The sequence below is a fragment of the Aedes albopictus genome, chromosome 1 (assembly GCF_035046485.1).
Source record: "Aedes albopictus strain Foshan chromosome 1, AalbF5, whole genome shotgun sequence".
Taxonomy (NCBI): domain Eukaryota; kingdom Metazoa; phylum Arthropoda; class Insecta; order Diptera; family Culicidae; genus Aedes; species Aedes albopictus.
In genome coordinates, this window is record NC_085136.1 from 315965351 (window position 1) to 316037439 (window position 72089).

General features: G+C 39.3%; 1 protein-coding gene across 1 annotated transcript; it reads left to right on the forward strand.

Moving 5' to 3' along the window:
* Positions 1 to 14096: 14096 nt before the first annotated feature.
* Positions 14097 to 51399, forward strand: LOC109400258 (alkaline phosphatase, tissue-nonspecific isozyme). Its single transcript, XM_019672741.3, has 2 exons — positions 14097 to 15201; positions 50426 to 51399. The coding sequence occupies exons 1-2, from the start codon at positions 14151 to 14153 to the stop codon at positions 51052 to 51054; spliced, it is 1680 nt and encodes a 559-aa protein (XP_019528286.3). The 5' UTR covers positions 14097 to 14150; the 3' UTR covers positions 51055 to 51399.
* Positions 51400 to 72089: the final 20690 nt, after the last annotated feature.

Genomic DNA, 72089 nt, shown 5'->3' on the forward strand with positions numbered 1-72089 from the left:
AACAGTCACACCTGGAATATCTGGTGGAATTTTTAGAATTCCAGGAGCTATCATAGAAGTAATTTTTAGAGAAATCTTTTGCAATGCCAGGGGTATCAGAAGTTCTTCCAACAAATGCCTGGAGGAATACCTACAGTTCTCCTTGAAAGAATCGGTAGAAGTATACTGGAGGAATCCCTGATGGAATCGCAGGAGGAATTTCTGGAGGAATCTCAGGAAGATTTCTCAAAAGTATTGCATCAAGTAAGTATCCCAGGAGAAATCCCTAGAAGTATTTCTGAAGGAATCCTAATGGGAGTTGTTCGAAGAATTCCAGTTGAAATTCATGGAGGAAGATCAATAGAAATTCTTGGGAAAATCCCTTGTCGAATTTCTGGAAGAATCTCTGTAGAAAGTCCTGGATATATCCTTGAAGAAATGTATGGAAGAATCAATGAAGGGATTTTATAGAAAAATCTCAGTAAGATCTTCCGGAAGAACTTTCCTAGTGAAATTCCAGAAGGTACCACAGTGAGAATTTTTAGAGGAGTAGAGACATTGCTGGAACAATCGCAGCAGGAGCTGCTTGAGGAATCCTAGCCACAATTCCCGGAGGAAGGTTAATATAAGCGCATGGAGGAATTTCATGAGGAATTTCTGGAAGAATCTCTGAATGAAAACTCTGAAAGAATTCGTGGAAGAATCACTGGAGGAACTTCTGTAAGGATCCCAGGAAGATTGCTTGAAGAACTCCAACAGAAATTCCTGAGAATTCCGAGAAAAATCATAGTAAGAATTTCCAAAGAAATCCTAGCAGAATTTGCTGGATCAATCTCTGCAGAAATTTCCAGTTTGTACAACCCCATCATGACTGCGGAAGTCAAGGGAAGTTTATTGAAGAAATATCGCGAGGAATCCATAAACCCAAGTAACACACATGTTATATACAAGTTACGACAGCGCAAGTTTTGGTTGTATAGAAGATTATTTTACGTTATTTCAACACAATGTTAGAATTACGTAAAATAAACTTCTATGCAACCAAAACTTGCGCTGTCGTAACTCCATTATAACATGTGTGTTGCTTGGGAAGGAAGCCTATTGAAATCTCTGTATGAATAGATAGAAGTATTTCTGGAGGAATCTATGTAGAAGTCTGTTGAATGTTCTTACCAATATCCATAACGCCAAAACGTGCAACAGTTATATAAGTAATTCCGGGGGTGCTTAGGTTTTGTTCAAATGCGAGTTCAAATGTGCCATTAATAAATATTAGAATTATTGTGTGAAGTTTTAAATTTTAGGTGACTGTCAAGGAAAAATTCTAGGGGGTGCCAGATATGTTCTAGGGGGTGCCAGGCACCCCTGGAACCCCCCCTAGCTACGCCAATGGCTATCATGCGCATAAATGAAAGTTATTTTCCATATTTTGCCCTACATGCCCCTAAAACTGCTGGATGATAACATTTTTTCTATTGTTTTGTGATGTCACTGGTTGCAATACATGAAGTACTAGATATTTTTTTATCAATAAAAATACGGTTTATCGATAAGGGTTAGAATCATTCACGTGAGGGTATAAATAGCTGACCATTTTACCCCAATTTGCCCTGATTTGTTGTCGCCTCATGAATGATTTGATTTCCCCCATTTGTTTATGTCCGAATTGATGGACTTTTGGTACTGAAACCAATGTAATCGAAAGGACAGTTGAAATATATGACTTTGGTGGGGAACTCAGGGTATAATAAGCACTAACCCTTATCTTAATTTGTGGCAAATATGCACACAATTGATAAAATGAGGCATCCTAAAAATATATAATTTGGTGCTTTGAGACGCCCTATTTAATCAGTTTAGCGAATATTTGACATATTTAATAAAATCCTTATTATGCCCTTAATTCCCCATCAAAAGCTGAAATTATAGAAAAAGTCATATATGTCTTTTAAATAAGATTGGTTTCAGTACCAATGCTTATAAGGGAAATTAATTTATTCATTACCTGACAAAAAATCTGGGCCAATTGTTTTATTAATGAATGACAATGACAAAAATCAGGGCAAATTGGGGTGAAATGGACAGCTATTTATACCATTCCGATAATGATTGTAGTATTAATCGATAAACCGCATTTGGATATATATCAAAAATGATCCAGGGCTTCATGTTTTGCTTCCAGCGACATTACAAAACCATACAAAATATGTTTTTATCCAGCAGTTTTAGGGGTATGTAGGGTAACACAGGGAAAATGTCTTTCATAAATGCACATAATAGCTGTGAGCTTCCAATTGCACCTAAAACTAATTTCAACGTTCCATAGCAGTATTTGTTTTTCATAAAAACATTTTAAATCTCATTTTTTCATGAAAATAGGGCAAAACTGGGCAAATTGGACAACTCCCGAAGACGATTCTGGTGATAAAAGATCTAACGCTTTTTGTTTATGCCAAACATATTAACTTCAAGTCAGTAACATTAAAAATCCATCCATATTTAGGAAAAATTGTGGATATCCGACAGTTCACAATGGTCGGAAAAAGATAAAGTTCGGCCAAAACTCTTTTTATGTGTTTAATCGAAGTTATAGGCTGTCTAGTTATGTTCAAAAACTACGTAACTTCAATAATTTAAAAAACTGTATAAGTCAGTAAACCCCACATTTTTTGAGGTTTTTGTTAGAAAAACAATTTGAATTGAATTAAATGATCAACTTTCAATCAAATCCAATCAAGTTTGTTCAAAACGTGTAAAAAATGTGGGAAGATAAATTTTATTTCAGTCAAAAATGGAAAAATAGCGTGAAATATATGAAAAAACATGATTTTTTTACACAGCTCTAATTTGAAAACCGACAAATTTCTGCAAAATATTTAAACGTTTTTATGTAGCCCTAGGCATGATGTTTAAGGTGTATTATTCTAAATTGCGGCGACACGTGACGACACGAACCGTTTTTGAACTTAAAAATTATCACAATTCCTAAGGTACAATATTTAAAAAATTGAAATGTTCTGTGACATATTAATTTTGCACCATACATGCATTCAAACTGTTCAACAACAAGCTTCCATATGCTGGATAACATAAAACATAGGGTATTGTACCATTTGGGCAGGTATACCTATTTTGGGCACTTGCCGCTATAACTAAGTCAATTTCAAACCGATTGATTTGAATTTTTGTACAGAGTTAGAACTTTATACAAAATTTCAAATCAATCGGTTTAAAATAGACTTAGTTATAGCGGCAAGTGCCCAAAATAGGTACACCTGCCCAAATGGTACTAGACCCTATATTAGATTCTCAAAATATTAATATTTCACTTTTTTCGAGTGGTCCATTTTCAAATTTTGTGACATAGGCCATTGAAATATAATAGCTGGTATGCTTTGAATAAAGAATCATAAAACTACAATACATTTACTTTGTTATAAGATAAAAGTAAGTTTAAAAATATCAAGTTTGTTTTTTGGGAGTTTTGGCCGCCCCTTTGTATGGAGCCCGTCCAATGTGCAGTTGTTAGGGCATATGGGGCAAAATAAGCATTTTTAAAGGATCTTTCATGAATTCTTATGATCCCTTTTAACTTCCAATTACACCTGCAGCTATTTTCAATGATCTACAGTGTTAGTTGTTTGAAAGTACATTTTGATTTTCTTTTTGTATGAAAAAAAAAAGAAACTTGGGACAAAATGGACCACTTCCCGTGCCGTGCGGTGAATGAAATTAGCACCAATCGATTTCTTGTATTTTTTAAGTAAGAATTGGTCAACTTCTCGTACCGAAACCAGCGGCGTAAGATCCGTTTTTTGGGTCAGTTTTTCCCACTGTCCATGGGTGTTTCGTGTGTTGTCCGTTATCTCATGTTTGTGGTCGTTTACTTTGTGCAACATCTGGTTGATGATGGTATAGTATTTTTTTAGATACTCATCAAGAGATTCTTTCAGATTGCTTTACGAGCTCTTAAAAAAAACAATCGAAGATTCATTGGGGTTTTTGCAGGGATTTCTTCAGTTCCTTACAGATTCATTCAGGTATTTTACGAAAAACTCCTTTGAAACTTCTCAAAACATTATCCAAGAAAACCTTGCATGGATTGTTTCAGAAATTTCTATATAAATATTTTTAGAAATTCTTTACGATACTCATCCAGAAATATATTGGAAAGTTCCTTTAAAAAAAATCCATTTACGGTGAAGGTATGACGAAGCCAGCCCTGGAATTTTCAAGAGCACAAATCTGAAGAACCGAATATCGGTTGGCGCTAAAAAGTTGATCGATTGGTTACCCGCTGGTGGTGACAAATCGATCAACTTTTCAGCGCAAACCGTTATTCGGTTCTTCAGATTTGTGCTCTTGAAAATTCCAGGGCTGGCTTCGTCATTAGGAATGTATTACCGGTAGTACCGATACTGAAAATACCGGTATTACCGACCAATTTTTGGTACCGAAATACCATCCATGGGATTCCTTCGAGAATTATTTCAGGAAATCATCCCCAAACTCTTCCACATATGTTTTCAAAGATTTCTTCAGAAAATCAAAAGATCGGGATTCCTCAAAAAAATTGTAAAGAAGGTCTTGCACAGACTCTTCCAAAAAAATTCTTCCTGTATATACCTTTAATATTTTTATTGGATTTTTTTTTACAAATTCCTTCGCAAATTTCCCATTATATTCCTCTAGAATTTTCTAGATGGATCCCTTCAGATTTTTTTTTAAAGATCGTTCATAAGTGTTTCCAGTGGTATCATCAGAAAATATTCACAGATTCCTTCAGAAGTTTTTATAGGTATTTCTTCAAAAGGTTTAGAAAACGCTCTAGGGGCTTCATTGAAAACTTGTACAGGAATGTGTGCAGCAATTTCTTCAAAGCTTCATGTTAAAACCAGTAGCAATTCCTCTTGCATTTTTACTTTCAGTGATTTAGGCGGATCACTGTGGATCTTTACTCAAGCTTGTCTAGGCGCTTCTCCATTAATTCTTGCAATAAGTTTTTCAGCAATACACCCACAGATTGTTCTAAGCATACCATCAGAAAATCCTTCAAGAATTTATAAAAGTTTCTGCACTGGAATTGACCTAAACACTTCTCAATTATCTTTCCTACGAATTCTACCTGGTGTTTCCCAAGGAGTTTCTTAAGATTGTTTTCCTGGGAAATCCACACAATTTTCTTTTTCAATTCCTTCAAGAATTTACTTGAAATATCTTCGGGGATTTTTATTGAGCTTCATTATAAAGTACAGAAATTTTACTGGAGATTTTCTTCATGAAGAAATTCTTCATGAATTCTTTCAAAAAATTCTGTTCCAATTTCTTCTGCATTTCCCATAGAGATAGATAAAAAATACATTCAGAGACTTCTTCAAAATTTAAAAGAGATTTTTCACGAATTTTGGCAAATTAAATTCCTTAAAAGTTCATCTAGGAGTTTTTAAGATTTTTCTTATTTTACAGAGGTTTCTTCCGAAACACTTTGAAGGGATCCTTCCAGAATCCCTCCAGAAGTTCGTTCACGGATTCCTCATGAAGCTCCCTTTTTTCAGAAATTGCTGTTGCGGTTCTATCAGAAATGTTTTTGGAAGATTTTTCCAGGTACAAACAATTAATGGAAATTGGAGCGGACCTGGTGTAATGGTTAGAACACTTGACTATCACGCCGAGGACCTGGGATCGAATCCCACTCCCGACAAACTCGCAAAATGTGAGTCTTTCTTCAGAAGGGAAGTAAAGTGTGGGCCCCTAGATGAACTAGTCTAGGGCTAAAAATCTCGTTAATACAGATAAGAAAAAAACAAAATTAATGGAAAATTTCTTAAAAGAATTCCTCAAGGAATTCTGAAGAAATCAAGGATTTCCTTTATAAACTACTGATGACGCCTTTGGGGATTCCTTGAAAAAAATTTCTGGAGAGATTGCAAAAAAAATATTTGAAGAAACTTCTGAAATTATTCTTGGAGGAATTTCTAGATGAATGCTTGAGTGATAACCCGAAGAAACTTCAAAGATATCTGAAAAAGTCCGTAGATAAATTTCCAAAGGAATCACTTGAATATGTCTACGGAAACTCTTTCAGAAATTGCAATCAAGGTACATACTGGTGCAATTATTGAACAAATCCTTTAATATCTTCATGAGGGATTTCTGGAAGATTTTCTGGAAGAAACCTTGGAAATCGTGGAAATATCTTTAACCCTTATGTGGCCGACAGAGTACCCGGGTACCCAGCACCTATTTTAAATACACGGTGTAGAAGAAAACAAAAAGTTTGTCAGACATATAATGATTAAATGAATTCTCGGAAGAACCCTTTCCTTAACTTCTGAAGGGATTGAAACTGAAAGAAATCCCGCAGAAACAAAAATATCTGTAGCAGAAACATTTAAAAAATATAAAAAAATGATTCATTAAAAAAAAATTAAAAAAATACCTGTAGAGAAACATTAAAAAAAATATAAAAAAATGTTTTGTTGAACAAAATAAAAAAAAACCTGCAATAACTGGAAGAACTGGTGAAACGGACCTGGTGTGATGGTTGACTATAACGCCGAGGACCTGGGATCGAATCCCACTCCCGACAAACTCGCAAAATGTGAGTTCTTCCTTCGGAAGGGAAGTAAAGCGTGGGTCCCGAGATGAACTAGCCTAGGGCTAAAAATCTCGTTAATACAGATAAAAAAACTGGAATATCTGTATAAATATAAAGCGAACCCTGGATACCTAGCGGATTTTCTGGAGAAACTTCTGGATTCCATCAATAATGTCTGAAAGAGTTTTAGGAAAATTTTTAAATTTGCAATGAAAAAAATTAGAGGAATTTCTGAGAAAATCTTTGAATCTCCTAGAATTTCTAAAGAAATTTCTGGAAAAATTCCTGGAGAAATCATAAATTCAAAAACTCCTGGCGAAAAATCTAATAATTTTCATGGAGAAACAAGCGCAAACTTCTGTAGCAATCGTTTATTGAATTACCTCATAATCCATGAAAGAATCTCAAGAGGATTTTATAAAGAAACCTGTAAACCAGTTTTGAGATGATTTTTTTTTAATTTATTGAGAAACTCTTGAAGAATGCCCACGCAAAATTCGAAAAGCAATTCCTAGAGGAAACTCTAAGGCCGTTCGTTCTATATGGAACGAAATACATTCTCAAAGAATTCACGGAGGAAGAACTTTATAAGAACTCTTGCGAATGCATGAAAAACATTCTTTCAAGATTGCCCTTCCTCGATTATTACAGAAAAAAATCTTGATAAAATAATAAATGGAAGGAATAAATCTCAAATAATCTCTATACTTAAGTCATTTCCAAGAAGGCGTTCCAAAATAGGGAGCGCTGAAATTTGGGAAACTTGAGGAACCAGCTCTGATTTGACCATGATTGCACTGCTTATAACTGTATTTTTTTTTAATTTGCATACATAGTAAACAGCTGAAATTTTAAACACAAGCCAATATTGTAGATGGTTTGCGTCTTCAAAATTAAAAAAAAAATATCGATGCGCTATCAACAACTTAACAGTTCTTTCAGTCAAGATTTAAGCTCTTCAGATAGAATTCAGTGACGACCCACAGACTAACAGACGTAAAACTCTGACGATTATTTCAGAAAGACGCTATCTATAAACTTCGTAAACTCATTGTTTGTTATCACCGACCAACAACCCACCGCCCCCCCTCAGAATTAACATCATTTTCGAAATGTGTCTGGAGCATTGATGGCCACAACAGAAACACCCCCCCATCCCCTAGGAATCTACACAGTTTCTGGACAGGCCCTAATGCGTCTGCGGTATCCATTAGATTTTTTTTACGTTTCTTCAGATATTTAAAAACAAATATTATAGGATTTCTTTTGCAGGTGAAAACAAATCACTCGAGGAGTTTTCTTCAGGAATTGCCTATAAACTGCCTCTAGATGTTCCCATAGAAAATTCATTAGCTTTACGTCCAGCATATTCACAAAAAATCTTTCAGAGATTTCTCAACAAATAATTCAGGGCATTTCAGAAAATATTCCATTTTGTTTTTAATTTCATCAAGGGATTCCTTCGTGAATTTCTTCAACGATTTTTAGAAATTTCTTATATTTGTCTTTCAAAAAATTGCCAAGGATTCCTAATAAAAATTTCGTAAAGAATTGCTTTAGACATTCCCCCAGGATTCGATCAGAAAATTCACAAAAGTTTTCTTCCAAAAATTCCCTCAGAACTCAATTAAAGATTCCTTGGAAAATTTTTCCATCGATTTAACCAGAATTTCCCACAGGAATCCTTTGACTTTCAAAAAATCTCCTAGGAATTAATTCCGTTTTTTTTTTCAGGTATTGCTTAAGCAATTCCTCCGGAAATTTTTGTTTTTGAATTCCATCCTAAAAATAACATATTAAAAAAACTAACTATTTAAACAATTCTTCCATATTTTTTTCAAAAATTCCTCCAAAAATTTTCTTTTAAGTGATGTTATAAGAAATTCCTCTAGATATTTCTTTTAAAATAACTCTTGGGTATGTTTTGGTAAACTCTTCAGTAATCCGTTCGGATTTTTTTCTAGGAAGTTTTTCAGAAATTTTTCTTAAATCTCTTTCAAAACTTCCCTCAGGGATTCCTTCGGAAATTTCTCCAAGGATTCCTCCACAAATTCCCTCAGGATTGTCTACACGGATTCTTCATAAAAACCTTTTAGGTTTTAGGATTCCATGGAAATGGAAAGAATGTCCTTGGAAATTCCACAGGAATCTCTTCCGGAATTCTTCAAGAGAGGCCCTTAAGTAGTTTTTCAGGTATTGCTTTGAAAATTAGTACAAAGATTCGTCCAGAGATTAATTCATGGGTTCCATGAAACACTACCAATAAACCTCGCTCGTTGTATACAGCGCGAGCGTGGTGCAGTTTTGGTTGCTTGATGGCGCGCGTCCTGAAAGGTTAATTATGTGGTCCAGAGATTAATACAGCAAATACGAACCAGAATGTTCTCTAAGAATTTCTTCAAAAATTCCTGACAGAGCTTCAAAAAATGTTTCATAGCTTGCTTCAAAAATTCCTCCTGAGATTTCACCAAAAATGTCATCAAGGATGTCTTGAGAACTTTCCATGGATTTACATGGATTTCAAGCAGATATTTTGCTATGGAATCCTCTGGGGATGCCATCAAAAATTGCCTCAACCGAGTGTTATAAAAAATCCCTCACCAATTTCAGAAACTTCTTCAGCGATTTAAAAAAAAAAACAGAAGTTCATCCAGTTCTTCAAGAAAACCCACCAAGGATTCTTATAAAAATCATCTATGAATTCCTTTAAAAATCCTCAAGGGTTTCCTTAAGAAATTCCTCTAGAGATTCCACCAGATTTTTTTTAACAAAATCTACTAGAAAGTATTCCAGTTTTTTTTTATCTGTATTAACGAGATTTTTAGCCCTCGGCTAGTTCATCTCGGGACCCACGCTTAACTTCCCTTCCGAAGGAAGAACTCACATTTTTTGCGAGTTTGTCGGGAGTGGGATTCGATCCCAGGTCCTCGGCGTGATAGTCACGTGCTTTAACCATCACACCAGATCTGCTCCACTGCTGCTGCTACCGTTGTTGCATGGGTTGGGTTATTCCTTCAATGATCTTAGGATTTTATCAGAAATTTAAGAAGCGATCTCTTGAGAAAATCTGCCATATTTTTTTTTAGGAATTTCAATTAGTAATCCTATAAGTATTCCTTAACGATTTCAAATAAGATATGATAACTTATTGTTTTCTTGAGAAGAGGTGTCTATTTTTGTTTTATTTTGAGGAGGTTGTCACATAAATCTTCTATTAGCTCTAGAAATCATTACTCAGTTGTGAACAAGGAACAAATATTTTTATGATACCAAAATTCGGATATTATCTTGTCAGTCCTATGTGTTCTTGGTTTCAGCAAGGTACCAGGGGTCTCACGTGCGTTAAAGGTGGTTTCAGGGCCCCCTGAGAGGACCCTGAAACCACCTTAAACGTACCTCAGGAGAGTGTCAGGGATGTTTCAGGGGATTTCCAGGGGGCCTCAGAGGCACTTCAATGGATGGGTCTCAGGGGGTTCCAGGGGAGTTCTAGAGTATCTGGTGCATTTCAGCAGGTACAAGAAAGTTTCACGGGCGTTAAAGAAAGAAAGTCTCAATGGCGTCTCAGGGGTCCTCAAGGGGTTCCAGGTGGCTCCAGAGGACTCCAGAGGGGATCCGTATCGCAATGTAGATCTGAAGTTCCAGCGGTTCATGAAACTGCAAAAAAAATCATGCGGGTAACTCGGGAACCGGAAGTGCATTGCAGAGAGTCTCAGATAATTTTTGACAAACGTTACAGGTGCGTTTTCGGTGCTTTCGGAGGGTATCAGGTGTGTTACATGGAGTTCGTGGAGATTGTAGAGGGATTTTGGACGCATTTCAGGACGATTCTGAGAATTTTTCAGCCACCCCTTCACAAAAACCCTTGAAACCCCCTGAAATGCCCTTGAAATGCTTTGAGCCACCTCTGAAAACTCTACAATCCCATTGTAATGCTCTTGAAATCACCGTGATTCATTTAAAATGCCTCTGCACTGAAAAAATATTTTGTTGCATTGTACGAAATCGCTCGTCCGGTTTACGAATGCTATTCGTTGTTTTCTGCAACGAAAAGATTCGTAGTGTGCCTGAGTTTGTTTTGTAAAAAAAGATCACTCCGACACAATAACACAGATTTTTTCTATCTCTTTTTTTTGTCGGACAGACATACCGTCAAGGCACCATTCACCGTGGATCGAAGAGGATTCGGGGCAAATAAGGGCTGTCATTTGACACCAGTCTTATAAACATTGTTGGTGCCGCTTTTAATTGCCTTCATTATAGGTTAAAATTAAAGCAATATCCACAAAAGTAGAAAATTTTTCACAAAATTTGGTGATATAGTACAATTAGTAAAGGGTAGTAGGGTCGCCTAATTCCGTGGTAGGTCACCCTTGACCGTGGTAGTAGGGACCCATTCACCGTGTATGAGAAATTTTATTCTACTTTGTTTAAAAATGATTAAAACAACCCAGCCAAGGGAATTTTCTTCTTTTAAATTCATTTCAAGTAATAACTTGCAAGATTTTATAAGAAAAACGAATGTTCAAATTTTCGATTTTTTCTAGATATATGGGACAATATGGGGCACGGTGAATGGAGACCATTGATTTTTAGGGTACCCATTTACCGTGCCTTTTTGTTTCAATTAAAAAGTACGAGTAATCGTACTTTCTTGTTAAACTTACTTCGGTAATTCAAAATACATATCTGATATGTGATTTAATTGCTTCTTGGTGGAATAAAAACGTTACTACATTTAGTTTATCGCTTAAATCACCTTCGCGCAGTTTTCGTTTTTTCACTATGAATGCAGTGAACGAGCAGAAACCCGCTTCATGTTAACACACTTTAGTGTCAAAATGATACTTTTAAATGTTTTTAATGAGCGTTTTGACATGGTAACAATACATTAGTGTTGTATTGGTGAAATTGAAAGGAAATTGTCATATCATTCAATCATAATATGGAAATAATGACAAAATATTCGAAGGCACACGGTGAATGGAGCCCCACGGTGAATGGCGCCTTGACGGTAAATCATGATGAAAAAAAAAACAGCACGCTTATTTCAACTTGGTTTTCACAGGCTCCGAACACATGTCTTCTTATTGATACCTACCAGTGCTAGACTTCCATCTGTAGGCGCTTGTTGAAACCGTTCGGAAACAACCGGAACGCTTTCTATTCTGATTCAATTTATAAATAACTTTTACTTCCAACTGAGGGCACGCTTCCTTTCCTCTTCTCGCACACGCACCGTCATATGCACCTGAAAAAAGGTTGCTTTGTTGTCTCTAAGCTCCACTCAAATATCAGTGATGACTGCAAAACTTTGTTGCATTCTACGAAGCGAAATTTTCTTTTTACGCATGGTTACTGAAAAACGTTTGACATTTGTTTGTTTTGTTTCATTCTACAATGCGGGAACTAAAATCTACAAATGTGTAAGCTTGGCGTCTGTCGAATTCGTGATTTCGTACATGATACAACTCCATTTGTACTGTTTTAGCGTGATGGTACGAATGGACATTTTACGCAAATTGCTTTCAATTTACGAAAACTGGTTTTACGAAGCATATTCGTTGAGCTTTTACGAAAGTATTTTATCAGTGTAGTGATGTTGAGCAGGAATCCCTGAATGAATCATAGAAGAATTCCTAGAAGGAATTATTGAAGAAATCCCTACTCTCTTCTTTCTACCTGACCGTGATCCCTGCCCTCTATCCCTACCCTCTATTCGAGGCTCTACCTAACGCTAAACCCTATCGTCCGCCCTTCCCTCTATTCTATCCTCTACCCTACTTTCTGCCGTACCCTCTACCCCAACCCTTCATCCTACTCTCTAGAATATTTTAACTCCAGACATCTTTGCCATACCAAATATACCCAGATTGCATGGTCTTTGCAGTACTATAGTATATGTAAAATAAATGTATCCCTCAAACATATCTTCTACAGGGGAAAGACAAAATAATTGGGACTGGTAAAATTTCCACTTTTCGAAAAAAATGTTAAACTAGCTGTAGCTTTTCGAAAAAGGCATCAAATATTTTTAAATTTTTACTGTAAGTTCATCAATATGTTGTGTATCAGTGGTCTGAATTTGGAAAAGATCGGGCTATTCTAATCGAAGCTATAAAGTTTCTAGCAAAAGGTATAATTATTCGACAGCCAACTTTGAGCTGTTATATTTCCGGATTTAATATCATCGGTTATTACCTGAAAGCTTACTCTGCTAATGATTATTTTGCATGTACATATCGTGTGGCATGCAGGAAAATTTATTTTTACGGAAAGTTCCAAGACCGATCGGGAATCGAACCCGTGACTCTCAGCATGCTGAATATCAACGCCTTTGCAGTTGTGACAAGATAGGTTAGAATCAACATGAAGTTCTCATATAATGTCAAGAAACCTCTTGAATCTTATTGATACATCTCTGAAACCTTCTTTGAGACCTCGAAACTCCCCTATCCCGCTGAGATATCCTGATATCCCATAAAACCCCTGAGATTTCTTTAAAACCCCTCGAGGACATCAAGTTAGTTCATTTAAACCCTCGGATGCCCCCTTGAAATTCCTGGGAACTGTCCTGAAGTTAACCGACATACCCTCATGATACTCCCTGAAACGCCCAGAATCCTCCATCAAACCTCAGAGGAGCAGGTTGAACCCCATGGAGCTCCGAAGTCATCTGGAACCTCCAGGATTCCACTGAAATTACTTGAGACACCCGGAATCTCCATGAAGCTTTCGGACGCCACTCTGAATGCCCGTGAAATTCCTTAAAATCATTCCCAAACTCCCCTGAGAGTACAAGAATTTTCTTTTGAACCCACAGGAGACCCCTTTGAAATACCCGGGGACTACGTTGATACCTATCAAAATTCCTCATGGTATCCCATAAACTCTTCAAGTGACTCATCCTGCTGCAACTTCGAAGATGTTGAATTTAGATATTGAACCGATTCTATTTAGCATGGCTAATACTGCAACCAAATTATGGTTAAAGTGATTTGGTAGTGTATCAGGAAATTATTTCAGGCAAAATTATAACACCAAGCTATATCGAAGGTACGTCGTAGATTATCTGTAATTCTAAATTTTCGCTAATTCCAAACTGTCTCGGGTTTATCCGGCTCTGTATGAACGTCAAAAACGATTATCATATCTTCACTTTCTTCCTCTGTTTATCTATTTATGAATGAATGCACTGAACGTACATCCGTTGTAATATGGTATCGCAATTGATAAACTCTGAGCACTGACATAAGGCATGACCACACTTAACTCAACAAGCGGTTTAGCTCGTCACATTATCCATCCTGCATAGATACCGAAGATAAGCCGTTCTTAACTTAAAAATAAAACCTAATTTCCCAATTTCTTGTACGGTTATCTATGTAATTTATCCACATGAGCTTAACGAGCATTGCGTTGATCATGTCGTTATCAAACCGTTTTCTTTTTTGTTCGGATATCAACTGCATTGATAACACGGACAACGACGACGACCGACGACGACTCGTCTGAGCCACTGTGGATAAACCCTGCGCAGTGAGCTGCTTGCTTCCAAACTAGTTACAGAACGAACATGTGTCGTGCAAAGTGTCTCATACTTCTCGCAGCCGTCGCCAACTGCATCTTCGCGTTTCCAATCGAGCCGGAACTAACTCCAGCCCCAACACCGTACCCGACGCATCCAATGGACGACCCCGAGTGGGAACCACCGCAGGGACCCTACCACGAACTGGATCAGAAGTTTTGGATCAACTCCGGTCAACGGCTGGTCGCTGACCAGCTATCCAAGAATCACCCGAACCTCAACCTGGCGAAAAACGTGATCATCTTCATAGCGGATGGCATGTCCATTACCACCCAATCGGCAACCCGAGTCTACATGGGCGGTGAACAGCTGTCGCTATCCTTCGAAGAGTTTCCGTACGCGGGTTTGGCCAAGACATACTGCATCAACTACCAGGTTTCGGACTCGGGTTGCACGGCTGCGGCCATTCTTACCGGAGTGAAGAACAACTACGGCACGATAGCAGTGAGTGGACACGTTCCGCTGATGAACTGCGAGCGAAGTTTGGAGGAGGAGAACCGGTTGACGTCGATTCTGAAGTACGCCCAGCTGAGCTGCCGTTCGACGGGGATCGTGACCAATACGAGGATTACGCACGCTACGCCGGCTGTTGGGTATGCCGTGTCCGGGGCACGGTACTGGGAAGATGATGAAGATGTCCCGGGGGAGTGCGTGGATATCGCTAGGCAGTTGGTTTACGGAGATGTGGGGAGGAACTTGACCGTTGCTTTGGGAGGAGGGTCGAGGCATTTCTTCCCGGCGGGAGTACCGATTGAGGAGCATGGGTCGGTTGGGAGAAGACGTGATGGGCGGTACTTGGTGAGTGAGTGGCTGCAACTAGCTGATCGGCAGGGAGACCGAGCTGCGTATGTCAGCGATAGGCGGGAGCTGGCTAATGTAGACGTTGGCAAAGTTGATCGATTGCTCGGGCTGTTTGCTGGAAATCACATGAGTTATCGACTGGAACACGCGCCCGACGAACCAACGCTGGAAGAGATGACTGCCAAAGCGCTGGAGTTGCTGTCCAAAAATGACAAAGGTTACGTGTTGCTCGTTGAAGGTGAGTTATTGCTGTTTTCGTTCGCTCTTTTTAAACTTTTGAAGAAGTATGACGAATTGATTGTTTCGTCACGCTCGTCAGCTCGCTTCTAGCAAAGAGCCACTCATGCCGTACATGTTTTCGAAACCGAGCTCCACAAGAACAAATCAATTTCTCAGAAGGAAGCCAAAAAAGAACACACCGTTGATGGCTATTTTTCAATCGAATGAAAAATTGATTCGACCACCACCGACCGACCGTCTGACCGGCAGTTTTGTGTTTAGGTCATGAGTCAGGAGGCGGAACAGGAACGGGGACTTCGGGAGGGAGGGGACGTTCGCTGTACGCTTCAATGGCCCCAGACTGGACGACGGTGCTTGCTGGCTGGGCGACGACTAGGAACAATGGAAATTCGCGATTTCGCGGAAGCCGCGAAATCCGCGAAATTGGGCATTGGCCGCGAAATTTAAGAAATCCCGCGAAATGCCGCGAAATTGGACAAAACTGTGTAAATACCTTACATATTTCCTCAAATTTCAAATTTTTAATCACCAATTGACAGATGATTTTCGACAGTTTGGGATAATTTTCGATTTCGTATCTGCATAATAAAAGTTCATAGCATCAAATGTATCCTTGTTTACAGATTTTTCGTCAAATTGGTTACTTTTTCGATGAATTTATTTTTGCGCCTCATAAATCCAAATAAATTATTCATTTTACATGCAAAATTGAAGTTTTCTTCATCAAAATGGTCGAAAACATGGGACCGCGACATTGCCGCGAAATTCACAATAGTAGCCCGCGAAATTTAAGAAATTTTACCGCGAATTTCCATTGTCCCTAGCGACGACCGACGAACGACGGTTCGGAAGCCGGAAATTGTGTAGAGTGCATTTGTGTGTTGCTGAAGCTGAAAGCAATACCCGAAATCGATAGGAAATGGATTTTATTGCACTGCCTGGGTCAAGCTGTGGCCTGTTGGGGTTTGATGTGGTTTGGTGCTGTTCGTAAACTACGTAGACTTATTTTTAATCCATCCCATGTTTTGATAATTTGAAAAGACCCTAGACTTTGCTATCAGTTCTACGTAGTTTATGAACGGGCCGATACAAGGAATACATGTTCTGAACACTAGATTTCATGATCTAGCTAGATGATTCTGGATGATTTGGAACTCCAATGTTGAGGTGATTTCTTAAACCACTAGGTTATGAGAGGGAGAGGTCTGCCCATGGTCATTGGATATTTTCTAAATCTTTGAATCGAAATTCCGATATCTGAATACACCCAAACGGGTTTTCAAGGAAATTTAATGCCTAATTCTGGCAAAAAATCGTCTAAAATAAGACTGTTCAATCCATCGTGTAAACCAAAAATAGCATCCATTCTCCTCCATTAAATCAATCGATTTTGAAATAGACCCTTTTCTGTTCGATTCCCCAATCCTTAATCCTCTTCCATTCCTCGCATTTTCTCAAGATTCCCACGCCGAACTTGTAACAATCCAGCAATCCCGTTTTCGAACGTTTCCACATTTCATTCAAGGTTTCACATCCCATACTCCCCAACATGCCTCAAACAACCACCTCCTCCACCACCTTCGCAAATCTACAAGGGTGACCTTCCGCGAAATGAACCAAATTCCACGGTGGAGAGGAAGTCATCCAGCATCAATCACATCAAGGACGGACGGTGGACGGGATACTAGATTCAAGAATGAAGGAAAAAATCTCACATCCCCTTTTCCACTTCCTAGGAAACTGACGACGCAACGATTGAAAGAATGGAAATCGAAAGAGTTTTTAACAACTCTATAAATCGTCCTTCGTTTGGATGTGGGATAGGAGTGGGAAAAATAGGAAAACCCACGGTTGGATTGCTTCAATTCGGACGTTCATTTTTTCCCATCAATTTGGATTGAGGGTTGTCGTACAGTGAGTCATCATCACATTTAAACAAACACAAAATGCAATGAGATCTTGCAAAAATCTAAACGGATTTCACATATTCACGATCCAGCAGTTACCTCTCGAGAAGTCGCGTTTCGGCTACCCAAGCGTGCGGTTTTTATGGTGTGAGCACACGACGTTACCGCTCCCGGGTTAAAGCGTTAACGACACTTAAAGAATTCAAGTGTAGTAGTGGAATTTCAAAATAAAATTAAATATATAAGTCCTTAATCAGCCAAACAATTTGGTCAAAAACACCAATTCTCTATCTAACCGGGATCCAGAGTTTTATGAGATGGAAATGCCAGTGTAACGTTGGTTTGTCCTTGATATTACTGAAATTAAAGACAAACAGATGTAATACTAAAAAAAACTAAAAAAGTAGAAATAATTGATAGAACCTCTGGTGTAATATCAGAATCAATCCAAGGGACCTTTTGGGGAAATCCTTGTAAAATTCCTGAAAGGATTCTGGAGATGTTTATAGGATATCTCTGAGAAAGCTTATTTGAAATCTCTTGACTATTTAAAGAAACTTCTGAAGGAACGAGTGAACGAATCCGTGGAATATCTGGAGAAACAAATGGATAAGCCTGCAAAAATATTCAACGGAAAATTTATTGGGAAGTTTGCAATGAAGTTGCTATACAAATTCTTAGGAAAAATTCCTAAAGAATTTTTGGAAATTACTACATGTATTTTTGGGGGAATTCTGGAGAAGTTTCTAAAAAAAAAAACAAACAATACCCATAGGAGTTTCGGAAGCAATTTTCGTATCCTTGGAAAAATTTCTGCAGGTACCACTGCAAGAAATCATTCAAGAATCTGTGGAAGAATCCCTGAAGAAATTCTGGAAAAAAAAATCCGGGAGACAATCGGGGATTTCAATGGAGACTCGAATGGATGTCTCGAAAAATCCCTGGAATTCCTGAAGGAGTACATGAATGATATTTTCAAAGAACTCCTGGAGGAATTTCTAAAAGAATCAATCGAGCAATATTTGACTGGATTATTCGAAGGTTTTTAAGGAATTCTAGGATAAGGCCATACAGTTGTCTCTCTACATCTCGATATTGAAGGGACCATCGAGATAGGGAGAGATCGAACTCAAGAATAAATTTGTAGTGCACACTAGATTGAAAAATCGTCCGTAACTAGGAAAACCGTCAACAAACAGATGTCACTTCACCTTCACAGAATGTTTTGCACCTAAGAAACGAGATCTAGCAACCTGTAAAAACGGGCATATCGACATATGGAGAGAAAATCTCGAACAAAAACGAACGAGATCGCATTGAGATACAGAGATATCGAGATAAGGAGATATCGACATGTAGAAGGGTAAAATGTATGCAGATTGAAGGGACCGACCAAACCATCGAGATAGGGAGAGATATCGAGATGTAAAACATCGACATGTGGAGAGTCGACTGTATAAGTATCTCCAGGCATTTCTGAATGATGTCTTATGAAAAAGAAATTATTATTTTGGAGTAATGTTATAATGAACCCCAGAAAGATTTTCTTAAAAAATCTCTGAAAGAATCACATTGGCAATTTTTGGAGAAAAAAGAAAACAGAGGAAAAATTTTCGCGGAAATTCTATGAGAGGCCGTCCTTGTACCACGTGGCCAGAAATAACGTAGTTTTTGCTTTTTAACGCTTTACTCTTCCTCCTCTCCCACAATTTCCACGTGTACATTAGAAAAAAAAATATATTGGTTTTGTTTCTATTTTTTTGAAACGTATAATGATTTATTTTTGTAATTAATGTCTTTAATATGATTTAATTTTTTTTGGATAACGACTATGCTTTCCTAAAATACAAGTTATCATTGGTTGTATTGGTCTGAACATTTAGTTGTGTTTCAATATTTGTGAGATTTCTTAAAAAAAATTCCATGGTTGTCTGAGTTTTTGTTGCTTTGATAAAAAAAGTGCCTTTTTGTGAACTATCGAAGATTTTCTTTTAAATTCTTGCTAAAACAAGAAAAAACAGCAATGTTTTGTTGGATCATAATGTAGTTACAAAACCACAGTAATAATGCAAAGATTAAGGTTTCATTTTTTTTAATGCCTAACTTTAGGGGAAACAGCATATTTAATTTTAAGCCAAAACAGTGAAAACTAGAAAAATAACTTGAGCATTTCTGGAGATTTTGTAAAACTTCTAATACGTTTTAAATATTGACAAGAAATTCTAAAAAAAAAACACCCAGAACATAAACGAAAATTTTGACAGATACTTCAACAATGAAGTTATAGACCATACTCTAATTTGCAACTCCATAATTCTTCTTGACAAAAAATACTAGTTTATTCGATATTCTGACATATTTTCAAGAAGTTTTGGGGAAATTACAAAATGTCTATTAAATACCACGATTTATTTAGAGACGAACCAGCCAAGGGCTGAAAGCCTCTTTAATAAAAACAAATCAATCAAATCACTATTTCTGTGAATAATCGCTTCAAACTAAACGCAATTTGTGTACCAAAACAAGCGTGGACTTTTTTAAGCCCTTTCCAAGTTGTTTACATGGTACAAGGACAAATATTTGAAGGATTTCCTGGAAGAATTACAAAAGAGCCCCTTGAAGATTTTTAAAAAAATCGCTGGAGGAAATTGTGAAGTAATTCATGGAAAGTTTTCAAGAGGAATTGAAATAAAATCTGGAAAAATCCATCCAAGATGTTCCAAGACATTTTTTTTCAATTTCCGGATGAATCCATAAGGGAATTTCTAAAAAAAATCCAGGAGGAATGTCTATTTTCTTTCCTATAAAAAACTCCAAATGAATTCATAGAGAACAATCCATGCGGCATATTTTGAAGACATTTTGGAAAAAAGGAGTCTCTGGTGGAACTTCTTAAAGAATTGTTGGGAGATCTACTGAAAATAAAATCGGAGACATATCGGAGTGAATGCAAAATAATTATTTATATAATCCTTAGAGAACTTTTAAAAACATATCCAGAAAAAAAAAATCATTCTGGAATTTCTTAAGAAACGAATGATTTTCAGAAGCGTTCCATGCAAGCTTTTAGGAGTTTTTTTTCGGTGGAATCACTTGTAGAATTTCCGAAGGAACACTTTAAGAAAATTTCAATAAAGATAATTGTTTGAAAGCGTAATGAGCTATTATTTTTTATTTGGAAAGGTTTTAAAGAAAATCGATGGAAATTTTCTTGATACACATGGGTGCGCCAAGTAATGCCAAAAATAACAAAGGTAACATTCCCTGCAATGCCGAAGTCAATTTTGTTTTCAAATTATGTTATCGGCCTTCTTCCAATTGAGATGTAGAATTATTGGATGAAAGTAGACAACTCATAAAGATTCCCAATCAAATTGCCGAAAATTATCCGCAAAAGAATTTCCATAGAATTTCAAAGGGATTTCACAGAGTAATTTGCAGGAAATTTTCCGAATCAGTTTATGAATAAAATGCTGAAAAAAATGCCCAAAAAATCATAGGAATTGCCAAAATTGTTTCCAGAAGAGTGGTTCATAGAAATTTCCATAGTAATTTCTGCAGGGTTTTCCATAAAAAATGTCAAAGGTAATCAGAAAAAAAAATCAGAAGAAATTCCCAAATTTGCCCCCAAAGCCATTGCCGAAACATTATCTACAAGAATATATTTAGCAAGTTTCCAAAAGGGATACCCAAATATTTCTTAAAACATTTGGCGAAGAAATTTTCCAGGAAATTTCTAAAAGGAATTCTAAATATTATTAATGAAAATTTTTACCATAGGAATTTTGAAATTAATTTTCGCCATAATAACTGACACAGTTTTCAAAGGTATTGTCAGAGACATTTTCAAAAACTAATGCTAAGAGGATTCAGAAAGAAAGTGCTTAAGGAATTCCCAAAGGCATTGAAGAAAGAGTTCTCAGTGTAATTGCCGAAGGGATTCTCAAAGAAATCCCCAAAGCAACACTGCACGGGATTCTAAGGTAATTACTAAAAAGGAAATCCCAAAGATATTGCTAAAGGAAACACATATAAATATATGATGCTTGAACCAAACTGATAGCTTCACAGCACACAAGTGCTACGGTATATGACAATTTCGAAATAAATAATTTAATATCCTACGTAATGGTCTAAAACGTGAGATATACAACGACTATATCAAGCTCGTTGCTCCCAAAAACAGAATCTCCAGCGAATTTCGAAATGAATGTTTTTCTATGGGAAGACTTTAATTTTCTTCTGAATCACTTAGTCGAAATCAGAATCCTTCGAAGTGATATATGACGCTAGGTCTGCGATGCTAATATTACATTGCCAACCTATAAGAACACTAGCGCTACATGATGAGGGACTGTCCATAAACTACGTAGACTCTGAGGGGGGGACGGGGGGTCCGGCCAAAGTTTACGGTCCTTACAAATTTCGAAAATTTTGTATGGATGAAAGTCTACGAGGGGGGAGGGGCGTGGTCTGAGATTGCAAAATTAAGTCTACGTAGTTTATGATGGACAGCGCCTGAACGATTTTCTAAGCTTAGCTTAAGTTAGAACTTAGACTGGCTACATGTATATTATTACTCCTCTGTGATGATTTGATCTGATATCAGATTGCAAGTGAAATTTAAGCAGGTCATATTTTTTTATCCACAACGGCGCTGGCCAAGTCCTTACAGTCAGTTGGGAAACAAATGCTAGTGTGTTATGGTTGCTGCTGTTAAATACCAAAAGCACTGCGTCCTCACAACCAGCACGGATAGGGTGTTTGATAGAAGGGAAGGATGTGGTAACGGGAACATCCTGTGGTCGGTGATGCGATCCATGGATAAAGGATATTTATGGTGTATTTATAAGATTGTGTTTTGATTACTGTGAACCGGTACAGTTCGCTTGGTTGCATATAGACGTGTGCGCCGAAGTAGATTTCACCGGCGGCGGCGTTCATAGTAAATTGAAGCAGCGGTGCCGACTCCAGAATCACGCCGTATGTACTCCCTATGAAGCGCCCTGTACCGTCCAGGGGCTGCATTAAACACTACACGGAATGTGAGATCTTTCATTTCATTACAGTCCGACGACATCTTTATAATAAACTATATTGAAGTACCTATCACAAACCATCACTTATCTTATATTACAACGATTCACTTTTTCTTATATCACCTTAACATTTTCTGTATTTCTTCACCGAACTACTAAGTTTAACAATCAAGAGACACTTCTAGCTTCTTCTTGACCCGACTACTAAGTCCTACCTACAGCCTTAGGACAGTATCTAGAGGTGTCCCACATGGGATCTCAAGACTTATCCGATATGCTGCCTACTCTAACGTTGAAACTGAACTCCCCCCGACTGAAGCCAAAGCCTCAGTATTTATAGCCTAAATTTCCTAGCAATGCCCGAACCAGCTTGGGCGTGTCTAAAACTCCTACCAGCATTCTCGTCTTGCCGAAATAGTCACGATACTTCCTAACAATGCCCGAACCAACTTGGGCGTATCCAAAACCCTACCAAAAGTAAATACTCAAAGTCCAAAACCTAGTACTCTACCTATCCTACTCGTCATTATCATCATTACCATCATCATCGTTATTGTCGTCAACCCAACCAAGCGTAATCAAAACTGTACCACACCAACCGGACCCAACGTGTACGATCATGAACAACGTATCGCTGCGCGATCGTTGCCCCGGCCGACCATCCGTCCGTCGTCACATGAGCGATGATTCATAAAACCAGGTCAGTAATGTATGGTGCGATTTTTCTAGCTTCCGAAATTTTGCGCGTTAGTTACGATGGGCATTGATATTGGCGTAAATTGAAATTCAATCACCCTGGCAGTTGTCCGAATAGAAGTGCGGGGAGAAATGCATCTTTTTAATTAAATTTTTATATTGGAGTGTGTGGGATATTTAGGTCTATGCACCTATTTGGGGGTGGCAGGGGCGGCGTAATCGGCGTGAGCTTGTTTTTTTGCCTTTCTCGTACACCGAGGTGTACCGAAAGGCTATATGTTCACTCCAAAAACGAAAATTTGATAGAGCCTCCGGAGGGGTCAAGTCTTATATACCAATCGACTCAGCTCGACGAATTGAGGTGATGTCTGTGTGTGTGTATGTGTGTGTGTGTGTATGTGTGTGTGTGTGTATGTGTGTGTACAAAAAAACTCACATCACTTTTAGGCAGTAAACCTCAACCGATTTTATTGACCGACGGTTCATTCGACGCGGAATCTGGTCCCATTGTTTCCTATTGAAAATGGTTCAGATCGGTCCAGCCGTTCCGGAGTTATGGCCATTTAGGTGTTCCGGACCGGTACCCCACGAAGGGGCCAGATATGAAAATGCTACAAACCCATCCATGCGGCACATCAAACTACGGCATTTTCGATAACTTGATGAATGGTAAGCAGAAAAATAGTCTCAGACCATATATGAACCGGTAATGTCCCGGAACCGGTTCCGCGTGTCCCGCCGGAAGTGACCAAATATAAAAGTGAACTAAACCCATGCATGCGGCATATCAAACCGCGGCTTTTTCGATAACGTGGTGAACAGTAAGCAGGAAAACATTCTCACACCATATCGGAACCGGTAGTGTTCCGGAACCGGTTGCAAATGTCCCGCCGGAAGTGGCCAAGTATTAAAGTTAACCAAACCCATGCATGCGACATATCAAATAGTGGCTTTTTTGATATCCTGATGAACAGTAAGCAGGATAATATTCTCAGACCATATCTGAACCGGTTGTGTCCCGGAACCGGTTCCGGGTGTCCCGTCGGAAGTGGCCAAATATAAAACTGAAATAAAACCATGCATGTGACATATCAAACCAAAGCTTTTTCGATAACCTGATGAACAGTAAGCACGAAAGCATTCTCAGACCATATCGGAACCGGTTCCAGATGTTCCGCCGGAAGTGGCAAAGTATAAAAGTTAATTAAACCCATGCAAGGGACATATCAAATCGTGGCTTTTTTTATATCCTGATGAACAGTAAGCAGGAAAATATTTTCAGAACATATCTGAATCGGTTGTGATCCAGAACCGGTACCGGGTGTCCCGCCGGAAATGGCTAAATATAAAAGGGAACCAAACCCATGCAAGCGACACATCAAATCGCGGATTTTAAGGCATCTTGATTTGACAAAAAAAAAATCCGGCCATATTGGGGACAACCGGTAGTGTTCCGCAACCGATTACGGTTGCCCCATCGGAAGTGGTCAAATGTAAAGGAGAACCAAACCCATAAATTCGACACATTTAATGACTTTTGAGGTAAGCTGATGAACAATTAACCCTCTAATACCCAATCCCGCCTTTAGACGGGGTATAGTTTGAGCATTTTTGTAATTTTTGTTTCGTGGACAATCAAAATTTTTATATTTTTGGCTGACATTTAGGACTGTTCTGTATATCTCAAAATGGTTTTTGGTGCCTTTTAAAGCGTATTTACATTTTTTTTAAAATCATTGAAAAATTGATTTTTTAGTCACCTTTCAGAAGTCATTGTTTATTTTGTATTGAAACGTTACAAATCACATATTTTGAATTTTTCCCAAATCATTCTATCATAGTAAAAGAGTTTAAGGGAGTCGAATACAATCTAAAATTATTTTCCTCAAAATTATATGGAAAATAAAACTTTACATGAAAAAAAATTAAAATATTAAAATTTCAACAATAGTCATAAAATCTTAAAATGTTTTCGTCTCAAAAAATCCGCATCCCGAAAAGGCTTCCAGGAAAAATATAAAAGTGGGGGGATGTTCAAAAATAAAAATTAGAAAAATCAAAAACCGAAATTTACAAAATCGAGAATTAAAAAGATTCATCTTCCAAAACATGCTTAAATCGATTTTAGACGACGAAAAATGATATTTAGAACAAAATCAAAAATTTGGGTATTAGAGGGTTAACAAAAAAATCATAGACCATACTTTGGAAAACCAATAGTGTGCCGAAACCGGTTCCAGGTGCCCCGACGGAAGTGGTCAAATGTAGAAAAAAACCAAACGCATACACGCAGCACACTAAATAACGGCTTCTTCGATAACGCGAAGAACGGTCAGCAAGAAAATAGTCTCAGGTCAGTAGTGTTCCGGAACCAGATTCGAGTGCCTCGCCGGAACTGGCGAAATGCACGAATGAACCAAACCCATACATGCATTACATCAATTTGCGACTTTTTAGTAGAACTGATTAATAAATTGCATGAAACTAATCTAACACCACATCAGGGACAATCGGTAAGTGGTAAAATGTGAACCGAAAGTTGTAAATGTGAAATTGAATCAAATCCATGCGTGTCGTACCATAAAACCACGCTAATTCGACAATGATTGCTGTCAAATTACCTGTGTAAACTTGCAATTCGATAAACTAACTCTATTTTAGTTTTGTTTAGATTGTATGATTTGTTTTTGAACACAAATCTTACAGATATTGTGGTGGTACGAATTGATAGCTTGTACATTTTGCGATTGTTGGCTTCCGAGGTTCACTGCGGTTAATCACCAAACGGATCAGGTGTCGGAATGCACCAAATTAGAACTTTCGAAAGTAGCAGCTGCACGAGGAGCCGCTGCGGGTGTAAGTAACATCACAATATCGTATCATTCGTATTTACAGTGTATTACACTGATCATTTTTTAATTCAACAAATTTCGAATAAGCGGGGTACAAGTTAAAAAGTGTCTTATTAAGGAGTGATGAATACGCGGGGTTTGACAGTACATCAAATAGCAGCTTTTTTGATAACTTCTTCTTCTTCTTTATAGCTCGACGTTCGCATTGGAACTTGGCCTGCCTCTCTTCTACTTAGTGTTCTTTAGAGCACTTCCACAGTTAATAATTGAAGGGTTTTCTTTGCCCGCCATTGCATGAATTTGTATATTGTGAGGCAAGTTCAATGATACACTATGCTCAGGAAGTCGAGAAAATGTTCCCGACCGGAACGGGAATCAAACCCGCCGTTTCCGGATTGGCGGTTCATAGCCTTAACCACTAGGCCAACTGGAGACCCTTTTTTGATAACACGATGATCGATTCGTAAGAACATAGCCTCAGACCATATTTTAGACAACCGCTAGTGTCCCGAAACTAGTTCTGGGTGTCCCACTGGAAGTGGTCAAATGTAAAAGTGATTTGTACCCATGCATAAGATAAATCAAATCGTGGTTTTTTAGGTAACTTGATGTACGTTAGCAATGATATTGTCTCAGACTATATTTGGGAGACCCGGTGGTGCTCCGGAACCTGTTCCGGAAAGTAACCAAATGTACCATGCGACACATCACATCACGGCTTTTTAATAACCTGAGGAACGGTCAACAGGGCCCATATAGCCGAGGCGGTAAACGCACGGGTATTCAGCATGACCATGCTGAGGGTGACGGGTTCGATTCCCGGTCGGTCCAGGATCTTTTCGTAAAGGAAATTTCCTTGACTTCCTTGGGCATAGAGTATCTTCGTGCCTGCCACACGATATACACATGCAAAATGGTCATTGGCAGAGGAAGCTCTCAGTTAAAAACTGTGGAAGTGCTCATAGAACACTAAGCTGAGAAGCAGGCTTTGTCCCAGTGAGGACGTTACGCCAAGAAGAGAGAGAGAGAGAGGAACGGTCAACTAGAAAATTGGCTCATACCACATTAGAGACTACTGGTAGGGTTACACAACCAGGGTTTGATGCTTCGCCGGAACTACGAAATAAATAAAATAAATGCAAGCGATTAATATGTGAAAGAGAACAAAATCTTGACATATTAAACCCACATACAAACAGACGTCTCACTATACTCACTACGTTCTTGTTTTTAACGGTCAATAAAATATAACCTAGAATGTGCAGAAAAAACTTTATCGAAGACCGCAAAGTGATCTGTGAATGTGTAAAAAGTTATATCTTAGCTTGTTCCCGAGCAGAAGGGAATAGCAACAGCATAATAAAGTATGTTATTTTCGCAAAATAACTGAGTAACCGAAGAAGTTATTTCCATGTTATTAGCATAACATATCATGTTATAAACTTGCCTGTCATAAGCGGCAAAATAACAAAAATCATAACAAAAAAATGTTCCTGGAAGAACAGCTAAATAACACGTTTTGTTAGTTTCAATAACAACTTAATAATAGCGAATTTGTATAATATTTCAATAACAAATTTTGAAATGAATGAGTTATTGATAACAATCTGAAAACAAAAGGAGTTATAATTTCTAAATCATAACAAAGCAAGTTATAAAATTGTATGAACAGTAAAATAACTGCTGATAACATATCCATTACTTTGTTAGTTATTTATAGAATAATGCTCAATATCAACCTGATAATAAAATACGATATAATAATAAAATTATAAAAACTAGTGTTGCTCATGTAAGCGATTTAGACCGCCAGCTCCGAAATCGTGCGCGCTGGTTGTAGTGCACAAAAAGCGCGCACGACATTGAAGCTGAAGAGCCAAATGGGCTGTTGTGCTACCACAGTAATGATAGAACAAGTGTGAATAATACAATAATGGAACTCATTAAATAGCGTAAACCGCTGATATAATATTATCCTGTGTAAACAAAAGAGTAGTGACCCTTGAACGACGGGTGAACTTCCTAGTTTTTCATGACAAAAAAAAATAATTTCAATTATTGATTAAGTCTGTCCAAAATTTGACTACATTATATGTGCCTTTCCCCGAGCAGAAGAGAATAACACTCCACAATACAGGGATCCCCAATCCAGATATCAGGTGACCCTATGGATAAAGGGTTTAGGGAAAAGATAGTCGATCTAGAACCCCGTTCATTTATTTAACATTACTTTAGAATCATATTAAAACTGAAGGAAAACTTTAAGGACTCCGTAGCATATGTAGATCACCTTTTCATTTTGCGTTACGGTGATCTACCAAACCAAACCCGAATGACATCCCGTTTGTAAATCTGGGGTAGAAATGCCGCTAAAGACCGACGAAGAGGTCGCCGCGATGAAGGACGTTCCATATCAGGAGGCAGTTGGATGCCTCATGTATCTGGCCCAGTGCACCCGGCCGGACATTCTGTTCGCGGTCAACGTCCTCAGCAGGTTCAACCAAAACCCTGGTCCGAAGCACTGGATAGCCGTGTTACACATTCTCCGATACCTTCGGGAATCATCGAAGCAGAAGTTGCATTACAAGCGAGACGCCAACCTGGAGGTCGTCAGGTACTGCGATGCTGACTGGGGATCGGATCCAGAGCAGCGGAAATCCACAAGCGGATACGCTTTCCTTGCTTCAGGAGGAGCGATATCGTGGTCCTGCAAAAAGCAACCAATAGTTGCACTGTCGACGTGTGAAGCGGAGTACATGGCGGTATCGGCCGCCGTATAAGAAGCATCCTGGTGGCGCGGTATCTCAAGTTTGTTTGGAGAGACGCAGGCAATCCAGATAAACTGCGACAACCAAAACTGCATAGCGATAGCGACGAATGGCGGGTACAATCCCCGCACAAAACATATTGACATTCGACATCACTACATCAGAGAAGCCCTCGATCGTGGAGTTGTCAACCTGGCCTACGTGAGTACGGATTAGCAGATAGCTGACGGACTAACGAAGCCATTGCAGAAACCGAAGTTGGAGTATTTCCGAAGTTGCATGGGAATCACTATGACTTCAGGAGGAGTGTTGGGAGACTGAACAAAAGTGAAGTCGTAGTATGCCATGAATGTTATAGAGTTTAAGATTGTCAGAAATGAATGTATTCTAGTTTTAACCACCACTGAAGCTGAAGACACACGTCTTCAAGTTACTTTCTACAATGACATCAAAGAAAACCCCGGGAAATAATGCTAGATGCAAAACTATGTTACATTAGAGAAATGGATCTGTAATAAGAATTCATATGAGTCCTTGAATTACCAGTATATCAATCCTTAATAGGTTATTACGCAATTAGATACGATTACGCATGGTTTCATTCACATATTACATAACGCAAAATTTCCCAATTTCCCCTCACACCCCCACGTAACAACTTTTGTATAAGGAATTTTTAATTTTTGTAGGAAGCGTAACACAGCGGGGGTCTCCAGTTAGCCTAGCCAACTTTTTCAATTCGTTTCTGGTTCTAGCGATGGCTATGAACATATGAACATGAGTTGTATATGTAGAAGAGAGAGAGAGAGAGAAAGTAGATAGAGAGAGAGAATGTAGATAGAAAGATACAAAGTAGGAATACATGAATCTCAACTGTACTCTCAAAAACTGGATAAGGGTACAGGTTGGATTAGAGAGAAAACTTTATCTGCTTCTATATAGCAACTATTAGTCGTTCACCGAATGAATTGTCTACTCACCTTACACCAGACCATACCTTGTTCCTTTCCTATCGCGCTTGGGAGCATCATGACGTATCTCACATGCACGATATCATGGTCATCGATAAACCAAATCAAATGTCACATCTGTGAATGCCGGTGAAGCGCTTTCACTGTTATTTCATCAATTTCACCTAAAAATAAAAAATATCCCAAAACCCAAATTATTTTCCCTGCTTACCCATTTGGTTCGCCATCCAGCCGCAAAGTGCTCAAACCCTAACCAGCTTTCGCTGATGAAAGGCCCCCCTCTTGTGTGGACGGCGGTGCTTTGTTCAGCTAGCTACGGGATTTTGCATCGTTAGCCTGTACCGTCCACGAGGGGTAGCTAATGAGCACTTCAGCTTACGCTGGCATCTGTCCGGCTATTTTACAGATGGCGAACAATATACACTCCACACTGCTACATTATCAATTGCTGTTTCATTGCGCATTCCAACAGTATCAATAGTTACTGTCCGCCTTGTCGCCTATGGATATTATGCCACTTCCAGAGATTATTCCCATTACGTCGAGGTAACTTCAATTCAGATGCTGCGAAAAAAAAAAAACATTTAATGAATTATACGTTTTTATAAAAGAAGTAATTGAATCAAAGTCGCGAAAAAACAAAAGTGTTCTAAAGAAAGTCAAAGTTAAGATGAGTTGTTTCCAGTTTGCAAGCCTACTGTCCAAGTTATTTTTCAGAGGTCCGTATATTCGCCACTCTCCATTCATATTCACTCCTTTTTACTGTCGAGAAATATGCAGCAAACGTGTTGTCCTGAACGAACACGCAAACCCATCACCTGTGTTACGATGCGCTATTTGGGTTGGGAGGGGAATTCTGGAGAAGTGCGCTACTTTATGACTAACTGGTGGGGTTTCCCTAAGAACAGCTTATAGGATTCCTCCAGGTTTTTCTTTCGCGATTCTCCTAGGAATGCCTTCAAGGTTTCTCACAGTTATTCTTCCTCTGATTCCTTCAGGATTACCTCCCTCGGTTTCTCCAACAATTTTTTTCAAGATTTCTCTTCGAGAACTTTCTAGAATTTATTCAGATGTTCTCACTGGGATTCTTCTTGGAGCTTTTCCTGAGATTCCTAGAGGTTGAAATCTTGAGAATTCATTCGGGGTTTTTTTTCAGGAGTTTCGAAATTTTTAAAAAGACACAGATACCGTCTTCAGCCAGAGGCTGTACAGACTGAACGAAACTTAACACTAGACAACGGACACGACATATATTACGAGCACCAGTGGATACGAGTAAGAAACATTTCTTGCGAAAAGTTTCATTGCTCGGAGCGGGAATCGAACCCTCACCCCATGGCATGGAACGGTTATACGCTTGGTGACGCTAACCGCACGACCACGAGGCTCCACAATTTTTTTCAGGAATTTCTCCTGGAATTTCTCAAGGAGCTATTTCTGAGATTTGTTACCGAGATTTCTACAGGAACACCTTCTGAGATTCCACCATTCCTCTCAAGATTCCTCCAGGAATTCGTTCCACCAAGAAACCATTCCGGGGTTCCTCCAACAATTCGCTCTTCGGATTCCTCCAGGAGTTGCGGAATTCCCCTAAGATTCCGAGATATCTCTTGGAATGCCTTCTCGTGAAAAAACTGTGCGAGTCTTTAAATAAACTTCTGGAGGAATCCCAGAAAGAATTCCTCAAAGAATCTTAGAAGAAGGAATTCTCAAAAAGTGGATGCCCAGAAGAAACTTGAAGAGGAATGATGGAAAACACTCTTTGAGGAATCCCACATTGAACTCCTGGTCATTAACACAAAACAAAATCTCCTGGAGAAATTTCAAAAAGTGGAAAACTCAAATAGAAAGGGGGGGGGGGGGTGGTGGACACTTTGATGAATACCGTAAGAAACTCCTAATAAAACCACTGAGCCTCCTTCCAGAGGATTTTCAGAAGGAACTCCTGGAGGAACCTCAGAAGGAATTCCTGCTGAAATCTTGGAAACAATTAATGGAAGATTCCCAATCCTTCAGGAGGAATCCCTAAAAAAATCGTACACAAAATTTGCTAAGGAATACTTTAAGGAGTTCTGGAAAAAAAATCCAGAAAGAATTTTTAGAGAATCCTAAAAGGATTCCATTAGGAATCTAATGAGATTCCTTGCACTCCTGGAAGAACCACAGAGACAACTTCCAAGGGAATCATAACCATAACCAACTTCAGGTGGAGTCTTAGAAGATTACTGGATTACTAGAGATATCCCATTCCATTGGATTCCATTGGAAGTTTGCCCAGGCCCCAAATAAAATGTCTTCACACGAATCTCACAATTGGCTTCTTTAGCGGTGTTGAGATAATTCCATATTCTGAATCTGCATGCGAAACTGAGCCGAAATCCAAATTTTCATGAATTTTGGTGCCCGGGAACCTATTTAAAAATCAATTTGAAGTTTATATGGGAGCAATTTGTCGAATCACCCCTCGTCGCATTTTGTACTGGGTGGAGCTGTCAAACAGTTACCCAGCTGTCAAAAGGTGATTTCAAAAAATCTCTTTAAAATTGATTTTAGGTATCAAAATAAAGTTCTAAAAATCTGAAAAAAATCATAGTGGCTCAGAAAAAGGTGCTCTTTCGTATAAAATCAAAAAATCGATACATTTTTCTTAATTTAAAAACCCAATTCAGGTTCACACAGAAACCCACCCTACAGTTATGAGTTGACACATTTACCACTTGCGCACGAACCATACATTTCAATTTTAATCACCCCCCGGGCACTGGATAGCAGAGATCGAAATCGCTACCAAGCGCACTTTATCTAACGGATTTCGAAACACTCTGATTTCTGCTCTGATTTTGGTCACAAATCCAATTTTCAACTAAGCGAACCTTGACATAAATACAAACATGCAAAGTGCGACTCATGGCGTGAAAATTCCCATTACAATCTTTCCACTGCACCTAAAACTTACCGATCAAAACAAGCCGATGACAACAATCCGCATCACTCGAACCAGCAGCTCCGGAATGCACTCCTATACGACTCCTACAGCAACTGGAACGCAACGTCACGTCAGCTCCTGATCCAGAACTTCCCGATTCGATTCCAGAGACGGAATTCTATACCGTTTTGGATCCTCAGGGACACTAGCACAACATTTTCACCGCCACCGCTCACCGATCACAACCTGTCACAACACACCACCACACTGGATAAATAAAGCTGTTAGTACACAGGGTCGAATGTCAAATTTTTGACAAGGAAAAAAACTACTCAAGTAACAACATCAGTTTGACACTAATGCAAATTATTCGATCGAGTCAAAAGTGGTTTCGCTGCGCGGTGTGACGAACACTAATGCAAATCTACTGGTTGAAAATATGCCGTTTGATTTTGCTGGAGACAGCTGATCTTTGTTTACTATTTTCAACCAGTAACTCAAGTGGTGTTCGAGTAATGCAGCGTGTACGTATACACAACACTATTAACTAAAAGCAGAAACCAATGAGAGTCTAATGAAGGTGTGGAAGAGACACTTCGTGTGCGTGAGATCCGTGTTTGGTGCAAAACATGTCACTACTACAAGCAAAGCGAGCTCCCATAAGAACGTGTGTCAAATAGTGACGTCACTATTTGTGTTTACATTTTTCTTCGCTTACTAATACATAGCCATCTCTTCTTCTTCCCCACCTGTAATATACTCTCATTGGAAACCACTAATTGAGTTGTCCAAAAAATGTCTCACGAAACCTAATGCAAGCCTATCCATATACGTGGGAACAAAAGATGTTTACAAAGTTCTTACAGATAGATTAACACGGGAAATCTGAACACAAACCACTACCACACAGGAATTTGGATAGGTCAATGAGATGTTTGAGCATTGTTTTTTGCCTTTCTCGTACAACAAAGTTGTACCGAAAGGCTATCATTTCACTCCAAAAATCAATTTTTGATAGAAAGCTCAGATTAGGCCGATGCAAATATTATTTTTCTTTTATGTCCGAGACCTCTCATTGGGTACGAGGGGGGGGACAAAAAATAATAAGGAACAAACGAAAAAAAAACTATTGAAAAATTTAAAATTATACACACTATTGAAAAAATATTTTTCGACTATTTAAAAATTGTTGCTTGAAAATAATTTATCTATTGAAAATGGAGTCATTGGCCGCCATGTTTTTTTTTTCGCCCTTTCAATATTTTCGGATTTTTGAAGGGGGGGGTGACATAAAACAAATTAAATATTTGCATCGGCCTTATCAAGTCTTATATATCAATCGACACAGCTCGACGAACTGAGCAAATGTCCGTCCGTATGTGTGTGTGTATGTGTGTGTGTATGTGTGTGTGTATGTGTGTGCTAATAATAGATCAAAGAAATGAGCTTAAGTTTTTCCTAGTAAATGTCAATTGATTGTGCCGCAACAAGTTTCATTTGATAGGGAATAGGTTCTAGTTGAACGCTATTGAATTTGGTTTGGATATTTCAAGCCATTTCAGAGATATTTGAAAAACTTTGCGAACTTCCGCAAATAAATATTTTTAATTCCCACGTTCCCATGATTTTCCAAGCCTAGACACGAACGCTTCTTGGACACCCTAAAATAATTTACCTGAGTTGTGAATTTAACTCATATTTTTTGCCTTTCTCGTACACCAAGGTGTACCGAAAGGCTATATGTTCACTCCAAAAACGAAAATTTGATAGAGCCTTCGGAGGGGTCAAGTGTTATATACCAATCGACTCAGCTCGACGAGTTGAGATGATGTCTGTGTGTGTGTATGTGTGTGTGTGTGTGTATGTATGTGTGTGCGTATGTGTGTGTGTGTGTGTACAAAAAAGGTCACCTAACTTTTAGGTAGTAAACATCAACCGATTTTAACGACCGACGGTTCATTCGACGCGGAATCTGGTCCCATTGTTTCCTATTGAAAATGGTTCGGATCGGTCCAGCCGTTCCGGAGTTATGGCCATTTAGGTGTTCCGGATCGGTACCCCAGGAAGGGGCCAGATATGAAAATGCAACAAACCCATGCATGCGACCCATCAAACCACGGCATTTTCGATTATCTGATGAACGGGAAGTAGGAAAATAGTCTCAGATTATATCTGAACCGGTAGTGTTCCGGAACCGGTTCCGGGTGTCCTGCCGGAAGTGGCCAAATATAAAAGTGAACATAACCTATGCATGTGACATATCAAAGAGAGGCTTTTTCGATAACCAGTTGAATGGTGAGCAGGAAAGTAGTTTCAGACCATATTTGAACCGGTAGTGTTCCGGAACCGGTTCCGGGTATCCTGCCGGAAGTGGCCAATTAAAAAATTGAACCAAACCCATGCATGCGACGCATCAAAGATCGGCTTTTCCGATAACCAAATGAACGGTAAGCAGGAAAATAGTTTCATACCGTATCTGAACCGGTTGTGTTCCAAAACCGGTTCCAGGTGTCCCACCGGAAGTGGCCAATTAGAAAAGTGAACCAAACCCATGCATACAACACATCAAAGAGCAGCTTTTTCGATAACCAGATGAATGGTTAGCAGGAAAATAGTTTCATACCGTACTTGAACCGGTTGTGTTCCGAAACCGGTTCCAGGTATCCCGTAGGAAGTAACCAATTTAAAACTAAACCAAACCTATGCATGTGACACACCAAATAGCGGCTTTATCGATAACCAGATGAACGGTAAGCAGGAAAATAGTTTCAGAAGATACCTGAACCTCCAATCTATTAAACTGACGAAGTTGAAGGGGTGAATCCAACTGAATGCGTCTGACGATGACCGAAGAATAGTAGGTCGAAACAAGTTGTTTCCAATATTTGTCACCGATAATTACCAATCAATTCACAAATAACATACCTGAACCGGTTGTGTTCCGGAATCGGTTCCAGGTGTCCCGCCGGAAGTGGCCAGTTAAAGAAGTGAATCAAACCCATGCATATGAAACATCAAATCATCAAAAATGTTGGATAACCAGATAAACGGGCATCGCTGAAATTACGAAGGTGAACAAAATCAATGCAAGCAATAAATATGCGTAAAAGAACAAAATCTTAATAAAAATTAGAGCGATCTTGTCAAATCACACCATTTTAGATTCCGGAGACGTAAATATACAGTAGGTGTTAGAGGAAATTTTAATTTTAGAGTATCAATCTCCTCTTACGGTTGAAATTACTACACACAATTTTGAGGCAACTGTTTGAGCCCTCACGCTCTGTAACACGGTTGAAATTTGAATGGGTTTTATTATGACAAATTTTATTAGCTTGCACTTTTTTTTGCCAAATTTTACATAAATCTTATAACCAATGATAGTAAAATAAAGACTACAATGTGCAGAAAAAAATTTGCCGAAATATCTTGATAATGATCGGCATCCAGTGCTAGTGGAGGTGGTCAAGCAGGCAACTGAGAGGTTTGATATTTTTCAGCTCTGCTTATACGTTAACGCTGACACAAATTTCGAGATGAATCAGCCTAGGGCTGAAAATCTCTATAATAAAGTAATATTAATAATAATAATTCTCTTAAGTCAAGAGAGAGAGAGAGAGAGAGAGAGAAGTCAAGAGAATTTGGAAATTTTATTCGGAATTCATTCAGGAAGGGCACAAATAAATAGGGGAGATCGGGGCATAATGGACACCCGGGGCAAAATGGACACCCCTATTTTTGCCGAAACCGTTGACTTTTGTGCTAAGCTTTTAATGCATAAGTGTAAAGGAACAAGTCATCGTTTTATTTTTCAAAAGTACCATTCATGTGCCCCCAAAATAACCTAAATCACATTGAACTCTCTAAAATAAAAACTCTCATTTTTGGTTAACACTCATGCCGCACAAGGACTGTGTTGCAAACACACATTTTTTAAAATTGCTCGTACGCTCACATTTTTGCAAAATATCAATATTTTTCGGTATTTGAAGGTGGTTTATAAACCCAGTGAGGTTGCCATGTCGAAATTATTGCAACATACATGCTCATGTGGGCGTACGAGCAATTTAAAAAAAAATGTGTGTTTCCAACACAGTCATTGTGCGGCATGGATGTTTACTAAAAATGTGAAGGCCGAACACATTTTTGTGCGTAGCCGTTTTTGCGTGAATTTTAAATATGTTTTTCATATGGTGAAATTCTTATAATTTCAACGCAGTAGCAAATAAGGTATTACGAGTGTTTGAGTGTGTCCACCATTAAAACAAGTGAATTGCTACCTTATCTGCATGTATACGTAGATTTAGCAATGGATATAGTTATTTATGTGACGAGTTGCAAAAAGTTTTTCAGCACGAGGCTTGCCGAGTTGGATAAATACGAAGAGTGATGAAAAAATCGAGTTTTGCAACGAGTCCCATACAAAATTTTATGCAATGATTTTTTTTTCATAATGCAACTCATTTGAGCTGCATTATGTACATTATGCAACCATTTTCCTTTATGCAACTCATTTCAGTTGCATTATGAACTGGTACGGAAAAGTTGGTCAAATGAGTAGTATTAAATTGAAATTATGATACTGCATTGCATAAAAGTATTTTATTTGTGATTAGAATTTACTTAAAATGAAAATTTCAATGTTGTATTCCATTTGGGGCGAAATGACCACTGGCAATTACGAATGGATGTACGCGCATTGCATACTCTTAGGCGTTTAAGAGTGTTTGGAAAAAATCAATTGGATTATTTCAGCCTAAAGTTTATTTAATTACCTTTGATGTTATGTAAACTAGTCTAAGATGGAGTATTTTATCTGTGGTATCGATCTCCGCGGGCAAATTACTTAACTGGTCGATGTAATCAAAGAATTAGCATAAACTATGCAGGGGTGTCCATTATGCCCCGATGGGTGTTTCGCCCCGTACCTTCTCTGCCAGCCCTAAAAAAACACACGATAGAATGCCTTTATTGTGAAGAAATAATGAATTGTAACATTATTTCTTCACAATAAAGACATTCTACCTGCTGTAGATGATTGAAATACGTAGGAAACAAACTAAAGTTGTAAGACAACTGATAATATGTTAAGTTTTTCTCTGTTATACAGGCCTAACGAACTCATTTGCTTAGGGTGTCCATTATGCACCTAATTCCCCTTAACCTATAAATTTTTAAATTTTAAATAATGAGTAAAGCGGATCTGCTCAATTGTTTGGGTATTTTTTCATTAAATGCATTAGTTATTTATCAACTCTACTCTTCCATTGATAAGTCAACGAGCACTGTGACAAAAGAAGAAAATGAGATTTGTTCCGTTCTCGAGTATTCTCAGAATTCAGGAACACTTATGGCTCTTGAGTATATATTCGACGAGAAAGGCACTATCACCACTAGGTGGATTAATCTAGGTTTTTTTAATTTTGTTTTGTTACTGTTTGTTTGCTACTGTTAATCTTTAAAAAAAACGGCAATACAAAATAATTTGCTTTCTGCATCTAAAGAAAAAAATTCTACTTCTTCACAAGAATTTTGCTAAAGATTTTTGAGAGAATCTTAAAAAAAACATATAAGTAGAAATTCACAAAGTCTCACGTCACTTTTGAGAATATTATTTTCTAAAACTTATTTTAGACCAGTGTTGTCATAGCAAATCAATGCTGGTTACTCAGTCAAGATTTTCAAATCCCAGCGCCCCATATATTCTCAATTTAAAAAATCCAACTTCGCTAATCGTAAATTCCGGATTTCAACTGCACGGAGATACTGACCCCTTAGGAAATTGTTTTAAAATTGAATCTTATTTACATTATTTAAATATTTTTTCCTAATCAGGACGATAATTATTTAGAATAAAATTTCTTCGATTCCTTGTGAAATTCAGATTTCTGATTTTCTTGTTGTCCTCGAGAGGTTCCTAAATAATTTTCTCTAAATAATCCCTTTGGATTCTTTTCAGGAATTCCTCCAGGGATTGTTTCAGGCGTTTCTTCAGGAATCCCCCCAAAAAGTCTCAAGTGATTCTTCTGGAAGTTCCTCCAGGGGTTGGATCGTAAACTACTCTTGGGATTTAAAGAAACCATTCTTCAGAAATTTTCCGGGAAACGTGCAAAGATTCTTTCAGGAGCTCATTCAGAAATCACTTCAGTATTTATTTCTTGGCTTTTCTCCACAAATATCCAAGGAAATACTTCTTACGATAACTGCCCATCATTCTCCGGTTGGCATTGCTTCAGAGGTTTCCTAAATATATTTTTTTAAATTACTTTCACTGATTTTTTCAAGAATTCTTCCATTTGATTAAAATTTGCTCCGAAAATTACTCTAGAAAAATTGCTTTATGGCTTTTTATGCACTAGTATCATTCAGATATTTTGCAAGAAACTCTTTCGAAAATTCCTCCAGAAGTATCTCCCGCAGCTCTTTCAGGGTTTATTCCAAGTCATCCTTCAGGAATTCCTTCAGAATTTTTTTGAAATATTTTTCAAGAACTCATCCAGTGCCTTCGTTTGCAATTTTTTCTCGGATTCTAGAAAATTCTAGAAGAAATTTCTGAAGGAAGTTTTTGATCCTTCAGAAATTTCTTCAACATTTCCTGACGAAATATTCCAAGGGAGGAACCCTTGAAAATTATCTGGAAATTTTGATAATCCAAAAATATCCTGAGCTATTGTCTTGTTCTTTTTTTCAGGAATAAGTCCTTGAACTACTGATGGAGTCTTAAGTGATTTCTGATGGAATTCCTGAGTAAACTTCAGAAGGAATCCATGGAGGAGTTTTTGAAAGAAACCTTGGAGAAATCTTAGAAAAAAAATTCTATCTAATTCCTATAGAAATCTCAGGAGATATTTCTGAATGATTCCCTGGAGGATTATGTGAAAGAATCCCAAAAGCTTCGTGAAAGAGTTGCTAAAGAAATTTCCGGAAACCCTTCCTCAGAAACCCTTGGTGGGACTTCTATAACAATTTATTAATAATCATTTTGGACGTAAAAACTTGAAGTATTTTTAGTCAAAGTACATTTAATTGGCAAATTCAGAGATAAATTTGTGAAAAAATGCCACTTGTTTTGGTGGGATTCGAACCCACGACTCCGTATCGCTAGTCCGGCGCTTTAACCAACTAAGGCACAGATCTAATACATAGAGCGCCTTAAAAGAGGATATTCAACGTATTGTAGAAGGAAATCAAAAGTAAAAATCTAAAAAAAATATAGCAGAAGATTTACAAAAAGTACTCCTAAAATACGTCAAATATTCACCGGCAGAAAGGGTACAAACTGTTTAAAAAATACCAATTTTATTGGTATCAGATTTAACCTTCTTCGGGCATTAGAAAAAAGTTACGAATAATGCATTGGGGTCATTATGACCCAGAAAATCAAACTCTTATAGAATGATGATTTTTTCACCAATTCAAATGACCAAAGTCTTATATGATAGATAATTTCGTCAAGAATGTGTTGATATGTTGAAATAGTGGTTCCGGGAACATTGGCCACCGGGAATCTGCTACACAGGGCACCATGTCGGACATGTGGGATAGCACTACATTTTGCCAGTAGTTGTGGAATATCTCGCGTTCTGTACCACTTAGAAGGATACTGTCTTCGGCAAAGTTGCTCAGAAGACTAAGAGCTTTCACATAGGAAACAATTTAGTTCGAGAATCTCTCACTGCGTGGCGCTAGTGTTCTTAGGAGTTTCCAATTCAGTCTGAACGTCGTATATCTCGTGTTCTGGACCACTTAGAAGGATACTGTCTTCGGCAAAGTTGCTCAGAAGACTAAAAGCTTTCACATAGGAAACAATTTAGTTCGAGAATTACTCACTGCGTGGCGCTAGTGTTCCAATGAGCTTCCAGTTCAGTCTGAACGTCGTATATCTCGCGTTCTGGACCACCTAGAAGGATACTATCTTCGGCAAAGTTGCTCAGAAGACTAAGAGCTTTCACATAGGAAACAATTTAGTTCGAGAATCACTCACTGCGTGGCGCTAGTGTTCTTAGGAGTTTCCAGTTCAGTCTGAACGTCGTATATCTCGTGTTCTGGAGCACTTAGAAGGATACTGCCTTCGGCAAAGTTGCTCAGAAAACTAAGAGCTTTCACATAGGAAACAATTTAGTTCGAGAATCACTCACTGCGTGACGCTAGTGTTCTTAGGAGCTTCCAGTTCAATCTAAACGTCGTATATCTCGTGTTCTGGACCACCTAGAAGGATACTGCCTTCGGCAAAGTTGCTCGGAAGACTAAGAGCTCTTACGTAAAAAACAATTTAGTTCGAAAATCACTCACTGCGTGGCGCTAGTGTTCTTAAGAGCTTCCAGTTCAATCGGAACGTCGTATATCTCGTGTTCTGGTCCACCTAGAAGGATACTGTCTTCGGCAAAGCTACTCAGAAGACTAAGAGCTTTCACATAGGAAACAATTTAGTTCGAGAATCACTCACTGCGTGGCGCTAGTGTTCTTAGGAGCTTCCAGTCCAGTCTGAACGTCGAATATCTCGTGTTCTGGACCACTTAGAAGGATACTGTCTTCGGCAAAGTTGCTCAGTAGACTAAGAGCTTTCACATAGGAAACAATTTAGTTCGAGAATCACTCACTGCGTGGCGCTAGTGTTCCTATGAGCTTCCAGTTCAGTCTGAACGTCATATATCTCGTGTTCTGGACCACCTAGAAGGATACTGTCTTCGGCAAAGTTGCTCAGAAGACTAAGAGCTTTCACATAGGAAACAATTTAGTTCGAGAATCACTCACTGTGTGGCGCTAGTGTTCTTAGGAGTTTCCAGTTCAGTCTGAACGTCGTATATCTCGTGTTCTGGACCACTTAGAAGGATACTGCCTTCGGCAAAGTTGCTCAGAAAACTAAGAGCTTTCACATAGGAAACAATTTAGTTCGAGAATCACTCACTGCGTGGCGCTAGTGTTCTTAGGAGCTTCCAGTTCAATCTAAACGTCGTATATCTCGTGTTCTGGACCACCTAGAAGGATACTGCCTTCGGCAAAGTTACTAAGTAGACTATTAGCTTTCATATAGGAAACAATTTAGTTCGAGAATTACTCCCTGCGTGGCGCTAGTGTTCTTAGGAGCTTCCAGTTCAGTCTGAACGTCGTATATCTCGTGTTCTGGACCACCTAGAAGGATACTGTCTTGCGGAAAGTCACTCAGCAGACTGAAAGCTTTCAAATAGAATACAATGTAGTTCTAGTGCTCTTAGGAGCTTCAAGTTTAGTCTGAACGTCGTATATCTTGAGAAAAGTTATTCAGAAGACTGAGAGCTTTCACATGGAATACAATTTAGTTCGAGAATCACTCGCTATGTGGCGCTAGTGCTTTTGGGAGATTCCAGTTCAGTCTGGACGTCGTATATCTCGCGATCTGAACCACTTAGAAGGGAATACTGTCTTGGGAAAAATTGATCAGAAGACTAAGAGCTTCCGCATATAAAACAATTTAGTTCAAAAATCGCTCACTATGTGGCGCTAGTAGTCTGTGGCGTCGTGAATCTCGCGTTTTGAACCACTTAGAAGGATACGGCATGGTTGCACATAAGATTGAAGGCTTTCACATAGAGAATGGTTTAGTTCGAAAATTACTCACTACGTGACACTAGTACTTGTACGTGTACTAGTACGTGTTGTACTAGTACGTGTACTTTTCTAAGCTTTTAGTTTGTTCTAAACTTTCTAAACCACCTAGGTGGATACTGTCTTCGGCAAAGTTACTCAGAACACTGAAAGCTTTCACATGGAAAACAAACTGAATTTCCTGACTTCACCCACTTAGAAGGATACTGTCTTTGACAAAGTTGCGTTTTCACATAAGGCACAATTTAGTTCAAGCTACTCACTACGTGACGCTAGTGTTCTTGGGGTATCCAGTTATGTCTAAACGTCGTATATCTCGCAATCTAGACCACTTTGAAGGATAAGTTTTTGCCCATAAGACTAAAAACTTTCACATTGAAATCATTCCAGTTCGAGATCCTCTCACTACGTGGAATTTTTTGGATTAAACTTTGTATATATCACGCTTTGGACCACTTCGAAGGACACTCTCTTTGACAGAATTTCCCAGAAGACTTAGAGCTTTCATCTGAAAAACAATTCAGTTTGAAATTTTCCCACTGTGTGGTCTTAGTAGTTTCCAATATAGTCTAGTCGTCATTTATCCCGCATTTTGGACCACTCGAAAGAATGCCGTTTTAAAAACGTTGCTGAGACGACTTCCTTCAAGACAACAATTAAGTTCGAGATTTAATCACTATATTGATTAAGTTTTATAATAAGCTACGAGTTTGGTCTAGGCGTCCTACATTTCGCGTTTTGAACCATTTAAAAAAAATACAGGTTTCAGAAGATTTGCTTAGAAGAATAAAAGCTTTTTAATTTGTATAGGAGGTTTTCAAGAAATCTCTTTGGGGATCTACTATTAAAATTTCGTAGACAATTGATAAAAAGTTTTCCGGCAGTTATTTTGGAACTTTTCAATAATTCCTTTGAAAACACTTTCGGCATTTTTGACAATTGCTTTGGAAAACCATTTTGCATTTCATTTAAAAATATATTCATATTTTTTTAATGTTTTAATTTTTTTATCTTCGGAAAGTATTTTGAGGAATTGTTTTTTTTTTATTTCTTTGGTAACACCTTCGGAAAGTTCTTCTAAACTTTGTTGGTAATCATTCAGAAAACTCTTTGATATTTTTTTGTACTTATTTGATTGCTTGGACAATTCCTTCAATAGTTCTCTCCGCAAATTCTTTGTTATTATTTTTGCTTTCATTTTTCAATACATATTTTGTTTGAGTATTTGTTCTGCAATTAGAATGAAAATGCATTGAAAAATTCCTTTGAGAATTTATTTGATAAATACTTTTAAAATGTCTTCCTGAAATTTCTTATTGATTCCTTTCTGCAGTTTCGTCGGCAAATTAATTGTGATATTACCTAGCAATTCCTTTGGTAATTTGTTCTTCAATTTCTTTAAAAATCACACAGAAATTCCTTTGGAAATGATCGTGAAATTACATCAAGATTATTTGGAAACTTCTTTTGCAATGCTTTCGGAAGTGCCTTCGACAGCTTATTTGGTATTCTTTTTGAAAATTTCTTCTGCTTCGGAATTTACTTCAGGATTTCCTTGTGAAATTTCAGCAGCAATTCCTTTGGAAAGTCATTCGGTAATTTCTTGAGGGTGCCTTCAACTATTTCATCATTCAAACGTTTTTGGAAATTGCTTTTTGAAACATTCTGATTTTTTTCTAGAACTTCTTGATTTTTGATGAACTTCTTTAAAACACCTTGATTATTGGAAATTATTTAGGTAATTCCGATGAGATTTTCTCCGGCCATACCATTGTATTTTTTTTTCAATTCGTAAGGAGTATCTGATTGAATTTCCAAAGTAATAACAAACGAAATTCTGTAAGGATTTTCTAAAGGAATTTCCAATGCTGAAAGAATACTGAAGAAATTTTTAAAAATTCAATTGCACAGAGCTGTAGAAAGAATTGCAAAACAAATTGCCAGTTAAATTTCCAAAGGGATTGCAGATGAAACTTCCAAAGAAAGCCGGGATGAACCTGCCTACGGCAGAAAATCCCATTATTCGGGGATAAAAAAAAACTTCCAAAGAAATTGATAAAGGAAATCCCGTAAGAGTTGCCTGATAAATTTGCACACCGTCTTCAGCCAAAGACCACAGACTGAATATAACTTACACTAGACAACGGATAACATGTAAAACTGTAATACATCTAGTGGTTCAATGAAGAATTTTCCGTTTGGCGAAATTTTTCTCCCGACCGGAATGGGAATCGAGCCCACAATCCGTAGCTTACAATAGCCTAAAAGGCTTGCGTTACTAACAGTACGATCACGAACCCCACAGTTATGCTGTGTGTATTTTCAAAAATAATAACTTCAAAAAATTTCCAATATTACTGCTGAGAAATTTCCAAAAGATTTATCGTAAAAAATTCCAAAGAATTGCCGAAATAGAATGAGTGTAATCAGTTTTGTACCTTTTAATCCCACCCCTGACATCACTTATTCGTAGAGGGTATTCTGCTTAGAGGGTTCGAAAAGTAGGTACAAGATCATAATGTAGCAGGTTTAAAAAATCCCAAACAAATTCCCGAAGGAACTTTCAAAGTGATTTTAGAACCGATTTTCAAAGAAATTTTGATTGTTTTGGATTGCTGCACAGATATCCAAAATTATAACTGAAAAAAAAAGAATAAACTACTTGACACCGAGATTAAACTGACAGCTCCAAAGGACACATCTACCACGTTGTGAGCGAATTTTGAAATAAACTTTCAATGTGAAAGCTTCTTTTCTTCTAGGAAGGTTTTACAAACATAGTAACATGGATATACAATGATTACCAGCTTCTAAGAACAATACACCCCAAATATTTTTTCCTGAAATTTGCCGAGTTGAAAGTTTTAGCAAAATATTTGTGAAAATACAGCAAGGTTTGCTGATTTGTTCAGGCAAATCTACTGATCACCATCAACGTTTTGCTGTAACTCAGCAAATTTTGCCGAAAGTTCAACATAAAAAGCTTATTCGTTAAGCTCAGCAAAATTTTGCTGAAAGCGTCTTGGTGTGTAGCATCACATCATGAAAACTCTAAGTCTTTTGAGCAACTTTACCGAAGGCAGTATCCTTCTAAGTGATCAAGAGCACAAGATATACGACGTTCAGACTGAACTAGAAGCTGCTAAGAACACTAGCACCACGCAGTGAGTGATTTTCGAACTAAATTGTTTCCTATGTAAAAGCTTTTAGTCTTCTGAACAACTTTGCCGGAGGCAGTATCCTTCTAAAAGGTCAAGAACACGAGATATACGACGTTCAGGCTGAACTGGAAGCTCCTAAGAACACTAGCGCCAGCAGTGAGTGATTCTCGAACTTAATTGTTTTCTAAGTGAAAGCTCTTAGTCTTCTGAGCAACTTTGCCGAAGACAGTATCCTTCTAGGTGATCTAGAACGCGAGATATACGACGTTCAGACTGAGCTGAAGCACCTTAGAACACTAGCGCCACGCAGTGAGTAATTCTCGAACTAAATTGTTTCCTATGTGAAAGCTCTTAGTCTTCTGAGCAACTTTGCCAAAGACAGTATCCTTCTAGGTGGTCCAGAACACGAGATATACGACGTTCAGATTGAACTGGAAGCTCCTAAGAACACTAGCGCCACGCAGTGAGTGATTTTCGTACTAAATTGTTTTCTATGTAAAAGCTCTTAGTCTTCTGAGTAACTTTGCCGAAGGCAGTATCCTTCTAGGTGGTCCAGAACACGAGATATACGACGTTCAGACTGAACTGGGAGCTCATAGGAACACTAGCGCTACGCAGTGAGTGATTCTCGAACTAAATTGTTTCCTATGTGAAAGCTCTTAGTCTACTGAGCAACTTTGCCGAAGACAGTATCCTTCTAAGTGGTCCAGAACACGAGATATACGACGTTCAGACTGGACTGGAAGCTCCTAAGAACACTAGCGCCACGCAGTGAGTGATTTTCGTACTAAATTGTTTCCTATGTGAAAGCTTTCAGTGTTATGAACAACTTTGCCGAAGGCAGTATCCTTCTAAAAGGTCAAGAACACGAGATATACGACGTTCAGACTGAACTGGAAGCTCCTAAGAACACTAGCGCCAGCAGTGAGTGATTCTCGAACTAAATTGTTTTCTAAGTGAAAGCTCTTAGTCTTCTGAGCAACTTTGCCGAAGACAGTATCCTTCTAGGTGATCTAGAACGCGAGATATACGACGTTCAGACTGAGCTGAAGCACCTTAGAACACTAGCGCCACGCAGTGAGTAATTCTCGAACTAAATTGTTTCCTATGTGAAAGCTCTTAGTCTTCTGAGCAACTTTGCCAAAGACAGTATCCTTCTAGGTGGTCCAGAACACGAGCTATACGACGTTCAGATTGAACTGGAAGCTCCTAAGAACACTAGCGCCACGCAGTGAGTGATTTTCGTACTAAATTGTTTTCTATGTGAAAGCTCTTAGTCTTCTGAGTAACTTTGCCAAAGGCAGTATCCTTCTAAGTGGTCCAGAACACGAGATATACGACGTTCAGACTGAACTGGGAGCTCATAGGAACACTAGCGCTACGCAGTGAGTGATTCTCGAACTAAATTGTTTCCTATGTGAAAGCTCTTAGTCTACTGAGCAACTTTGCCGAAGACAGTATCCTTCTAAGTGGTCCAGAACACGAGATATACGACGTTCAGACTGGACTGGAAGCTCCTAAGAACACTAGCGCCACACAGTGAGTGATTCTCGAACTAAATTGTTTCCTATGTGAAAGCTCTTAGTCTTCTGAGCAACTTTGCCGTAGACAGTATCCTTCTAGGTGGTCCAGAACACGAGGTATACGACGTTCAGACTGGGCTGGAAACCCCTAAGAACACTAGCGCCACGCAGTGAGTGATTCTCGAACTAAATTGTTTCCTATGTGAAAGCTCTTAGTCTTCTGAGCAACTTTGCCGAAGATAGTACCCTTCTAGGTGGTCCAGAACGCGAGGTATACGACGTTCAGACTGAACTGGAAGTTCATAGGAACACTAGCGCCACGCAGTGAGTGATTCTCGAACTAAATTGTTTCCTATGTGAAAGCTCTTAGTCTACTGAGCAACTTTGCCGAAGACAGTATCCTTCTAAGTGGTCCAGAACACGAGATATACGACGTTCAGACTGAATTGGAAACTCCTAAGAACACTAGCGCCACGCAGTGAGAGATTCTCGAACTAAATTGTTTCCTATGTGAAAGCTCTTAGTCTTCTGAGCAACTTTGCCGTAGACAGTATCCTTCTAGGTGGTCCAGAACACGAGGTATACGACGTTCAGACTGGGCTGGAAACCCCTAAGAACACTAGCGCCACGCAGTGAGTGATTCTCGAACTAAATTGTTTCCTATGTGAAAGCTCTTAGTCTTCTGAGCAACTTTGCCGAAGATAGTACCCTTCTAGGTGGTCCAGAACACGAGGTATACGACGTTCAGACTGGGCTGGAAACCCCTAAGAACACTAGCGCCACGCAGTGAGTGATTCTCGAACTAAATTGTTTCCTATGTGAAAGCTCTTAGTCTTCTGAGCAACTTTGCCGAAGACAGTATCCTTCTAGGTGGTCCAGAACACGAGATATACGACGTTCAGACTGAACTGGAAGCCCATAGGAACACTAGCGCCACGCAGTGAGTGATTCTCGAACTAAATTGTTTCCTATGTGAAAGCTCTTAGTCTTCTGAGAAACTTTGCCGAAGACAGTATCCTTCTAAGTGGTACAGAACGCGAGATATTCCACAACTACTGGCAAAATGTAGTGCTATCCTACATGTCCGACATGGTGCCCTGTGTAGCAGATTCCCGGTGGCCAATGTTCCGGAACCACTATTTCAACATATCAACACATTCTAGATGAAATTATCTATCAAATAAGACTTTGGTCATTTGAATTAATGAAAAAATCATCATTCTACAAGAGTTTGATTTTCTGGGTCATAATGACCCCAATGCATTATTCGTAACTTTTTTTATGGCGCCATTTTGGTTTCACCTTAAGAAAATTTTTTTTTTTTTAAAAGACTCGTTTCTGAAAAATATCAAAAGTCAAGAAGTTTCATTACGATAAGTTAACTAACAAAAGAGATATTAATGCTTGAAATCGCGTTTTGGGTCATAATGACCCTAATGCACGACGAAGGTTAAACAAGTGGTTCGTGAAGTGCTGGCGAGAAAACGAATCTTTGTCGTCTTCTCATCAGAGCGGAAAATGTTTTATGCAGTTCAGTATCATAATTTTTATTTTATACTACTCATTTCAGTATCATATTGACCTCCTCATCCGTACCGGTTCATTTTGCAACTGAATCAGTTGCATAATGAAAAATAGTTGCATAATGTTCATTATGCAACTCATTTGAGATGCATTATGAACATTTTGCAACTTAAATGAGTTTGTATAATGAAAAAATCATTGCATAAAATTTTGTATGGAACTCGTTGCAAATTTTGATTTTTTCAGCACTCTTCGTATTTATCCGACCCGTGCTGAAAAATTCAACTTTTTGCAACTCTTTACATTAATAACTAGATCGGTGGCGTGGAAAAATATGAACAGCGTGCAGCGGTGCGCCGGTCAACTTGACTGGCGGCGTTGGCGTGGAAAAATCGTCGGCGACAGCGGCGTGGCGGCACACACGGTTACTTGGACCATTGATTGTACATTGACGCCACATAGTGAGCGAAATTCGAACTAAATTGACCACTGGATGAAAGCTTTTGTTCTCCTGAGCAACTACGAGAAAGAGAATATTTTTTGAGTGGTCCAAAACGCGAGATATATGACGTTTTCGTCGATCTGGAAGCTCCTGAGAACACTTGTGCCACATAGCGAGTGAATTTAGAACTAAAATGTGTTCTATGTTACAGCTTTTAGTCTTGTGAGCAGCTTTGCCGATGACAATTCTTAAAAATGGTCCAGAACACGCGATATTTCACAACTGCTGGCAAAATATACCGGTATATATTTTACCAGAAGTTGTGGAATATCTCGTGTTCTGGACCATTTTGAATAACGGTCATCGGCAAAGCTGCTCACAAGACTGAAAGCTGTCACTTACAAAACGTTTTAGTTCTAAATTCACTCATTATGTACCGGCTTAAAAGGGGTCCCACTATCCCGAAAATCTTCCATTTGTATAGCTGTTGCCAGTTTTGTTTCTGCGTTCCATGTTCGATTTTATCTTGCAAATATTTTCCTAATCTCAATAAGCATTTATTTGGCTCTTCCAGCACCCAAATGAAAAAAAAAGCCACAGCAACCGCAATGGCTGCACAGGAACTTTTAGATTATCTCTGGCGACGAATAAATGACAGACAACACCGTTCCCTAGCACGGACATCAAAATGCAGCCGTCTTGTATTAAAACCCGATTCGGAGTGGCTCAATTAGGATTAGTATTCCTAGACAAAAACAAACTATGAATACAGAACAAATTACTGTGAACAAGATGGCAAGCAGCCAAACAAAATACTGTTCCAGGAATGACTGATAGGCCAAAACAAATAAATCATTCATCCTGTGATTGTAAATTGTTATTCAATTGGAAAATCAGGCGCATTTATGTTTTGTGTTGTAAGCGCGAATTCGTGATGTGATATTGTATCGTACATTTGTAATGTTTCATTTATTTCTCGCAATGAGAAATAAAATACAGCATTTGCAAGGTTCTCTTATTGTTTGTTCCTAAATAATATGGGCGAAACGTGTTCTATTTTTCCATTTGTTACACAGCTTTCAACTGAATACATTGTGAAACGCCAAGTATGGTTTTCCAGGGAAATTCATGTGGCTGTTACATGTAATGCCGAAGAATAATTCAACAAATCCGAAAATACGTCTTCATTGGAATTAAGGGGCCCATATGCAAAGGGGAGTAAGTGACCATTTTGTCGATATTCAGTTGAGCATATAAATAAAAATCTTCAGATTTCTAACTTTTAGGAACTTTTTTAGGATTATTTTTGCGATGATTAGAAAAGTTACAATAAATCGTAGAAAATTGAATCGATTTTGAAATTTCATACATTTAGCATGGGATAGAAAATTGGTGGAAAACTTTCAATTACTCGCAAGTGGGTTTTTGTCTCTTACATCCCTTTGCTTCTAACCTCCTCAATTATATTGAATACTACATAACTTATGTGTAACTTGACCAACTAAAAATGCAACATGGTGGAAAGCAGTGGAACAAAGAAAGCAAAACTATGCTCTATTTTTCAATTTGAGCGCATCAGCTAGTCTATGGGTAAACCGCCTAGTACCAACCCGGTACAAACATAAACGCGAGTCACTGTGCGTTTGTTACACGCGCTCGAGAGAAATGGTTCTCGGAATTCTTAGGGATGGACGAACTTCGGTAGGATTTTGCATTCACTATATTGGGTGGGAAGGGATCAATGGGATGTTTTCCGGTACGTCCCAACTAGGTCGATTGAGAACGGTTTTATCACGTGGAGATTATGCCTTCTTTTCCCTCGTTCTAGGTGGCCGGATTGACCACGCCCATCACGATAATTTGGCTCGATTGGCCTTGGACGAAACGGTTGAGTTCCACCGGGCGGTTCAGCACGCAGCTCGCCTTACCAGCGAGGATGACACGCTGATTGTGGTGACGGCCGATCATTCCCACACCCTCACCATGGGCGGGTATCCTGTGCGGGGGAACAACATCCTAGCGACTGGGGATTTTTCCCGTTTGGACCGAATGCCGTTCTTCACCCTAACCTATGCCAACGGACCGAGCTATTTCGACCACTTCTCGCAGACAACCGCCGGACGGGAAAATCCCCTCTTCATGGATTCCCACAATCCGGCTTTCACTTTTCCGGCGGCGGTTCCCTACGAGGACGAGACGCACGGCGGCGATGACGTGGCCGTTTTTGCCCGAGGTCCGTACTCGCATCTCTTCAGCGGGCTCTACGAACAGCATCTGATAGCACATCTCATCTGGTACGCGTCCTGTTTGGGCCCGGACGGAAGCCACCAAGCGGCGGCCTGTTCGCGGGGAGTGGAAGGAGCTGCTGCCACGATTGAAATTCCTTGTTTTGCTTGGGTGGCTGGTCTGGTGGCGGCGGTGGTGGTAATTGCCCTTTCCAATCAGCTGACAATTTAATCGAGTTAATAAAAATTCTTTTCCGAACGAAAAATTCCATCGTCGTCGTCGGGGGCCATCAATCTTCGTGTGCGGTTGTTTGACAGGGAACCTGTTGCGTATTTACTTGCTTTCGTCGTCCGGCTTTAGAGACAAGACTATTTGCTGCTGAGGCGAAGACTTTGTAGCTTTGCGGCTAATATCCGCCCACTTGCACTCAATCACGTTTAGGCGAAGAAGTTTTCCGAAGTGCTCTCGGTTCAATGGAGTCAGTCTGATTTATTACCGGAAAATTAGAAAATTCTTCGAATCGATGACATATTGCCGTTACTAGCACAATGTGGTCAGTTCTGTACACTGATGGATAATATTTTTTACTACAAGTAAAATCGTTGCTCGCGCAACTGACTTTAGTCTCAAGCTCTGTTATATCCGAATCACTAGTTCAGAGCTTCAAGCCAAGCTTCACGTTTTTTCCTTGAGCTGAAGTCGCGAGCTCCTATTTCTGAGCTTGTAGCTCTTGTAACTTCTAGCTCTGAGCTTCTAGCTCTGAGCTTCTAGCTCTGAGCTTCTAGCTCTGAGCTTCTAGCTCTGAGCTTCTAGCTCTGAGCTTCTAGCTCTGAGCTTCTGGCTGCTCTGAGCTTCTAGCTCTGAGCTTCTATCTGCTCTGAGCTTCTAGCTCTGACCTTCTATCTGCTCTGAGCTTCTAGCTGCTTTGAGCTTGTAGCTCTGAGCTTGTAGCTCTGAGATTGTAGCTCTGAGCTTGTAGCTCTGAGCTTGTAGCTCTGAGCTTGTAGCTCTGAGCTTGTAGCTCTGAGCTTGTAGCTCTGAGCTTGTAGCTCTGAGCTTGTAGCTCTGAAATTGTAGCTCTGAGCTTGTAGCTCTGAGTTTGTAGCTCTGAGCTAGTAGCTCTGAGTTTGTAGCTCTGAGCTTGTAGCTCTGAGTTTGTAGCTCTGAGCTTTTAGATGCTCTGAGCTTCTAGCTCTGAGCTTCTAGCTCTGAGCTTCTAGCTCTGAGCTTCTAGCTCTGAGCTTCTAGCTCTGAGCTTCTAGCTCTGAGCTTCTAGCTCTGAGCTTCTATCTGCTCTGAGCTTCTAGCTCTGAGCTTCTATCTGCTCTGAGCTTCTAGCTGCTCTGAGCTTCTAGATCTGAGCTTCTAGCTCTGAGCTTCTAGCTCTGAGCTTCTAGCTCTGAGCTTCTAGCTCTGAGCTTCTAGCTCTGAGCTTCTAGCTCTGAGCTTCTAGCTCTGAGCTTCTAGCTCTGAGCTTCTAGCTCTGAGCTTCTAGCTCTGAGCTTCTAGCTCTGAGCTTCTAGCTCTGAGCTTCTAGCTCTGAGCTTCTAGCTCTGAGCTTCTAGCTCTGAGCTTCTAGCTCTGAGCTTCTAGCTCTGAGCTTCTAGCTCTGAGCTTCTAGCTCTGAGCTTCTAGCTCTGAGCTTCTATCGGCTCTGAGCTTCTAGCTCTGAGCTTCTAGCTCTGAGCTTCTATCTGCTCTGAGCTTCTAGCTGCTCTGAGCTTCTAGCTCTGAGCTTCTAGCTCTGAGCTTCTAGCTCTGAGCTTCTAGCTCTCAGCTTCTAGCTCTGAGCTTCAAGCTCTGAGCTTCTAGCTCTGAGCTTCAAGCTCTGAGCTTCTAGCTCTGAGCTTCTAGCTCTGAGCTTCTAGCTCTGAGCTTCTAGCTCTGAGCTTCTAGCTCTGAGCTTCTAGCTCTGAGCTTCTAGCTCTGAGCTTCTAGCTATGAGCTTGTAGATCTGAGCATCTAGCTAAGAGCTTCTAGTTCTGAGCTTGTAACTCCGAGCCTCCATAAACTGTTACAAAAAGATAATTCTGGATGTCGAGTCGTATTGGTAAATCTGCAGTGATCGTCCCACCTTGAAGAAACCAAACCGCATTTCAAAGTTGTTCAAAAGTAAACTGCCAAAGTAAATCAACCAATAAATCACTCCCTTCCACTAGGTTAAACTGCCCCTGTATGAGACCCGATACGAATTGGATGTCACTTCCGTTGACTATGACTACATGTTCTTACAACTGCTGCTAGGAGTTTGAACTTAACCGGTCAAGAGAAATGGGCAAACACAAGGAAGCACAAAAAGCACGCTCCAGACCATCCAACAACGAGTGGTGAACTCGTCTCGTGGCTCCGCCATGAGGCGCTATTAATTGACAGCACTCTGACAAGTGTTATGATAAATTGTCGATTTTTCTTTTTTCTGCCGGGCCAGCAAGTCAGCCGGCAAGCCGGCCCGATAAGCCCGCAAAGTGTTTGCAGTGCAGTGTCAGAAGAGGGATGCTTGCCGGGCAGATCGTTTTCCGCTTTTGCCCGGTTCAAGCCCGGTTGGGAGTTCAGTGATTCTCAAACTTGGTGGTAGGCTAGAAAACTGAAACAATATTTAAATCATTACAAACCAGTATTCTCAATGTGTAGCTCTGTTAGTGTCGAAAGAGAATGTTTCTCTTCTCCCCCCCCATTGGCGTATCTAGGATTTTTTCCTAAGGGGTGCCTAGGGGGTGCCTGTTTAAGTGGCTTCCAGGTTGTTTTGTTTTTTTTTTTTGTAAAAGGAAATACCGATCCACCCTCAATTTCTTAGTATACATATGTAATGATATATTGCGTCGCGGGAAAAATCAGACCGCAAATTTAATCGCGCTATACACATTTTAAAGAACATTTTGTTTTCGAAAATCCGAACCGTTGCAACAACAACAACAAGTACATGTACTGATTAAACACTTTCCCCGCCATGTGAGGTTTGAAAACTTGATAACTTGATTGCGTATAATAAATGGAATTAGTATTTTCAGTTTGAGCAACAACCCCTTTGTTTTATATATTGAAAACAATCAGGTCCGTGAGAATACGTTTTCACATACAAAATTTGGACTCGATTATCCTTAGTTCCGTTCTAAAGCTCACGAACATAATATCAATCCAGTTGAAGCCCGGAATTTGGAGCGAGCGAACTTCGATTTTTTTCTTCGGGAGTCTGATGCTCGCACCAAATTCCGATTTAGCTATATGAAGCAGAAATTTTGACTTACTTAAAACCAACATTGTAGTAATAAGTCAAAATTTCAACTTCGTACATTTTGGATAATCGAGTATGATACAAGGAATTTGTGCTTTCGGCAAACATTGTTTCGGTAGTTCTTCAGGGAATATTCCCGGCAATTTATTTGGAAATTGTTTAGCAATTTATTTATCTCATTAATTACATTGGATATGGCAAATTTCTTCGGTAATATCTTTGGATCCCTTTCGGCAATATATTTAGGAATTTATTAGGTAATTAGTTTGGACTTTGATACTAAACACCTTTCACGCATCCTTTGAAATTTTCATAAGGAAATTTCTTCAGCTATTCCATTACGAGTTTATTTGGCTTTTTATTTCATTAGCAAATCCTTTAAAATGTTTTCTCGGGATTTCCTTCGCCATTTTTTTAGTAGTATTTCAAGCATTGTTTTGTTAATTCTAGCAATACTATTGATATTTGCTTTTTAAAATTCTCCAGGCAATTGCTTTGGGGATTCCTTTAGTGAAGCCTTTGGTAATTCACTCAACAATAACTCTAAAATCTTCCTCACATTTTTTTTTTGGAAATGTCTTCGGCAAGTCATTGGCGCCATCCACAAATTACGTAACGCTCTAGGGGGAGGAGGGGGAGTATCGTCGAGCGTTACGGTCCATACAAAAAATTTCGGGGTTTCATACAAAAAAGCGTTACGGAGGGGTGAGGGGGGTCGAAAAATGACGATTTTAGCGTTACGTAATGAATGGATGCAGAATGTTTTTTTAATTTTCGTCAATTTTTTGGACTATTATTATCTATGCTATTCGGTATTCCTTCGAAAACTCCTTCGGAAATTCTTTCATAAATCGCGGTACTTTAAAAATTCTGTCACGGTGATTCAACGGCAATTACTTTTAAAAATTCTTTCTAAATTTTCTTAAGAAATTCTTTTGATGATTTCGGAATTTTGTTTTAGAATTGCTTTGTTTTTTTGTGAATGTTTGTGGAATTTTTTATAGAATATATTATTATTTTCTTCAGGAATTTCTTTGGTTATTCTTAGATGAATTCTTTGGTAACTTTGAGAGTTTTAATGTAATTTCAATGGCATTTTTCCGGCAATTTCTTTGGGAATTTGTCAGGAAGTTTTTCGTGAATTTCATAGAATTTTCTTTGAGTAAGTCGAGTTGAGGATGTCTGAATTTCCAGTTCAGCAATTTTCGGAAGCAATAAATATAAATACAATTCAATCATAAAGAATTACAAAAAATACGATAAAATTGCCTGAGAAATTTTCAAAATAACTGAGAAAGAAATAACTGAAAAAAATTCAGAGAAATAGCCATTGAAATGATAGGACAAAAAATCTAAAGAAATTTCTGATAAAATTCCAATGAAGGTACCGCAGATTTGTTTTTACAAAAAAAAAAAAACAACTATGCCGAAGGAACCCTCAAAGCTATACTGCAGTTTAGCGAATGCGGAGTCGTGGGTTTGAATCCCACCAAAATTTTTTTTTCACAAATTCACATCTCAATTAATCAATTAGCAACATTCTGTGCCTTCTAATTAATTACAAGTTTTCCCCGGACATTCCTATTGGATTTCATTACAGGATTTCTCTGGAAATTCCAAATATTCTCGAAATTCGTTTAGGGATTCCTCTAGAGATTTCTATTGGGATTCAGCTGGAATTCCTTGAAGAGGGCTAACAGGAGTTCCAGGAGTAATACCATGATTATTTTCTAGAGAAATTAATGAATAATAATTCTAGAGGAATTTCTGGATGTGTCTAGTATGTAAAAAAATCCTTTAGGATTTTCAGGAGGAAACATCGAAGGTATTTTTGCAAGGCTCCTAGGAAGATTGCCTTGAATAATCCCAGCAAGTTTTTGAAGTAATCCCTGGAGAAATTCTTAGAAGAATCCCAAAAGAGTTTCTGGATGAGTCCTAGAAGGAATTGCTGGAAGAACCACAGCAGGAATAGCTTGAGAAATCCAGCTGAAATTCCTGGAGGAAGGCCAAGAGGAGTACCTGGAGGAATTCCATGAGAAATTTATGAGAGAATCCTTGGATAAAATATCCTGGATAAAAAATTTTGGAGGAATCACTGGAGAGCTTCTGAAGATATCAAAGGAAAAGTCTCAGGAGGTATTCTAAGAAGCATTCTGGATTTTATCATTGTATAAATCTCAGCAGAAATCCTAGGAGGAATTGCTGGAGGAAGCTATACATGAAATTCTAGAGAAACCCCATCAGGAATGTCTGGGGGAATCCAAAGAAAAAATATTTGGAATACCTAGAGAAGTCCCTGCAAAGACCGGTAGAGATATTCTAGAAGAATCTATAGAGAAGGCCCTGAAGGAATCGCAGGCGGAATTTCTGAAGGAATCTCAGGAAGATTTCCCGGGTGAATTTGATTCGTATAGGAAACACTAGAAGAATTTCTTAACGTATAATTGTAAGAATTTTTGGAGGAATTGCTGGAAGAATCGCAGGAGGAGTTTGAAGTATTCTTGGAGGAAGGCCAAAAGTAGTTTCTGCAGGAAATCCATGATGAATTTCTGGTGGAATCTTTGGATAAAATCTCTGAAGGAATTCCTGGATGAGTCCTTGGAGAAATCCCTGGTAGAACAACCAAAGGAATTTCTGAAAGAATTCTAGGGAGATTGCCTGGAAAGATCCCAGTAAAAAAAGCCAGGAGAAAGCGCTAGAAGAATCCGTAGCATAATTTCTGTAGTACCACAGTTAGTTTCGCGAATTGCTTGGGGAATCCCAGCTGAAATATCTGGAGGAATATTCCTAGAATTCCGGGAGGTATCATAGAAGTATTTTTGTGAGAAGTCCTAGAAACAGGAATACCAGAGGTATCCTAAGAGAAGTTCCTCTAACAAATTCGTTGAGGAATATCTACAGTTATCCTTGAAAGGATCGGTAGAAGTAGAAGGAGGAATCCCTGGTGGAATCGCAGGAAGATTTTCTGGAGAAACCCCAGGAAGATTTCCCGAAAGTATTGCAGCAAGTAAGTATGCCAGGAGAAATTCCTAGAAGTATTTCTGAAGGAGTCCTAATGGGAATTGCTTGAGGAATTCCAGCTGGAATTTATGGGCAAAAGTCAATAGAAGTTCTTGGAGAAATCCCCTGTGGAATTTCTGGAAAAACCCTTGATGAAATCACTGGAAGAATCACCGAAAAGATTTTTAGAAAGAATCCCTGGGAGATTTTCCGGAAGAACTTCTTTAGTAGAATTCCTGAAGGTATTACAGTGAGAATTTTTGGGGGAGTTCTTAGAGAAATTGCTGGAAGAACCGCAGCATGAGTTGCTTGAGGAATCCTAGCCACAATTCCTGGAGGAATGCCATGAGAAATTTCTGAAAGAATCTCTGAACAACATCTCTAAAGGAATTCCTGGAAGAATCACCGTCGGAACTTCTGAAAGGATCCCAGGAAAATTGTCTTGAATAATCCCACCAGGAAATCCTGAAGGAATCCCAATAGAAATTTTTAGAGAAATCCCTAGAAGAATTCCAAGAAGTATCATAGTAAGAATTTCCAAAGAAATTCTAAGAGAAATTGCTAGATCAATCTCTGCAGAAATTTCTAGTATGCAAAACCCCATCAAGACTGCCTGGAGAATCCTAACGGAAGTTTATTGAAGAAATATCGGGAAGAATCCATAAAGGAAGCCTAAAAAATTACTGTATGAATAGATAGAGGTATTTTAGGAGGAATCCATGGAGAAGTCTGTTGATTGTTCTTACCAATATCCAAAACGTAAAAATGTACAGTGCTAAATGGGAGTGCTTTAGTTTTGTTTAAATGTTCCATTAATAAAAGCTTGTAATTGTTGTGTGAAGTTTTAAATCACACTGACAGTCACCTGTAAATTCTAGGGGGTGCCAAATTTGTTCTAGGGGGTGCCTGGCACCCCTGGAACCCCCCCTAGCTACGCCAATGTCCCCCCCCCCCCCCCCCAGCACTTGAGAACCCCTGTCCGCAATCCGAAAAAGAACACACTACATCCAGTAGTGCAGTAAGCCAACGAAACCTCTCCGGTCAGTCAAAGTTCAGTCGAGTCAGCAACAATGTGAAACAGTCAAGAAAAACGAGCAAATCCAAAATCCACCCTTCCTGGCTTCGCCACTCCAGTCTGGTGGCCCGAACGCGTCAAAGAAGAATGATGGCTTATGGGCAACTAGGAATGGTTTTGTGCTGGCTGGCTGTCCGACCGTCCGCCTTGGGGATGTCCCTGTCTCGAGGGAAGCTCTATTTGCCGGAATGATTGTCCGAAAGCGAGAGAGAGAAAGCGGGTGGATGGGATGAGAAAAAAGCTACATACAAGGATGATCCCTTGCTTGCAGATCCGCAAAGCAAGTCAGTTCAGTTTGGTTCAGTAAGTACTTATGTGTTGTGCATGGCTTGCGTTTGTGAAAAATGAAGAAACGAAACTTCCTAGCCGGGATGGAAAGTTTGAACAACAAATAATAGCCATTTATTTGGTGTGGGTGGGTTTGAAGCTGGACTGCCCTGTTCGCTCTAACCAGTATGTTTCTTGATGAAAAGTATAAGTATAGGTAAAGCTAACGTGATCGATGTTGTTTGGGATTGCAGTGGCATTGCTTTCACAATAAAAACTGGATGGATGAACAACCCGACCTTTGCAGAAGAAAATAACAAAAGAAGATCATATTTGAACACTCTTGAAATTCCATGAAAACCCATGAAACAACGCTGAAATCTCCTGAAACTCCCCTGAAACCTCTTGAACAGCCCCACGAACGCCCCTATAATCCCATGTTATGCTTCTGAAACGCCTAGAAGACCTCTGAAACTCCTTGAAAACTCCTGAAACGATCCTTCCTCTGGACACCCCTGAAACCCCTTGAAAACTCCATGTAACGCCTCTGAAAGACCCTGGAACATCCTTGAAACACCTTGAACATCCTGAAACTTCCAGAACACCCTGTAACCTCATTAAAACCCCTAAACCCCCCGGAAAGCACCTGAAACCCCCGGGAGCACCGCTGAAGCCCCTAGAACAATGCTGAAATCCCCTGGAACGCCCCCGAAGTTCCCTCTAACACTCCTGAAACATCTTGGAAAAACACTGCAACCTCTTTAAAACCCTTGGAATCCCATGGAACATCGCTGAAAACACTTAAAAACCCCTTAGGCCCCTGGAACGCCCCTGACACACTTGGTAGATCACAGGAATTCCTTGAAAACCCATAAAACGCACCTTAAATCCACTGGAACAATCCTAAAACCCCTTTGAAACCGTCGGAATTCCGTGGAATTTGATTTAAAACCCCTGGTAGTCCCTGGAATCTCTATAAGCTCCTCGAAAATCCCATGTTACTCTCGTGAAACGCAATTATACCCTTGAAACTCCTTAGATATCCCTGCAACCCCTCTGAAACCACCTGGAGCACTCTTGAAATTCCCCAAAACACCCCTGCAACCCCTTGTAAATCCCTTCAACCCCTGGAACGTACCTAAAACCACCTAAAACACCATCGAAGCCCCAATAACACCGCTGAAATCCTCAGGAACACCCCTGAAGCTCCCAATAACGCATTTAAAACAAACCCTTGAAACCTCTTGAAAACCACTGAAATGCCGCTGAAATCCAGTGGAACATCCCAGTAACCCCATAAAAATACCCACGAAACTCGCGGGAAGCCCCTGAAACACCGCTTAGATCCTCTAGAACGCCCCTGAACCATCCTGGAAGACCTCTGAGACCTTTTGAAAACCCCTGAAATTCTTTTCAACCCCTGGAGCGCCCCTAAAACCCCTCAAAACCCTCTTTGAACGCCATAGAAATCTCCTGGAATACCCCTCAAACTACTGAAGCACCTGGAACGCACCTGAAACACCTGAAAACCCCTGAATCTCCAGTCTCCAGTTAGCCTAGTGGTTAAGGCTATGGATCGCCAATCCGGAGACGGCGGGTTCGATTCCTGTTCCGGTTGGGAACATTTTCTCGACTCCCTGGACATAATGTATCATTGTCCTTGCCACACGATGTACAAATTTATGCAATGTCAGGCAAAGAAAGCCCTTCAATTAATAACTGTGAAAGTTCTCAAAGAACGCTAAGTTGAAGAGAGGCAGGCCGAGTTCTAATGCGAACGTCGAGCCATAAAGAAGAAGAAGAAGAAAAAGAAGATGACTGAATCTCCGTGAGAACCTCTTAAACACTCCTAAATCCTCTGGAACAGTCCTGAAACTGTGTGAACAATTAGCATTAGTAAAAATTCATGAAAAAAAGAAATAAAAAAATCTGGAACATCCCTGAAATCCTCTGGAACGCCCCTGAAGCTCCCTATAACGCCCCTAAAACATCAAGGCAGACCCTTGAAACCTCTTGAAAAAAACCTGGAATGCCTCTGAAATCCTCTAGAATATCCCTGTTACCCCATGAAAACCCCTGAAGCTCCTACAAATCATATTAAATTTCCGGAAACACCCCTGAATCCCTCAAAGCCCCTGAAACACTGCTGAAATCCTCTGAGACGTCCGTGAAGCTCCATGTAACGCCCCTGAAACATCCTGGAAGACGTCTGGAACCTCCTGAAAACTCCTGAAATCCCCTGGATCATCCCTGATATCAAGGTTGCAACCATTCATTTGCAAAAATTTACATTCATTTTCTATTATCTCAGTTCAGAAGCATGCTATCGAAAAACAATGTATGGATGAATTTAACCTTGTAGTTTTATCTGAAAGTTTGCCGAATACCATTGGGGTCGCACACGCATTCCAAAGTCGTGAGCGAGCTGTGAAGGCAACTTTCCACAGCGTGAATGAAATTTATATTCACCGCGTGGAGAGTTGCCTTTACAGCTCGCTCACGACTTTGGTATACGCTTGCGACCCCAATGTTATTCGGCAAACTTTCAGATAAAACTACAAGGTTAAATTCATCCATACATTGTTTTTCAATAGCATGCTTCTGAACTGAGATAATAGCAAATGAATGTAAATCTTTGCAAATGAATGGTCGCAACCTTGCCTGATATCCCTTGTAACGCCCCTGAAACATCCTGGAAGACCTGAGGAACCTCTTGAAAACTCCTGAAATCTCCTGGAATATCCCTAATATTCCTTGGACTGACCCTGAAACGCCCTTGAAATCATCTGGAACATCTCTGATACCCCTTTATACCCCTGGAGTGCCCCTGAAACCCCTCAAAAACCCCCTTTGAACGCCATAGAAATCCCCTGGAGGAGTACAACCCCTTGAAAACTACTGAAGCCCCTGGAATGCACCTGAAACACCTGCAAGACCCCGGAATCTCTTTGAAAACCTCTAATCCATTGGAACAGTCTTAAAACTTGGGTCTCCAGTTAGCCTAGTGGTTAAGGCTATGGATCGCCAATCCGGAGACGGCGGGTTCGATTCCCGTTCCGGTCGGGAAAATTTTCTCGACTTCCTGGGCATAGTGTATCATTGTACTTGCCACACAATGTACAAATTCATGCAATGGCAGGCAAAGAAAGCCCTTCAATTAATAACCGTGGAAGTGCTCTAAGAACACTGAGTTGAAGAGAGGCAGGCCAAGTTCCAATGCGAACGTCGAGCCATAAAGAAGAAGAAGAAGAAGAGTCTTGAAACTGCGTGAATAATTAGCATTAGTCAAAATTCACGAATAAAAAGAAATAAAAAAAAATCTCCTGAAGCCCCTTGAAAGCCCCATTTAACGCCGGTGAAACACCCTGGAACACCTTTGAAACTCCTTAAAAACCTCTTGAACACCTCTAAAACCACATGGAGCGCTCCTGCAACGCCCATGAAATTCCCTAGAACACCCTCGAAACCCCTTGAAAACCCTTTAAATACCCTGGAACGTACTTGAAACTACCTGGAGCAGTCTGAAGCTCCCTATAACGCCCCTGAAACATCCTGAAAGACCCCTGAAACCTCTTGAAATCCCTAGAGCACCCTCGAAACCCCTGAAACCCATGTTGAAATGCCATGAAGGTCCCTGGAACGTCCCTCAAACTTAATTAAAACTCCAAGAACACCTCTGAAACGACCTGGAATATCTCTGAAACCTCTGAAAAAATCCTGAAACTCCCTGGTACGCCCCTGAAACTCCCTGGAACACCCGTAAATCCCCTGGAACTCCCCTGAAGCACCCTGTATTGTCCGGAAAATACCCTGGAAGACCCCTGAAACCCCTTGCAATACACTTGGAATGCCCATTAAACTTCCAGTAATTCCTTGAAACCCCCTTAGACCATCTGGAATATCCCTGAAGCTGAAACATCCCTGAAATCAAATGATAATCTGACAGTCTTGCTAACAGTTTACACAATGTGTAGCACAAATTATTTAGTTGCTGTAATGCACAATGACGACCGCTATAATGCCTAGTAAATACTTTTCGAGAAAGGCTATTACCTTCGAAAAATTTGAGTTGAGGTGCTTTGCACCACACAAAATTAAGTGATTACACTCATGCTGGTCAACAGTGAGCGAGAATATTTAAAGAAACACTGAAAGAAATTAGTTAGGCCATCTTTGGAGATTTTTTTTAAGAATGCATGAGAATATTTCTAATGGATTTTTTCGAGGATTTCCTGAAAAATACAAGCAGCAATGCCTGATTGAGTTTTTAGAAAAAATCTTGGAAGAGTTCTTAGAGAATCCTTGGAGGAATCCCTATAATTTTCCGTGAAGGAATCCCTGAGAAAATACATCAAGATGATCCAGAAATAATCTTGAAAAAAAATTGACGAGGTAATCACTGCAGGAACTTTGGAGGCATTCCTGGAGGAACACATGAGAAAATATCAAAAGGAATTCTTGGGAGAACTCCTGAAAGTTTTCTGAGGGGGCGCCTGTAATTTTTTTTTCTCAAAAAATCCATTAGGACATTTCTGAAGAAATCACTGGATGAATTTCTGAAAGAATCATGGAACGAACTCCTGAAACTTTGGAGAAATTTCTTCAGCAATCTTTAGAGAAGTTCTTGAACGAGTTTTTCGAGGATTCTTTAGGGAATTTGCGAAAAATTCCCTGAGAAATTATGAGATTAATTCATTATTGGAACTAAGCAGTAACTCCGGAATTATTTTTTGGTTTTTTTTTGCATTCTTAGTGCAATATATGAAGGTGGAATTCTTAAAGAAAACTTTAGAGAAATTTCCAGATAATTCTTAAGAAACATTTTGGAACGAATATTGGAAAAAAGTTCTGCAGAACTCCTTTGGGAAATTTCTGAGGGAATCCTTGGAGGAGCTCCTTGGGAAATCTTTGAAGAAATATTTAAGATGGATTCTTGGATTTATATTTAATTGTATAGCTGGAGAAATATTTTAAAGAATCCATGTAGTTATGTTGAAGGAATAGTTTACCAGAATGAATCATTTCAGGAATTCTTGCGAGAATTCTTGGAAGAATTACTTCTGGATTCACTAACGAATATTTAAAATGTTTATTGCACAAATCCTTGAGTAAATTCCTTCTGGAATCGGTCGAAGAACTCTTTGAAAAATTTCTTGAGGAATTCCTGGAAAATTCTCGAAGAAATAGCTGAAGGAGTCATTGAAACCATTCAAGGATTAAAATCATCGGGGGCCTTCCTAAATAAATTCTTGAAGAACTTCTGAAAAACTTCGGAGGACTTTCAGAAGTAATTCTTATAAAAATTTATGAAAAAATCCGTGCAGTAATTGTTGAAGGAATTTCTGAAGAATCTCCTGGAAAAACTCCATGGAAAACCTCTGTTAGGACTAAATGGAGATATTCCTGAATGTTTGCCTAGTGGATCATCAAGAGAAATAATAATAAAATTCTCCAGAAGAAATCCCTGAAAGTACTCCGCACCCTTATATAATGAAAGGGCAGTCTATAAACAAATATTTCTCACTTTTTCTAAATTTTGAATAAAAAAATAAATAATAAATTGGGTGACAAAGGGTATTATCGGCAGGTTTGTTCTCTTCATCATGGGACACATTCCACGCGTTACGTTTTGCGCGATAATCAAACTTTTGCTTCCAAAAATTGTTATGTAGTTAAATACATGCTAACCAGCATATTAAACGATCAGATTTGAATAGAAGATTCATTTTTTGCTTACTAATTGGAAATTGGACCTTTGTACTTCGAAAGAAATCAAGAAATACAGCGTAACGGGACACCATCGCAAAAAATGACGAATTCTGACCGAACGGCAAGAAATTTGCTACTTTCTAGGAGCAGTTTTCAGAGTTTCAGGTACTATTCGAAGAATATTAGTAATTATCTTCATTTTGGTGCAAAAAGAATCAAAATCGACAGCAAGATCGCGGAAATATCGTTCAATGAAGTTCAAAAACCGAGGTGTAGAAGTGCGTGGAATGTGTCATGGAGGGTTGCTGTGGGCCAAATTGCCTGAAATTTGGGCATTTAACTCAGCTTGGTCGGGAAGGATTTGAGGCTAACTTTGAGATCAACAGGTTTCAAAAATCCCCTCATGACGGAGAGAACAAAACTGCCGAAAATACGTAAGTTCCCCTAAAGAAATAATATTTTTCGCTCAAGAAAGTGAAACGCCCTTGAGACCCCCAAAAATGTCCCTGAGACTCCTTGAAACGCCCTTAAGACTCTCTGAAGCACCCCAGGCACCCTTTGGAACTCTCTGGGATTCCCTGAAACGCTCTTAAGAGCTGAAGTTCTCTCAAATTTCCTAGTATCTCCTGAAATCTCTTGAAATACCTTTTAACACTTTTCAAACCCCCTGGAACACCCGTGAGACCCCCTGAAATGGCACTGATACCCCTTGAAACCCCCATTAAATTTTCAGAGACCCCCGGAATCGTCCTTGAGACCTTTAGGTACCCCCTGAGGCGCCTGAGGCTCCCTGTAAAACACTGGAACCGTCCTGAAGCCCCTAAAACCTCTTAAAACGCCCTGTAAGACCCTTGACACACCCTGTGACCCTTTGAAACGCTCCTGAGATCCCAGGAATGCTCCAGAGACCCCTGAGACCCTTTCAAGCGTCCTTGTGGCCCCTGAAACTCGCCTGAGTCCCCCTGAAATTCCCCTGAAGCCTGTTGGGTCCCCCCGACACTCTCTGCCGAGAAACGCTCATGAGACTCATTCAAACGTCCCTGAGACCTCCTGGTACTATCTGAAGCGTCATGGAACCCATTTGAAACACTTATGAGGTATACTGATACCCCCTGACACCCCCTGAGACCCTGTGGAACTCCTCTGTAACCCACTGAGTACTCTTCAAGCACCCATAAAACCCCTTGAAATGCCCCTGGAACCGTCTGACACTTTCTGGGACGATCATGAGACCTTTGAAATGCTTCTGAGGTCTCTCGATATTCCCTGAAGCGTCATGGGACTCCTTTGTTACACCCCTGAGATATACTGATACCCCCTGAAACCCTCTGACACCCCCTGAGACCGTGTGGAACTCCTCTGGAACACCCTGAGTACTCTTGAAGCGCCTCTAAGACCCCCTGAAATGTCCCTGGAACCGTCTGAAACCCTCTGAGACCCCAAAAACACTTCTGAGATCCCATGGAGCTCCCTGGGAACCCCTTGAAAGGCCTCTGTTCGCGCACATAAGAGCGCACATAAGAGATCTGTCGGTATCTGATTAATCACTGGAGTTCCACAAATGATAATCACTGAATAGTACGCGATCTGTCTGAATACTTCGTTTATTGGTCGGAATAATCGGGTCTGATTTACACGGAACTAGGTTGGAGTGTCTGATTTGCTACACAAGTACTTAACTTAACACAGTAACTTGTATTTCGAGGACTGGACTATTACAACGGACGCGACTTGTAACACGATACGATATGGACGGATACTTCGATACAAAAACTATATTGATACTCTAATACTAATGGATTCATACTAGGATTGATACTGATTTGGACTAGAACATGGCAGTGGTTAAATACTGTTTGACTGACTATTGAACCCTTTGGTGCATTGTACTGTGTGATGAATGCGCTTATATACATGATCTATTATTACTGATGGTTACAATTGCTACATTGTTGCATTTTACTGAGAGTACAGACAAACTTCTCTAATGCGGATCAAAACCTTCCTTTGCTATAGTTACCGTCATTATTATATTTTCTCATACAATTCCTAATAGTGCCTATTCTGTCAAAGGTGAGTTAATTCTCAGCTGCCCTCGTTCTTATTGTTTCGTCTTGCTGAACTCCAGCACGTTCAAATCATGGAAAACAAATCTTCCCAAAGAGTTTATTTTGTGAGACCACCCAATCCTCCCAATCTCCCTCGCCGGACCATAACATTCCACCCAGAAGGATTCGCTTTTTGCCACTTGCATGCCACTACTGACTGCTGTGGTGTGTACTCCCAAGAGAGCGGGAAAACTTAATGAGGGTTAGATTCGAGTTGCTTTTTCCCAGTCTGATGGTTCTCCTCCAGTCCAGTCCCAGTCTCAAATAAATCAGTACAAATGAAACGTTTTTTGTGTGCCTTTCTGCCACGTTCCGCCAAAGTCGAGGGTGAAACTTGAAGAACTGAACCAAAAGTTTATTCCGATAGTTTGTTGCAGACGTCGGGAATCGATCAAATATAACATTATCAGGAATAAATTTGGTGGAATAATGTATAAAACTTCAGAGTTATGAAAACGTTGAATTATGCGTTCTCATGGTTAATTTTCCATTATGTGATACACCTTAAAATGTTGTGTGACGTGGTATCTGAACGACCACTCACATGTTCAATTCTAAGTTACTATGGGATCATGTGACCAAAGCGACAAGCAACTGCCGCCGTTGTTTGGCGTTTATTTCTTGCCATTCACCAGCAATCAATCCCCCCAAGACCAAGGAAGAACAGAAGTAGGTTGGGTGTCGCCATTGAGGAATCATTAGAACCAGAGAGCAAAAGTTTGTCTCGAGATGCGAGACCCCTTCCACCCAGGGACCGGGTGTCACTAATGAGAGTTAGTGTAGAGTTCTATCGGAATCGGAGCGCAGACTTTTATCCAAAAGGTGATTATTGCCTTTCTTCTGCTCGGATGTCGAGTGACGGAAGTTTCTTCCCAGGAGTTGAGTTGATCGGGAACTCAAATTTCAGGCGCCCGGGTTCATTGATTATTCTATTCGCGTAGCATGGCACAAACGCACAGGCAGGCGATGGAAAATTCATTTTTTCCACCGACAGGAAATTGATTTCCTGGCATTTTTTTTCGTCCGGGTTTTTCGAGATCCGGTACGCTGCAATGGTAATTAGCTTTCATTGGCATAAACCGCACAGATTGTGGCGCACTTCACTGCTTGGTGCAGTGCAATCAAGGATATGCAGATGGGAAGAGATGCGACCGGAAGTGGAAGCGATAACACAAAAACCAAGCTCATTTCAAGGTTTCGTCGTCGAGGTCGGCATCATCGTGAAATAAGATTGTTCAATCCACCTTTGGTGACATCTAGTTTCTCTTTCGTGAACCCGTAAATGTCCATTGGCATCTAACTTATGTTCTCGTACTGCTATAATCTTTGAAAAGTCCTATGAACTGCTGTAAAGTCTTCGACTTACAAGTAATCCATAAAACTACCTCTACTTCTACTCGCAACCATGTTCTGATGGTATATTTTACAGACAACTTGACAAAGGATGGCTAATTCTGATGACGTGTTTATTTGCATTCATAATGCAGAACTAACACGTGATAGCACTTTGGGGAGCGCTGTCTTGAATTAGGTATATCAAAAAGGGAAACGCTATAATATATTATATTAAATATTATTTATTATATATTATGGACTTAAGATCGTAACCGGGATTCAGTTTGCGAGAAGATTTCCAGTCCATGGAGGCTTCCAGAACATTCCAGAGAGTCCATTAGGAAGGGATTTACGGGGGCTTTAGAGACGCTTCAAGGGGCTGCAGTGTAAATTAAGAAGGTTTTAGGTTATTTCAGGGTGTTCTTAGGGCATTTCTGGGTAGTTTCAGAAAATTTCAGCGGCGTTTAAAAGAGGCACATGGAGGTTTAAATTGGTTTCAGCAGCTTCCTAGGGTTTTCAGAGAGATTCCAGTGCAGTGGAAGGAATAAGTTCCTTTCAGGAGCGTTGCAGAGAGTTCAAGATGGCTTTAGGGTCATTTGAGATGACTTCAGGGGTACATTAGAGAAATTTCAGTGAGTATTAGTGGCGTTTTATAGAATTCCAGGGTCGTTTCATGAGAGTTTTGATACCCTATGATCTTGATGCTTCTAGAAACTTTCCTGAAACCCACTATAGTCTCCTGAAACCTGAAATACCCTTTGGCAGAGACGAATGCCCCAGAGGTAAAGTCTCTCTAAACAAAAAAAATACACTAAAACTCCCTTGAACCTGTTGAAACCCTTCTGATTTTCTTTTGGAATCCTCTTGAAACCCTTTCCACTTCCCATGATGCTCCTGAAACATTATAAAACCCCCTTCGATGCCGCAGAAACTCTCCTATAAAGCTGATACAAATTATATTTTGACTTTTTGTCTCTCCCTCCCCTTCAAAAAATTATGGCTGGATTTTGCATTTTGAGGGGGCAGATAAAAAAATATTTATCAAAATTTCGGGTCTTGCTCAAAATTCTTTAACAAATCCGATGAGTTTTTAATATCTAAAAAAAATTTAATGTTTTATTATTTTTATCCCCCCCTCGACCAGCCAAAGAGTGCACAGTGGGAAAAATGGACCCAAAATCTCAACTTTTAGAAGCCGATGGTTTGGAAAAGCATCAAATACCCATTTCTATGTAAAAAATGACAAGGAATCGAATGGTGGTGGTCTCGTTTTGTGCAGACCACGGGAAAGGTCCCATTTCGCCCCATTTTGCCCTTTTTTGCACTATTTTAATGCAAAACATAACAAAGTAGCAAAGATAAACCTCTGCCGCCGACATATAACCTAAAAACGTTAAAAACTATAGTAGAGGTTGATCTCAATTGAAATGGAACATTTCCGTGCTGACCAGATCACTATAACGCCCCATTTTGCCCCACACTACTAATTAATTATGAAAAAAACTAGTTTTATCCATGGATTTTCAAGCAGTTTTCGATGTTTCCATTCAAATCATAGCTATCATGATGCAAATACTCTTAAACAACTGGGTAGAGTTAATTTCCACCGTTGCAGAGCACGGTTTGTGGCTTACTTTGCCCCAATTCTCCCTTATTTTCATGTTTCGGTGCCAAATTTTACCAAAAAGCATATGAAGATCTCCGCTAACGATCTGTATCTATAAAAAACGTTCAATATTTCAGCGAAAATGATCCACAATGAGGGTGGATCATTTTCATGTTGCCCATATCACTATAATGTCCCATTTTGCCCCATATTCCTTAAAATCTATTAAAATGAGTTTTTTTTAAGTTCTCATGATGTATTCGAAGCTGCCATGCAAATCATAGCAATCATGATGCAAATACTCTTTTAAAAAAACTAGATAGAGTTGTTTTTTCACCATGGAAGAGCACGAGATGTGACCTATTTTGCCCCAATTCGCTCTAATTTTGATGTTTCGGTGCCAAATATGTCCAGAAAGCATATGAAGATCTCCGCTGATGATCTACATCCATGAAAAACGGTCAACATTTTAGCAAAGATCCGTCACATTCCGTGTTTTTACATGGTGGAGATCAACTTTATCTTATTTCTTAAAAGTATTTGAATCGTGATTGATATAATTTCCATGGAAACTTCGAAAACAGCATGAAAACCTATCAAAACTAATTTTTCAATTTTTAGGGAATATGGGGTAAGATGGGACATTATAGTGAAATAGGCAGCATAAAAATGTCCCATATTCGTTGCGGATAATCTTTGCTAGAATAATAATGGATGTAGATCATCAACGGAGACCTTCATATGCTTTCTGGTCAAATTTGGCAACGAACCATGAAAATTAGAATGAATTGGGGCAACATAGGTCACATCCCTTGCTCATACATGGTAAAAATAAACTCTATCTAGTTTTATTTAAGAGTATTTGCATCATAATTGCATGTTATTGCATGAAAACTTCGAAAACAGCTTGAAAATATATGAAAAAACTAATTTTTCATAGTTTTGAAGGAATATGGGGCAAAATGGAACATTATCGTGATATGGGCAACTTGAAAATGCTCCACCCTCGTGGTGAATAATCTTTGCTAAAATATTAAACGTTTTTCATGGATGTAGATCATCAGCGGAGATCTTCATATGCTTTCTGGACATATTTGGCACCGAAACATCAAAATTAGAGTGAATTGGGGCAAAATAGGTCACATCTCGTGCTCTTCCATGGTGAAAAACAACTCTATCTAGTTTTTTTTTAAGAGTATTTGCATAATGATTGCTATGATTTGCATGGAAGCTTCGAATACATCATGAGAATTTAAAAAAAAAAACTAATTTTAATAGATTTTAAGGAATATGGGGCAAAATGGGACATTATAGTGATATGGGCAACATGAAAATGTTCCACCCTCATTGTGGATCATCTTCGCTGAAATATTGAACTTTTTTTATAGATACAGATCGTTAGCGGAGATCTTCATATGCTTTTTTGGTAAAATTTAGCACCGAAACATGAAAATAAGGGAGAATTGGGGCAAAGTAAGCCACAACTCTTGCTCTGCCATGGTGGAAATCAACTCTATCCAGTTGTTTAAGAATATTTGCATCATGATTGCTATGATTTGAATGGAAACATCGAAAACTGCTTGAAAATCCATGGATTAAACTAGTTTTTTCATAATTAATAAGTAGTGTGGGGCAAAATGAGGCGTTATAGTGATCTGGTCAGCACGGAAATGTTCCACTTCAATTGAGAACAACCTCTACTATAGTATTTAACGTTTTCCCTGGTTATATATCGGCGGCAGAGGTTTATCTTTGCTACTTTGTTATGTTTTGCATTAAAATAGTGCAAAAAAGGGCAAAATGGGGCGAAATGGGACCTTTCCCGCGGTCTGCACAAAACGAGACCACCACCATTCGATTCCTTGTCATTTTTACATAGAAATAGGTATTTGATGCTTTTCCAAATCAGCGGCTTCTAAAAGTTGCGATTTTGGGTCCATTTTTTCCCACTGTGGAGTGGTGGGACAAAAAGTGAAATGAATATTTGTAACGGCCTAAACTATATGACAACCCTTGAAGCGTCTCAAGATCTTTCTGTAACTCCCCTGAAACATTTCTAAATCCCCAGAAATCCCGATTGCGATTGAGTGAACAGCAGCTAAAGTCGATTTGAACCGATTCTCTGTCGGCAGCTAGTTTTGCACATTTGTACAGAAGTGAAGTTATCTTGACTTTGTCTTCATCAGCGCAGCGGTAAGTCGGCAGGCTATCACGCAGGAGGATCCAGTTCAAATCTACATAGCAGTGACATGTGTGAAAATATAATTATCAGAAGCAATTTCCAGGCATAAATCACAAACCCACCAACAGGGTTGTGATTCTGGAAAACACATTTTTGTTTCTGCATGAATTTTGTCGAAGTTCTGGCAGATAGCTTAGAAGGCTATCCAGCGTACTTATGTGAACTTTTAAGTTCCAAAATTACTTAAAAATGAAGCTGCTTAGAAGGCCAATGGCCAATGGTACCCTTTTATCTGAACTTTTGGTTACTTGGGATGCCTTTGAAATCCCAAAAAGCGCCTTAAAACGCTCATGAAAAACCCTGAAACACCAGAAAAGCACCTTAAATATTCCTGAAACATTCGAAAATTGCCCCTTAAACCCACTGAAATTCCTTGAAACACCCCTGGGAACAATCTTAAATCCATCGCTAGAAATGCCCTGGAATTCCTCTGGGACCCCCTGAGAAGTCTCTAAATCCATCATTTGCTTCCTGACTGAAATCCCTCAATAGCCCAATGAAACTTTTTCGAGGCCTTCTGGCACCTTCTGGGCCTCCAGGAACGCTCTTAAAGCCTCTTGAAACACTCTTGTAATTCCAATCAAATCTAATAAAAAACTTGAAAACTCTGAAACTGCCCGGAACTTGTCCACTCTGAAAAAAAAGACTGTAACTTCGCAATTGAAAACGGTCAAAGCCAACAAATTGACTGT

Coding starts and splice junctions, on each gene's coding strand:
- LOC109400258 (XM_019672741.3), top strand. CDS start 14,151: ATGTGTCGTGCAAAGTGTCTCATACTTCTCGCAGCCGTCGCCAACTGC. Junction 15,202..50,425: donor TTACGTGTTGCTCGTTGAAG/GTGAGTTATTGC, acceptor CCCTCGTTCTAG/GTGGCCGGATTGACCACGCC.